The 72,089-nt window shown below is 37.2% G+C and overlaps 5 protein-coding genes across 6 annotated transcripts; 4 read left to right on the top strand and 1 right to left on the bottom strand.

The window, feature by feature from the left end:
* Window positions 1-9,882: 9,882 nt before the first annotated feature.
* LOC122670461 (tRNA-splicing endonuclease subunit Sen2-1-like) lies at window positions 9,883-10,801 on the bottom strand. Its single transcript, XM_043867342.1, has one exon. The coding sequence runs from the start codon at window positions 10,715-10,717 to the stop codon at window positions 9,974-9,976; it is 744 nt and encodes a 247-aa protein (XP_043723277.1). The 5' UTR covers window positions 10,718-10,801; the 3' UTR covers window positions 9,883-9,973.
* A 12,777-nt stretch (window positions 10,802-23,578) lies between these two features.
* Window positions 23,579-24,606, top strand: LOC122670806 (probable polyamine transporter At3g13620). The gene is made up of 2 exons (XM_043867793.1): window positions 23,579-24,423; window positions 24,513-24,606. Exons 1-2 carry the CDS (start codon window positions 23,580-23,582, stop codon window positions 24,527-24,529), a joined length of 861 nt encoding a protein of 286 aa, XP_043723728.1. The 5' UTR covers window position 23,579; the 3' UTR covers window positions 24,530-24,606.
* Window positions 24,607-35,339: 10,733 nt separating this feature from the next.
* On the top strand, window positions 35,340-36,787 carry LOC122672138 (probable polyamine transporter At3g13620). Its single transcript, XM_043869635.1, has one exon. It carries the CDS (start codon window positions 35,366-35,368, stop codon window positions 36,785-36,787), a length of 1,422 nt encoding a protein of 473 aa, XP_043725570.1. The 5' UTR covers window positions 35,340-35,365.
* A 157-nt stretch (window positions 36,788-36,944) lies between these two features.
* On the top strand, window positions 36,945-43,103 carry LOC122672137 (probable polyamine transporter At3g13620). Its single transcript, XM_043869634.1, has 3 exons — window positions 36,945-37,035; window positions 37,209-37,354; window positions 42,281-43,103. Exons 1-3 carry the CDS (start codon window positions 36,945-36,947, stop codon window positions 43,091-43,093), a joined length of 1,050 nt encoding a protein of 349 aa, XP_043725569.1. The 3' UTR covers window positions 43,094-43,103.
* Window positions 43,104-64,067: 20,964 nt separating this feature from the next.
* On the top strand, window positions 64,068-66,944 carry LOC122670354 (transcription factor bHLH68-like). 2 transcript variants are annotated; one of them, XM_043867194.1, is made up of 10 exons: window positions 64,068-64,463; window positions 64,601-64,919; window positions 65,115-65,189; window positions 65,427-65,492; window positions 65,713-65,778; window positions 65,950-66,027; window positions 66,114-66,158; window positions 66,399-66,443; window positions 66,521-66,811; window positions 66,864-66,944. In XM_043867194.1, exons 1-9 carry the CDS (start codon window positions 64,243-64,245, stop codon window positions 66,659-66,661), a joined length of 1,056 nt encoding a protein of 351 aa, XP_043723129.1. In that variant the 5' UTR covers window positions 64,068-64,242; the 3' UTR covers window positions 66,662-66,811; window positions 66,864-66,944. The 2 variants fall into 2 exon arrangements, with proteins under 2 accessions (XP_043723129.1, XP_043723130.1); XM_043867195.1 differs by having other exon boundaries at window positions 64,069-64,463; window positions 65,950-66,006.
* The last annotated feature ends 5,145 nt before the right edge of the window (window positions 66,945-72,089 follow it).

Raw genomic sequence — 72,089 nt, 5'->3', positions numbered from 1 at the left:
GGAGAGAGAGAGGAGAGCGAAATTAACTAGTAGGTTAGTGCTACAAACAAATGGGGTAAATATGTAAAAGCACCTTCATTAAGGGAGTTATGGGCATTTAATTAATATTTGGACATGACATCCTCACTTCACTGTTCTCATCTAATGGTAGAGCTACGTTTGTAAGAATCTTTCAAAATACAGGGGAAGTTTATAAAATAGATGAAATCCCAGGGATGGTAAATGTAATTGTTTGAAACCCCAGGAGCGGTAGACATAAATTTTCTTAAATAATATTCTGCAAATACCCTATTTTTGGATGAATAAATAAATGCATAAAATAAAATGCCCTTGTCAGTTCACAATATATTAAATGTCATGAAACAAGAAATTAATAAAGAAAAAGATTTGTGAAGACATCTTTGCAATTTCAACCGTTCAACATCAACCCCTAGTGGATATTGGCTCCAATCTTTCGACATCAACCCTAGTCAAGTTATCGTCTTCTTGAGTTCTCCTCCGCTCAACATAGACAAGAGAATGTAAATGGATATTCAAAATCTGTATTTGATTCGTGTTCGTATCCATATGGGAATACATATTCAAAAATCAATTTCCAAGAAATTATCGAAATCTGTTCAGAAGCTAATCGTATGTGAATGCAGATAGTGCTATATCCAATTTGTATTCGATCCGTTCACATCTCTAATCTAATTGTTGCTGAAACGTAGTTGAATTGAATAGAATCACTCTCTGTTGTAATAAGAACAATGATGCTGTGTGGGAGAGATTTATCTTGACTTGAATATACTGCAGTGTAGTAATACTTCATGAATAATCACCAACTCGTTTACTACAACAAGAGCTTGAACTTTGTTACAGTGGGACGGAGAAGTGCCACTAATCACTCTCCTTAAGATTGTAGATTCTCACTATAGTGTAATCCCGGGTAATGTGAATCAGTCTCCAAAATGAAATAGCCCCAACAAGCCCTTCCAGTAGTTGTTGCATTCACTTATTGTGCTACATCAGGACATACTCGGGTTGTGCTAAATCAACAAGGATATGAGACTTATAATACTTCTCAAAACAATAAAAAATGAGAGGCATAACCAAGAAGAGAATTAGAGAGAAAGAGGGGGTAGTACACTTAGAAAATCATATCTAAAATGTCCTAGACGTCCTTTATTTATAGAGGAAAACACTTGTTAGAAACATTAATCCAGAAGCCTCAAGAGGTGTGACTCTCGGAGTGAGAAGATATAAAAAACTAGTTGTTGCTGACATCCAATTCATTCTGGACGATGCACAACAAAATATCACCGACATCGGCTATACATCACACGATGCTCATTCAACGTTGGTAAAATCACATTAAATAGATATAAGTAGTTGTTTATAGAAAAGATTACAATCTATTTGTTACAACTAAGGAGATCTACTCAAAACAAATTACGAAAGAGTTGAAGTACATGGATGATACGTCACTAAACAAGGTTACCTTCTTACCCAAAAAAAAAAAAAAACAAGGTTATCTAACAGTACCAAGTAGAATTTGTGCATTAGCAATTTATACTTTATAATTGGATAAGTTATTAGGAATATGACGGAACAAAAGACCAAGGAAAGGAAGAAGAATGCACCAAAATGCAGGTGTTGCACCAAACACTAGTAGTTGTTTCTTGTTGTAAGTGAATGCAACGAAAAAACCCAAAAATAACGAATAATGAGACAATTCATTTATTGACATTATGTGCTTAGTTAAAAATTTCTGCTTTGTTATTCCCATCATCTGGTAATCACAGGATGATCCACAAGAAAGGTGGAAGGATTAGAGAATACCAAACTACTACAGTGAACATCAACAACTCTAACATTTTTCATTTTATTCTAAAATGTCCCACCTCCTTAAAAAAATTTGGGTGAATAAAAAATATATTCAACAAAAACACCAATAATACAAGGACGTCCAAGAGAAGGGAAGACAGGACGGAGGGAGGGAGGAAGGAGAGGGAATGTTGCCCAATTGGTGAAGCCACTTGGGAGGAGGAATTACATCCAAGAATGAGACAGGGATGTTTTAACTAGCAACAATGTGATGGTTCCTACCATTATTTGGGACCGCGGGAATGTGGGGGCCAAGCCCAATTGGTGAAGCCACTAGGGGGGAGGAATTACATCCAAGAATGAGACAGGGATGTTTTAACTAGCAACAATGTGATGGTTCCTACCATTATTTGGGACCGTGGGAATGTGGGGGCCAAGCCTACCTTTAACCTCAAAACCAATGGACTCCCAAGTTTGTTGATACGACCTTGACTTATCTATCCATCTTTTAAGGTTCCTCTCATACCCTTGAAGAATGTTATATTTGCTTGGAAGGATGTTATACCATTGGTGATGCTATATAGAACTCTAAAATTTTATCAGAAGGGGCATTTTTTTCATTTCAATCGATGTGCTATCTCAACCATATCAAGTCATCTGATCTTCTTAATGTGGTTAAAAAATTCTCACCAACCTATCCAATTCACCCAAACCATTACAACCATTATAATATTAGGGATGTAAATGGATAACCAAAAGAGGAAGGAGGGCTTCGAGGGAAGTGTATTAATGGAATGAATATTGGGATGTAAATGGATAACCGAAATCTGAATCCGATCCGCATTCGTATTCGTTTAGAGATATCCGGAAAAAATCCGAATTCTTAATAATAAAAATTAAGTAATAATGATCTTGAGGATTTTTGAAGATTCAACAAGTTCTAGAATATGAGGAAAAGATAATCATGATCTAAGAGATATGGATTGAGAGTGAACTGTATCTACTAGGGAGAGGAAGGTCTAGGTTACACAAGGTAGAGATGTAAACAGATGGTCGAAAATCTGAATTTGACCCGCATCTGAATCCATCTGAATCTGTTTAAAGGTATCTATATTCGGCCAAGGAATACCCGGATCCGATCACATCCGATCTGTATCTGAGCCGAATCCAATCTGTTTACTACACCCCTAATGAATATGTGGTTAGCATCATGAAAACAATTTGGTGGATTGGTTCGAGAAAAAGTAACCTTTGGGTTAAATGAGTTTAGCATAAATATTTGAAAAAGGATTCAATCTAGACAGTAAAACCTTTGAAGAGGTGTTTATGGGTGTAGTAGAAAATATTGAAGTATAGATCTTGATCTGAACATATGGTGCAACATCTTGTTGATAATGAGCAACATACTTGACTTTGGCTTGATAGATGGCATCCTGCAGCTGTATTATTCAATAGGAATGGTGGCATGATTCGTTATAATACTGATTCTACCCATATGGGCTTGTTTGTAGGGTTGTTTTTGTGGGTCAAACAACGGTCCAGGGATCAGACCATGGTTCCCTAAAGAGACCAAGATATTTATCCTTAGGGTTTTGCACACCCTGGGTTAGCCCATGGTGTCCCATGGGTGTCCCATTTAATTTTTAGGGCTTCCCATGGTCGCCCATGGGAACCCTGGTGCATCCCTGTTAGGGTTTCTCCTTCCCTCATGTGTCCCATAAAATTTATTATCACAGTAGGGACGAAGAAACTCATCCCTAGTCCATCACATGGCAAGGGGGATCCATCCCTAACTCGAATGCGCAGCGGAAAAGGTCGATTCGAGTTTCTTTCGCATCCCATGAACATTAAATAATTAAAACAAAAAGAAATTATTCAATAACTGCTAACCTGGTGAGCCTCAAGTGTTGCTCCTCCAATAGATAGTGGTTCTTCCTCCAAGAGGCACTTCGAGCAGACAGATCTGAACCTCAACCGGTGCTACCAAGGTTCTCCAAGCCAATCCCAACGTATCTCGAACTGGATCTGGATTTCTAAAACCCTAGCCCTCAAGAACTAGAGAGCAAGAAGAAGAAACACAAGAGAGAGAGAAGGGGAAGCCAAAAACGTGGAGAGGGGGTAGCTTTGAAAAACATGGAAGCCTCCTCTCCCATGTTTTGGTCTCCTTTTAAATAAAAAAAATTTTAAATTAAATCTTAATAGGATTTAATATAATCACAGTGAGAGTCTAACTCTCTCTCTCCTGATATATCTCTTGATTGGTTCTTTCTGTTTATCTCAAAGTCCTTTACTAGGTGAAAAAGCAGAATCTAATAGGGAATGTGTTAATTAGCTATTTTATTTAATTATTAATGGATAATTACAATTAGCACAAAAAACCATTAATTAAATAAAGAGCCAATTAAATTAGCAAATTCTAAATAACTCCCTATATGATAACTATTTATCATATACAACCCCCCCCCACTAATCAACACCATCATTATGGAATCTAGGGCATGTACACATGTACTGCCAAACCCCAATCCATAGTACATGTCCATATAAGAGCGTTTGTGCATCTGATCAGGTCCCGTAAAACTCGATAAAATACATTGTTTAAATAATTATAAATAATGTATCATTTTATGTAAAATAGATTTTTGCAGAACCATTTCCAAAACGGCACTGGATCCAGATTCTGATCCGACCATGCACAGACAGTCTCTATCTTGGTGTTCCCCAATCGGGTAGTGGTGACCGTGTTGGATAACTCCTTCACTCACAAAGTGTTCACGCATTCTCAGAACACCGGCTTTGACTCGCTTGAGTCTCAGTCATTGATGAACCAAAGAATGCGATCACACTTTACAGTGACAGGGTTCCCTCAGGCACAGGGTGTCGGTGACACATGTCTATCCCTTCCTACATCTGGTAGTAATACATGAGGGAATCGACAAAGTAGATTCTTCGCCAATGCACACATCAAACATGTGAGCACTCACATTCGTACCCTGACATCACATGTCTAGGCATACCCAATGCGATGACCATATGATAAGGGTGCCCAGCCCAAACCCTAGTTGTGACTACCATTTTAAGTAAAACTTAGGGACACATAATGCTCAAAAAGTTTATATCGCATGTGATAGTATCAAACTAAAATATATAAATGTTCAATACAAAGGTGAATCGGGTTGAACCGGACCGAACCGGGTTTGATGGACACACACTTGTCCAACAGTTTTTCCATAGATTTTTGGATGTCTGGGGGCAGCTGCAGGGCAGTAAGAGATTTCATAGATCTGAATCTGATTTGGTGATTTAGAATGTCACTTATTCTTGGTTTTTCAACATCAAATCAGCCTGGTTAGTGTTAGATGTGGCAAGTATATGACTAGAAATATAATACAACGAGAAGTATAAAATTTATCTGATTAGTATGCTCAACAAGTATTATAGCACTGAAATATTCTTATAGATGTTGAAGTACACCAATACACGTCCTCTTGTGATATCTGAACAATAAATGGTAGAGTTGAGTCACATCAAACAATGCTCTCCTTAAGGTTTTTAGATGTTTCAATTCTGCAATCCGGGTTAACAATGCATCTATACCCCCATGATAAAACAACTCTCTAATTACATAGGTTGCAGTTCCAAAAGTGATTAAAAAGGGAGTCCAAAGGTTATATTCACTAACTCATAGACACTGACAGATTAATATAGAGAAGAAAACAATATTTAAGATTGTTTTTTAAAACCATATCAGAGAAATGGGCAAGATCTCTTCTCTTCATATAAGAGAAGAAGAGACACTACCAAGGAATGTCTCCTAAAAGATATGCCCCAAGACATGCATGTCTTTTTCCACAAGGTTTGTTTGTTTGCCATTTAAACAAGCCTTCCAATAGGCACACTCATTGGCTATTTAGGTGTCTATTAGGAAAAGACTCAACCCTCTAACACACTTAATAAAAAAATATTTTGAATCTTTAATTAAAAAACATTAAAAATACAACAGGTAATCTGATCCAAAACCTCAAAAATTCCACGGGAAATTGCAATCTGGTTCCCTAATGACACTTTGAGACAGTCTTTTTGTTTTTTTTTTGGTAATCAGAATTTCATTGATAAGCAAGTGAACACAAGACTACAGGGTTATTACCCTCCTTCAGTCAATAAGTGGAGTTTGGCCAGACTGTCGTACACTGCATTGACCTTATAGTAATACAAGACTTTGAAACAGTCCTTTACTACTTGTAGTACATTCTATTGCAACCGTAGAAATATCCGTGTTGCTCTACTTTATTGCTTCTGTCGGCTGGATTGGATAGTAAGGATCTCCTTTTCTTTGATTGTAGCTTTACTTCTCAATGGGATCTGTATTTATAGCGATATGAAGGTACACGTGTTGGTAAAAGCAGTTTGGTGGTTCCGACTCTATTGGCTTGATTGTTAAGTAAACTTGCTTTTTTGTTTTTTTTCTAAGAAAGGGACTATAGATTATTTCATAATAAAACCAAAACAGTGCTAGTTATTGTTCGAGACTTAAAAGCAGATGTTTTGGATCAATGTCATTCTTTATCTCTATCTATCTGGGGTGGATAGATAGAGGAACAAATTTATGATGGAGAATTGGAGGTGCTGGTTATGTGAATTCCTCAAGTACTGTGAACTAATTCTGGATATTTTTCCACTCAACTTGCTGCTAAATTTTTTTCAAAATCTCAATCAAATCCAATCATCTCTAAATGGTGGAGATTTTACTAGAAACTTAATGTCCATCCAAAATTTAAAATGTTCTTGTGGCATGTCTTAAATGCATGACTTCCCAATAGGGTTGTTCTATCAAAATGAATGGCGATCGAATCTCCTTGTGTCTTGTGTGGTTCTTGTGATGAGTTCATGTGGCATCTCTTTCTATCTTGTGATTGGACTAAGCGTATCTGGGCTTCTAGCCCCCTTGGATTGAGAATAGAACTTCTCTCCAACCCCTCATTGGCACAATTGTGTTGTTCCCTTTTCCTCTCCAGTTCTTTAGTTAAACAGTCTTCGGTTTGGTTTTCTTCAATTTTTCTTATTACATGTTATTTTATTTGGGATGTAAAGAACAAAGTAATCCATGCATCAGGCTCAGCTGATCCCCATGTTGTGATGAGATCTGTAACAAAGTGGATCCAGGACTTAGATATCCCCCCCCCCCATCCCTCTAACCACTATTACCCCTATGATAGTAATTCTATGGATTCTGTTAGCAACATTTCCAATTTATATTTTTCTAACTATGACCACTTTTGTCCTGTTTTAATATGCACAAGCCTTTTTAACCTCAACGTAGATTAACAAGCTGAGCTTTTTGCATTGTCATAGTTGGGCAGGGTGTTAATTGTCAAATCAATGGATATTTTGGAATCGAATCTCTCTAGGATTCTTCATGGATAGAAACAAGCTTCAAAATTAGGCATCATTATCTCAGACGCTAGCAGTCCAAACAAAGAATTGATCAAGCTTCCCTCTTGTGAATCTTTTAAAATTTCATGGCACTCTCTTTTCAAATTTTTAGAATTTGCAAAACTCACAGATGACTTTTCTAATGTTTCCTTTAACTACCTATATGATACTAATCTTAAGTCTATGTTAAAAAGTTTGGCTAGGAAAACTCTCATTCCATGACTAAACCTACTAACATGAGAAATTGGTAAGCTTGCCCATATTGCATGTTTGTTTGAGCCACATGGAGAGGACGAGCCTTGGTGCAGCGGTAAAGTTGCTCCATTGTGACCAAGTGGTCACGGGTTCGAGTTTGGAAACAGTCTCTCTGTGAAAATAGGGATAAGGCTGCATACATTATGACCTATAAACTCTTGCTTAAGAGAGTAGCAGAATAAGCAGTTCTCTTCATCCACAACCCCTCCCCCCTTCTCCTCACATGTATCTTGATAAGAGGATTTGAATGGAATTCATAGTTGATGAAACTTTGCATTAATTGAGCAACTAAAATGAAATTTCAATTACAAAAGCCCTAGAAAACAATATTAAGTTTAGATGGCTAATAATCATCTGATCATGCTCATTTCTTGTGTATAGAGTATATAAAGTGATGTTTTCAAACTTCTGCACAAGTCCTGGCTGTGAAAGAACAGTTACTCAAAGTGTAAAGTGGAGGAGATGAGCTGTGGTATTTTTCTGACACTAGATACAATGTCATGCTTCCGTTCTATAGTCCTCGTGATGGAGGAACCTGGTCTGCATTAAACTCCACAATTTAAACAGACAAGATTTCAAAGTGAATTGGAAGGAGAGTGTTGGCATTCATCACCAGTGCGAGGCCCAAGATTTGGAAGGAGGTGCCTTTGATGAGTGTGCTCAAATAAAGGGACGATGTGGATGGAGTCAGAGATGAAGGCCAGTTGTTAGAATGGAGGGAGTGCTGATGAAGCCGGCAAGGGAGGGGAGGGAGGAGTCAGAGCTGGAGAGGGAGGGAGATGGAAGCTGAGGGAGAGAGGGAGTTCTCCTGTCTAGTTCTATAGCAAGGCTGTCAACCCTTCCTCTTCATTTGCTGCTTCTCTCTTTACAATTCTCTTCATCATATGATGATAGATCAATGGGTAACTACTGACTAAATATGGACAGATTTAAGATCTGGCCCCCAGGAGTATATTTCAAATTTGGGTAAATCAAACTTGGAAAGCCTTTTAGAGCTTCAATATAGTGTGGAGATAATAGACTCACTGAAGCCAGCATGCCAATTATGATTCTTGGCCTCAAACTTTAGCGCAGCAAGACGATGAGAATTATTGCAGAACTTCTCATAAACATCATGGATAAAAGATTTCAGCTCAAACATGATTTGTTTTCCAGTTTCATGTGATTGAAAATAACCTATCAGTTTAATTAGGCCACCGAAAAAGGGGGGAGGGGGGAAGTACACCCTTCAATTAAAGATAATACTTAATAGCATTAAAACCTCCATAACAAATTATTCGTTTATGGCCTTTCTGTTGCTGCCGGCAGTTTAACAAGTTGCAGCTGCAACTCCCTCATCTCTTAGTTTCTGATTTCTTCTTGGGGATGAAATCTATTGGACATTCACTGAAACTACCCAGAGTATCCAGAGTCAAAAAAAGGGAGAATTTAAGAAAGGATATACAACATCTGATACAAGTTTCATCACACTCATACACATCTTATTAAAGTTTCAGTCAATAAAACTCCATCCAAACTGTATATCGGATTTCACTGAGAAAATTCCTTCCTCAGAAAATAGATTTTAAGAAAGGACCTAGAACATCTGATACAAGTTTCATCACACTCTTACACATCCTATCAAAGTTTCTGTCAACAAAACTCCATCCAAAACAAGTGAATATGGATTTCGTGTATAAATTATTCAACATTATTTATTTTCTTCACAATATAACAACTACTCGCATCAGAACCAACAAGTGACTCATATGAAGTGCTTTGAATGAAGATATAATTGTACAGATCATCAAACAATAACCTCTATACAAAGGAGAACGCTAATTTAACAAAACCGATATTTCCAGGCATAAAGAAAACAAACCTGCAATTGCAGGAGCTTTGGGAGCAAGGTTGGTAGCCACACAACCCATGGTGCCCATGTTGCAGAGCAGAGAAGCAGCAAATTCTAATTTTTGCTAGGGCATTGCTGGTATAGTATACAGTTTACAAAGCAGTGGCTGCTTAGATGAGGAATGTGATGTTAATAGCATTTAGCTTTAATATCATTGTCATTTAATAGAAAGCACTAGAATTAAATGGTTTAGAATAATTACTACCTTTGGATTAAGCGAAGAAGAGAAAGCTTCATGTGATAAACTAAGTCCTTCACTTGAGTTCTTCTCCACATTCATTTGAGATAGGAAATGATATTGAGGAGATTGTTCTCCAGAGGAGAAAGTGCTTGTCGCTTCTCTGCAACGGATGGCCAGTCTCAAGAACTCCCATAGAAGGCCATGACCATATATTTGGATTCAGCAGCACCAATGGTGGCAATCATAGTGAAACTTCAATTACTACTAGGAGAGGATTATTTGAGGCCAATGACATTGGTTATAGACAACGACAATGACAACAACCATCACCTCCAGATTTACTAGTAAAGTGACTCTAATCAAACCAAACAAACTGCCTAAACAGGCCAAAATGTAAAACCAAATGTCTACTGAGTCTCATTTACAACATTTTTTATAACAAGATGATCTTCACGATTCTGCTCAGGATTCCACCTCGTGCATGTACGTTCTTCAACACTGTACTGCTTCAAACATAAAGGAAAAACCGAATCGAAGCCATTACTACTGATAGTAAGAACCAACAACGTTTTGGCAACACTGCCACAGAGCCTAATGGTGCCTTCCAAATCAGACCAAACCCTCAATCGCCTATTCACATTATCACCACCTTCCGACAGAAGAATCACTGCATATTCAGAATGCACTAGAGCCGGGTGGTGACGGTAAGCAACAAAGTCCACGCCATACTGAGAACCTGGCCGAACAGCCCAATTTTTCATCCGAAGATGAGAATAAGCCTTATAAAAATAAGGGAATTCTGTTCTCTTAGAATTCATGTACTTCCAAAGCTCTTCTTCTTTCTTTGCACAATTATCTTCCACCCCTACAATTTGGAGACATTTGAGAGAGTGACATAGGTAGAAGGCCTCCTCAAAACCCAATTGATACCACTGCTTATCTTTCTCAGCTGTGACAATGGGCCTGCCAAAACATGCCATATTTAGAAGATGAGCTTGTTCAGGTTCTGCTTCAATAAGAACACTGCAACCTGAGAGTGACCCATGTGTTTGGGATTGTATTAGAGAAGATTGTAGTTGTTGGACTATTTTTGACATGGGTTCTGCAAGGGCTTTAGCTTCTGAACCCTTTCCCTTCCACCTTGGTCCCATTTCAACTCTTTGACAGAAGATCAGATGAACTTTATTCCATCAATTTGTGAAGTGAAAAGCAGCCTTTGAGAATACATGCTGAAACCATTTTAAACAAAACGGGGGCATGGTGAAGATTTTTTCCCCAACTACAAGACTATAAGACTCTACCCATTGACTATCAAATGAAGACTACAATCAATATGTCAATGAAGAACGATAAAGCAAAATTAAGTTCATAAACAGTACCACCTATTGAAAGAATATGGACGCAATAAGAAGATAATGAAGGTGAAGAACAGGAGAGGATCAGACAGGACTAAACTGAGAATAACCATAACTTGTTTTTTCCCGACAAATTATTACTCAAACTTCCTCACTTGCTAAACAATTAACACCCTTTCTGAACCTATCCGAAGATGCTATAACCCTATGGTTTGATATTAGCCGGGAGTGGAGAGGCGACAACTTGGGTTCCGGAATTGGGAGGAAGCCCAGATAGGCTTTCTAATTCTAGAGTTTTTTGTTTTGCAAGAACCTTCAAACTGACCCAGGTGTTTTTCGAGAAAAAATCATTGCTGCGATCTCATAATGACTTTTCCTTATATGATGAATGTCCAAAGTGCCCTTGGAATTGCTCGACCGTTGTCAAAGCTCCAGAACCCATGGATGAAGAGATTCTCTCTACCATGGGTGAAAGAAAACTCAATATGGTGCTTTATTCGTTGTTCCACAGAAAATCAGCAAAACTATCTTTCGACAGGCACGTCTTTAGATTGTTCTAGAGCATGGTATTTTTTTTAGTATTATTTCCCTAGCCCACCTTTATTTTTTTAGGGGTACACTGGGTAAACCTCAGTCCATGTAAGATGCAACCTACATAAACCAGGAAAGATGGGAGCCCATGAGAACCACAAAACCACTTTCAGTCGGGTGGCCCCAAGGATGGAGAGGAATTGAACTCAAGACCTCTCCTTCCTTAGGCATGGTCCCTTGCCAAGTGAGCTCCCCCCTTGAGATTCTAGCATGGTAATTTTTCCTTTTGGAAGCGTGATATGGGGATTCTAACAGTTGGATATGTCGCAATGGTCTACATTGATGTATTAGATTTCATAGACAAATTCAATCATTTACCCTCTAATGTATATCCATACATCCCCTAATTGGTCCACACAACCTTTTGGTGGTCCTTAATTTTTCAATTATTTATTTTGTCACTTGATAAACTCTTGTTTGCGTTGAAACTTGACATGTGGAGAGGGGTATAAGGATTTATCTGTGCACAAAATTTGGACTCATCAAATTTTTCCATGTGACAAAAAGAGGCACTCGTCTAGAAAACTAGAAAAATTGGACTCCAAAAAAATGTCAAATTCAATAGTTATTATACTTTTTTTTTTTTCTCCCTTGGTTGGTTTTATGGATACGTTGAATAACAAATATGTCGGGTTGCAATTCAACCCAATTCGGCCATCTAGTCTCTCATGTTTATAAGACTATGGTTTTCATTAGGCCTTAACCTGAGACGTTTCCATCACACAAATTTTCAACTGACTTGGTAAGTTTGGTAGGTTGACCATTGGATAGGTTTAAGACCCGCTTGATACGCACTTTCTCAAATTTAGTAAACAATCTCTGATGTGGACTAATATCCACCACCAATCAAAGTGCACCATGTGGCATGCCTACAAAGGAATGTGAAAAATAACTCCGTGCACAATTGGAATCCTCCTCAATAAAAAAGGAAGTCAATCCCAACTTGATACCAACTACAATTGGTAACTTATTATATTCCTATTATAACTCCTACGTATCTCGAGAGAAAAGGAAACTCCAAGGATCCTATTCCTATCAGAACTGAGATCTACTACTCAAGCAGGGACATATCCCATAAACATTATAAAAACTAAGCTTCAGGCCAGAGGTAAACAATTCTGAATCTCTTTCATTCTCCTTTGAGCACACACTGATCAATGTACTGACTTGATCGTTGGAGAGTTTTCCCCAGAGACTCACTCCGGAATCTAACTTTCTTTGTTCCAGGTCTCTTTAATTGTTCTTGAAGAAGAAGATTGTTTCTGCCAGAAACAATCACAAATCTGAACTGCATGGCACACGGGGCCAAATAATAATAAAAAAAACCTGTATAGCACACCATGCTTTTCATTTACATTTTAGTTCCAATTGAGAAATAATTTGAAGCTTTAGTGTTATATCCTTGTTTTTCTGATTTTACTTTCGTCTCCTTTCCTTTCCTTTATTTTTTACCCAAAGATTTTGCTTCCTTGTTGGGCAAGAGAAGGGATGCATCAATTTTAAAATACAAAATTGATTTTTTAACATCCCAAAAGCTCGTTCAATCACATTTCTTGGAGAGAAATGTATACGGTTGAGAAACTCCATTGAGTTTCTCAACTGTCTTCCACTCTTCCCCCTCTATAATCCTGGAAAAGATACCACTATTCTTTACACATTGTTAATTAGCCAATTAGACATCGTTACCCTGAGTCTACAACATAGTACTTGCCTATCACATAATTGTGAAAAAAAAATATTAGGGATTTTTACTTTTCAAAGTTACAACATAAAAAATATAAACAAAGCCTCACGTATCCAACGGCTTTTTGAAACTGTTATAGTTAGTCCTCAGTTTGTTCCTTTTGTTATGAAGTTGTAACATTTTAAAGTATGACCAGTTTTGGCCTCATGTTGGTTTTAATGTTGTTCCATCCTGCCTTGTTGCCTTTCTTCACCTCATCTACCATTATTACCAAAGTATCTACTTCATTCTTTGTCCATGTTGTAGACTCTTGATCGGGGTTTGAACCATTAGCCATTCCTTCAATTTAAATGATAATAAGGAACACACTAATAAATCATGATCAATCACAGGAAATCTTAGCCTCAACAAGAAACAAAAATAATTACATTTACATAGACATTCTTGTAAGTTCAAAATGAATCACATACACCTTCTTATGAAGTATGAACAGACCCTATGAAAATCTAGTTGAGTTCACAAATTAAAAGAGAAATGATTAGCAGTGATATATACATACGGGCTTTCAAACTGCTATTTGGCAATCAGATATATGAGAACATATAAAAAGAAACTCGGTGACATAAGTAGCAGTAGAACTGACTACTACCCAGACTCAGTGACATGAAAATCCTCCTTGTATTATGATCCATTTCCTGATATATAATTCCCTCAACAAAATCTTTAGATTCTAATCTAATACAACAATACAATGGGAGGTGATTGGTGAAGGGGTTCATGCCTCCTAGACTAAGAACAGAAACTATAGCATACACATAGATCAAAACACAAGTTACTAATTGCGTTTATTGATCAATGGAATGCCACCATACCATTTATGAATCATGAGTCAACAGTCCATTCCCACCACCACCCCCCCTCTCATTACTGTCCAAGCAATGAACCAATAGACAGCTAAGACATTCAAAACTAGTAGCTAACAAAGCCAACCAGAAATCAATTTTCATCAATTCAAAACTCACTCTATTCAATTGGTTCAATGCTACAGATTTATAGACTACTAAATTGAACCAAAATTAGAATCTGGACCCCAATTTCATTTATCTAGATACTACCTATAATTCAGCAATACTATGTTTTTGTCCAATCATGTCTCTCCCAAAAAGGAGGTAATGCAAAAGGCTCCAATATAGAAGAACCAGAATCGACAAACAGAACAGGATCACCCAAAACAGAGAAAGAATCATCTATAAGTATGTTAAATGGGTAAAACATTGCTGAAGGCAACAATCAATGCACATGTTCTAAACAGCAATACTATGTTTGCTAGTTTCCTCCTCACTGATGGCATTGTCGTAGGTGGGAGGAGGTTTTCTTAGCTCTTTTGTATCAGTTTCTGGCTTTGCCTCGGGTTTTTCCTTTGTTTTCATTTTCTTCTATTAATTCAATCAACCCTTCTGCCAAACAAAAAAAAAAGCAGCATTCTGGATTGTGCCAAGAATTGATGAAAATATGTCCCAATCTTTGGTTATAGGTCAGTTTTTGGTGCTCTACCCATCCAATATTATGATTTATGGGTATCATCTCCAAAGCTGCACCATTACAGAGAACTCACTTTCCTGCTTCTTCATTAGTTCTTCATGGCTCAAGGCAACCTTTGTTATACAACAAATTTGAACTCTACATATGAAGTCTCTTTTTAATATGGAGCAAAAACACCACTTGGACTGGAAGCAATTTTAGACAGAATTTCAGAATATCAATTGTAAGCTCAAGTTGAATCAACAAGCAGCACATCAATTGAATTTCATTGATCAAGTTTATGATGTGGAACAATATGCATTAGAAATTGAAACCAGAACTAGAATCAACACAAAATTGAAGAAGCAAATCCCATGGTTTATTCTGGACACGTGGGATACATAAATCCAAATAGCAAGTGAAAAAAAAAGAAAGAAATTTTCAAACTGACCCTTCTACGTAATAGCTAGAACAGAGTGGGATTTTCACCTTCCGCAGATACTCATAAGATGGAATCCCTGCATCAGACACGGCTCATGAGAGAAGGAAGAAGAAGATGAGGGTGTGAGAGAGTAGGAAGAAATATATACCTGCTACCAGCAACTTGGGATTTGCAGCATTTGACTAGAGTTGAGAGAATGCCGAAGAAGAAGGAGAAGAAGATGGTTCAAAAGAATAGGATTTGCAGCGTTCTAAAGATCCTTGGAAAACCTAATGCGAACCTGAAGATGTGCAGAAAACGAGGAAGAAGACGACGGTTTATGAAAGAGAAGGGCGAAGAAAGAGATACCTACTACCACTGATTTAAGATTTGCAGCGTTCGACTAGGGTTGGGAGAATGCCGAAGAAGAAGAAGACTCAGGTTTGAGCTTGCGACAACGAGGGGGAATGAAAAGGGCCACAGTCAATTGGAGAGATGGATTTGCAGGCCAGAACTTTGGGATAGATGGAGTTGCAGGAAAGAACTTTGGGAGCTTGCGTTCACAAAGGAGGAGAGTGTGGGAACTTCGGGGTTTGAGTTTGGGTTGAGGGTTTCTATAGGGAATGAGTGGAATTTTTTTCTTATTTTAAGATGTGTTCCAGAGTGAAGAAACACCAAAAATATGTTCTGTGAAGGGAAATTTACATTTACGATCCCTGGGGTTTCAAATAATTATATCTATCACCCCTGAAATTTCATTTATTTCATAAGCTTCTTCTATGTTTTGTAAGATTTTTACAAACGTACTCCTACCGTTAGATTATGACAGTTAAATGATGATGTCATCACCCAAATATTAACTAAATGCCCATAATACCCTTAGAAGCTTTCTTCATCTCTTGTGCCCTGCGATTTGGGGATTTGGAGATTTGGAGATTTGGGGATTTTGATTAATGAAACCAAAGCAGGTGAGGATCATTGGACCATTTCATCGAATTACGAAACTAGAGGGAGATACTTGAGGACTTGAGGTTCTTCTCAAGAACTCGATTGTAGTCTATTAGACGAATTCCGGGCATCTGCAGAAGGACTAATCGAGTAGATCTCTTTCATTTAGTTTGGTGTTTGGTATTGCCTTTAATTAATGGCTTCGGTGGGAAACCCAGTTTGACTTTCGATTCGTCGTTGTAGAATTTCTTTTTTATTTTTGTCTTTCAGTAAACCTTCTAATTTTCTCTGCCATTCCTGCAAATGCTACTGGTCATGCGGTCGAAATTTTGAGCAGGTGAGAATGTTGATCTCTTTCTTCATTACTTGTTTCCTCTGCATTTTAGTCATGTGCTTTGTCTTCATTTCTTTTCAAATCCAAAATCACCTGGACAATTGAGATCTCGAAATCTAACATTTTTCTAGATCTCAACGAACCAAGAGCCACCCATAGAATCTCTAGTTTGCTTTTCTACACTCAGAATGAATGAAATGGTGTTTATTAAAGAAATAGCACACAAATAAGAAACAAATTACAAGACATTCATTCCTCTCAACCGTTGGAAGGAGAAATATGAATGAGCATCTTAATTCTTGAAAGGAAAGCCTGAGCTCTGTCCATTGAGAATGAGAAGACACGAAACAAGTTCAAATTTTGAAGAAACAAAGAAGAAGATGAAGAGAAGAAACAGAGGAAGAGACTTGGGTTTTGATTGGAGAGGAAAAGAGGAATTTTTTCAGTTTTGAAATCCACATTTGGGGATTTCGTTTTACCCAAATGTGACAATAGCCAAGAGCGGGTCCCCTGCTATTGTCGGAGTAGCAGATGGTTGCAGTACTGCAAGCTGGACAGCGATGCGAGCAGGGCAGCGGTTCGCTGTCCAGTGGTTGGGTTGGGTGATTTCATCAATGGGTTAGGGCTGGGATGATGTGAACAGGGTCTGGGTGTGATGCAGGGTGTGGCTTGGTGTTCAAAGGCTGGGGCTGGGGTGTTGTATATCTGATTGTGGTGTGTCTTGCAGACGGGACCGCAAGAGATCTGCAAACGGGTAGGCGGGGCTGGTGCGCTGATGGAGCCGAGGGGGGCTTCTATCCAAAGGGAAGAAGGGAGCAGGGTGGGGGCGGAGTTGCTGGAGGAGGAAGAAGAAGAAGAAGAAGGTAAAAGGGCAAGAATGTTATTTTCTTCCAAAACTAATAGAGTTAATACTTAGGGGTACGGAGATAATTTTAACTTGTTAAGAGTGATACATCGTACACGTAATTGTTTGAAACCCAGAAGTGATAGACATAAATTTCCCGTCCTTGACCCTGCCTACGATTGGAGAATAGTTGAAGAGTGAAGATTGGAAGAGTAGAAGTTGTAGTGTTGAATAGTGAAAACCCTTGGGGATTTTTTTTTGGGTAAATTATAGATCACACCCTGATTTTCAATCGAAACTCAGATCACCCCTGATTTTTGAAAAAACTCAATTCACCCTTGCTTTAGACCCCAAAATGACAAACTAGTCCTTAACGTTAGTTTGATGCTGTTAAGTGATGATGTTAGCCAATTAAATAAATTTAAATCCTTAAACTACCCTTGACCAATGTTGAAGATGAAGGAAGGGTAGTATTGTAAATTTAATTCTAATGTTTTAGTACAAGGGTAAAATAGTTCTTTCACACCAATAACTAACAGCAAACTAACACCGTTACTGTAGAGGGGGACATTTGAGATTTTTCAAAAATCAGGGAATGATTTAAGTTTCGATTGAAAACTAGGGGGTGATCTATAATTTATCGTTTCTGATTTTTAACGTACCCAAATTGAAGGTTTTAAAATTCGAAATCAGGAATGGAATCGGTCAGAGAGAATTTTGATTCAAATCCCATTTGATTTTGGATATGAACATGGTGGTTTTCTCATCCAGGGTTGAAAATGAGATAAAATCCTTTAACCAATAGAAATATATAGGTAGTTTTGTTGTTAATCATGACCCAAAACCTCCCTTGGAGTCCAACAAATGTATTTGGAAGGATTTTGGATCACAAGGTGGTGTATTGTGCAAAAACAAAGAACCCTACTTTAGGGGGAAAAAACACTAAGTTCGACATTAAATCAGCTTTATTCAACGTCTAAACATAAATTTCGAGGTCAAGTATACGTCGATGAATGCGCACCGAATGCAGAAACCAGAATAATCGATGTCAAACAGAGACTAGTGTATGTCGATACAAGGCTTTTAGGTTCTCAACTTATGATGGGCTATATTTGACATTAAGGAGTGACATCGACGTTAAGCAGGCGTCAACAAAGATATGCTCGATTTCAAATCGAGCTCGATGCATGTTGACAAGAGTCCATCATCTAGTGTCAAAATGAAAATTTTCCATGCAGGCTTTTATCTATGTGGTCTATTTTGAACCGGGTTGGGCCTGGCCTAGTCCAAATCCATTAAACTTTAAAAGCTCGTATCTTTGTCTTTAAAAATCCAAATTAATTTCGTAACTGAAATTACATTTTGAAGCATTTTCCAAATACTTTCAAAATGGTATGAAGTTCATTTGGTGTTAATTTCCTGTTTCCGACGTGAGCACTTCACGTCAAATGAGTCACAAAAGAATATGTGCATGAACAACGAGAACAAAAAAGAAAAAAAAAATACACAAGAGAAAAGAGATTTATGTGGTCCGATAGTATCGCCAATCTTCCACTAAGAACAAGAAAAGAAAAACAATGTAATCCTTGCAATTTGTCTCCCAAACTCAACTCCCTTAGACACCCTTTCTGTCTTCTCTTTTTTTACTTGGTCACTTACTCACTTCCTCTCATTCTCTCTCTTGGTGTCTCTATAGATTGGGCATCTCACTCTCTTCTTCTTCTTCTCTCTGTTCTCTATGCTCTCCTCTACCTTGTTGTTTTCTTTCTCCTTATAAAAAATCCATTATACATGTTTTCCAAAGTGTCTCTTAAAAAACTCCACATTGCTTAATGATCAACCACCAACCATTTCAACTGTTTTGAAAAACTCAACCTTGTTGAAGACTCTATTCTTCCATTTTATTAGAAGAATCAATTTTCTTGATCCCTAGATTCAATCACTTGAATACTCTTCACTTTCAATTCTAATGAACAACCCAATTAAACCATTAAACCAACTCATCAACCCATCTAGATAAAAACCATCAAACCCAACAAGTCCAATTATGGTTTCAACATGACTTCTTTAGTGCTATAATGCTCTATTCATTGCTTTATTTATTTTTTGCTCAAGTAAAATTGGGCCTTGTGAGTCTATTTATTTGGCTCTCCTCTGTATGAATGAATGAAAGACAAATATATTAATACGAGGGTGGGTGGCCGAGCCTTTGTTTATTTTGTTGGTTTGTGTGAATGCCGCGGGCCCATAGGCCTTGGTTTTGTCTGCAATTATAATATAATTTATTTTTTCGTAGAAGCAATTATAATATAAATAGTGTGTGTACCATCAAAAAAATATAAATTGTGTGTGATGTCAAGTCGTGGACATGACTTGCCCTTCCATACAATTAGGAATGTAAACAGATTGAATTCGGTCAAATAGTGATATTATTATATTCGTATTTGATTATATTCGGACGGATTCGGATAATTTTTGGATAGTGATTTTTTTAATACAAGTTCTCCTAAATGGATATGAATACGGATCGAATACGATTTTTCGACTAGCCATTGACATATTTACAGTTTTTATAATGAGGATTAGGATTGAGACTTGAGAGTTCAGTAACTACCCTTTCTTCTACTCTTCTTAGTCTTTTATTCTCTTACGTTTTTAACTTTTGATTTTTTAATAGATATGTAATTCCATGTATCACATTGTATAAAACAATATATATAAACCAATAGCAAATCTAGAAAAAGAATCACATTATCTTAACTTATAAATTTATAAAAATAAAATAACAAAATCCAGTAATTATAAGGTAACTTAAAAGGATAGACAAACACAGAGTTATATTTCAGATATTTTATTACCGTCGAACTGCTAAACGAACCGGCTAATAATCGATCGGATAGGGGGATTATCATATTCGTATCCGATTAGTTTCGGACGAATTCAGATTCTCCTAAACGGATACAAACGCGGATCGAATACGAATTTACGAATATCCATTTACATCCCTACCTACAATACGTCATGTACGAGTAATAATTTTATCTTTCCTCATGTACTCTTCAGGCAAATTATTCTCTCCAATTCTTTATAGCTCGGCAGTGCGATAGTATTAATGTGGATGTTTAACATGTGGTAGTTTGGACATTCAACGGTTCAAACTCATTCCAAGAATACATATAAAAAACAGCGCAAAATGTCAATTGTTTTATTTTTTTTTTTATCGTAATTGAATAATTCAATCATGTGTTGGTTGGAAATGAATTTCTCTCTCTATTACATTGATTTTGGCTAGAAGTAAAAGTGGTTGGATTTCAATGCAAATGGTTTTTAAAACTGTTTATCTCAAACCAGTAATAAAATCAAAATTAAAATCGTTTAAAACCATTTAATTGAAATCGTTTACAGACTGGAAATACCAAAACCGTCTAATAAATAGTTTTCGTTTAAAAGATCATTTAATTGGTTTCAATGTCTACATACTCAAACGTGCTGAATCAAATTTGATATATACTGGATCTGACTCCCAATGACAAGCCGACATGTGTAATAAACTTGAACTAAACGTGGCCCATGAGGTACGGGCCAAAGGCCTAGGTTAAACTAGGTTAAACTACCAACCTCAGGCTCTTCACCCTAAAACCATGAACAAAGAACTTTACACGTGGCTCACAAGTGGGATAACCCCTGAGAAACACCAGCTTAGTCACAAACAAATTCCGTTAACTATTCTCGCTCAGATCTACTGTCTACCTAAGGAATACGTGATCGAAATGACAGAAAAGACATTTCCAAGGAGACCATATAAATAAGAAAACAATACTTAAAAGAAAGTAAGTTCACTCTCATTTGACTCAGTCTATTGGATTCTATCTTTGAGCTCTGCTATTAGTTTTTTGTCTCCGACTTCAATAACTGTTGTTTCTCTGATATTTAACTTAGGCATCGGAGAATCCTTCGAAGTCAATTTCAGGCCACTCATCCCCTCTGTCTCCTAATTCTCTTGTGTGTAGATTCAAACCAAACTACTAGAGGATTTCGATAGCAACAAAATTAAACTGAACCAAACCAAAACCAAAACCAAAACCAAATCATTTACCCAAAATCGTACCATTTAACACAATTACTTGATTCTAAGAGAAAACTAAGAAAGAGAATGTAAATAAACACTTGTAAAATGTGATTTGTTAGTCTATTAGTTTTTTTTTTATGAAAATATAATCACACAAATCATACATCAATTTCAAAAGGTTAATCGATTTTTAGCATCGTAGAATAGCGGTTATACATAACACACACTCGATGTGAGACTAAACCCACACACCCTTTCCTTTTATTTTTGTTTTATTTTTTTTTTTTTTAATGAAAGTGGAATCACGCAAACCACTTTGTGAGTCTATTAGTTGTGGCCCGTGAAGAAGACTATCAATTAAGAAAGGAGAAGAGCGGCCTGGGGAGAAGACTAAGAAAGAGATTATAGTGGCGGCTGTTAGAGCTAAAGTAGGCTACAGCATCAACCACGAAGTTTCCTTTAAATTACCTTTCTGACATGTACGCCAAAAAAAAAAAACAAGGGACATGAAAGAAATGAGAAAATAAGGTAAAACAATCATCAATGGTAGTAGGGACATTCTTGAATGGAGCAACCTCGATCGACACCGTCGGTTCAATAAATTGATAATCATTCAGTGAATGTCTCTCCTTGGATGATCAGGACGGAAAGCGATACCATGCCACTGTAGTGTAACCGAGACGACCCCATGTGGACCCCTTGATCGATGGATGACCAGGCAGCAATAAAGGACAAGTGTGGGGTCTATAATCTATACACGTGGACGTTGCAGTTATTAGAAATTAGAAAATTCATTGGGAAAAAGACGAAAGCCACGTACCTAGAGGTGTCATCATATCTCATACAAATAAGAGGTTATAATGCCACATCGCTCTTTCAATTAAAGTCTCAATCAGCCACTCTCGTCTCTCGTTTCTCTCCCGCTTCCTGGTTACCGAAAAATAAAATAAAATATCAACAATTGCCTAGTTCAGTTGGTGTGGTGCGTGTCATGTCCATGCTCATGATCGTCGGTAAATGATCATCCTTATCCCTGTGAAGGATAGAAATCCCACCACCAAGATACTTCTGTGCTCCCCTCTCATTGGTCTTGTACGCATAGGGGTTATGCTCCTCCACATAGAAATGTCACCCAACATATATAAAGATAAAAAGGTAGGAGAACGTATCTAGTTGTGTGATCACTACATTAATGCGGGGCCAATGAAAACATACAAGAGCATCAATATGGATGAGATTTTTAAAAATAGGATTTTTTATTTTATGAGGATGGGCAATAGTTTTGCGTGCTCCTATGTTTGGGCACAAATTCCTTGCGACCATAAAACATTCTTTCGTCTCTTTTTTTCTTCCTCAATCTAGTTTTTAACCAACCAAACACACCCTAATCATTTCCAATTCCATACATATCCTGGAGTGACACAAGGTGGACAATACACAAATAGGCCTTTAAACTACCACAAAAATGTTGAAAGGTTCTCTAAGCCGCTAGACTAGGATGCATTAACACTTCTATGTCTATCTCTCATCTTGACATGAAATGAACTTGCTGCTCTCTAACATATTATATCATTTAGACCCACGGCATTGGTGCACTTTTCTCTATGCCACTTGCTCAGAGAACCCTCTTCCCATAACAATATATCAAATGATTTTGATCAGCTTGGTCGAACCAAACTGGTTCGGTCTATGTTTGAAAAAAACCAATTGCCATTAGCCAGATCCGATTGACCTTTGAAATCACACCATAATTGTTTGGTTATCCTTAACTCTTCTCCCAATATGACAAATCCAACTAACCTAATTAGCTCTAAAATACATAATTAAGAATGTGGCCATGCAATTCTTTTCATACCAAACCTACCTTAATCTGGTAAGGGCTATATTATACCAAACCTTAACCAAAAGGTTCAGGGCAAACCACTGGCCATTAATTCCATTACAAATCGGTTGGTGAATACTTACTGGTTTGTTACGCAGATTCCCAACTTTCTTCTTTGGCAGTAGGGTCCTACTTGGTGTCACCTCTTAATTGATTCATTCAAAATTTACTCATAGCTTATAACCCAATTATTTGGGTTCTGACATGTATCCGAAACAGCTTTTTCAGAAACGGGATAAACCTGCATATATTATAATCCGCTCTAGACCGGCAGTGGCGGAGCCTAGTGCACTGAATATACCTTTATATATATATATATATCCAAAACACACACATACAGAGCAAATTGGAAGCTCTCCTCACAATGGGAAACTCTCATCAGATTCTTGAAGAACCAAAAGAAACCATCAACAGCAACAATCAAAGGAAGCTAACCCTTCTGCCTCTCATCTTCCTAATCCATTTCCAAGCTTCTGGAGGCCCTTTTGGAGAAGAATTAGCTGTAAAGGCTACCGGACCCTTCTTCGCAATCCTTGGCTTCCTTATATTTCCTTTCATCTGGAGTATCCCACAAGCCCTCCTCACAGCCGAGCTTGCCACCACTTTCCCCGGCAATGGTGGTTATATCATATGGGCTTCTCATGCGTTTGGCCCCTTCTGGGGCTTCCTCATGGGTTCATGGAAATTCTCTAGTGGAGTCATCAACAATGCTTCTTACCCAATCCTCTGTATTGACTACTTGAAACTCTTGTTCCCTGTTTTCACATCAGGGCTTCCTCGATTTCTAGCTATCTCCTCTGCTACCCTCATCTTATCTTTCCTTAACTACACTAGCCTAACAATATTTAGTTATGCTTCAGTTGCTCTAGGTACAATCTCACTCATGCCATTTCTGGTAATGGCTATTGCATCAATACCCAAAATTGAACCCCATCGTTGGATGAACTTGGGTCAACCAGGGATGAAAAGAGATTGGAATCTATACTTCAATACTCTGTTCTGGAACTTGAATTATTGGGACAACGTGAGTACTTTGGCAGGGGAAGTTGACCAACCCCAAAAAACCTTCCCAAAAGCACTTCTTTCAGCTGGAATTCTTACTTGTTTGGCCTATGTGATCTCTCTTATGTCCACAACTGGGTCACTTGAATTGAATCAAGAGAGATGGGATGATGGGTTCTTAGCAGAAGCTGCAGGCATGATAGCAGGTGAGTGGCTAAAAATCTGGATTGAAATTGGTGTTGTAGTGTCTGCAATTGGAGTCTTTGAAGCCCAATTGAGCACTGGTTCGTTTCAGCTTCTGGGTATGGCTGATACAGGATTCTTGCCAAGATGCTTCCTATGGAGATCCAAATGGTTTGATACACCATGGGTTGGGATCTTAGTATCAACCCTCATCACATATGGAGTTTCTTTTATGGGATTCACCAATATAATATCAGTGGCGAATTTCTTGTATGGTTTAGGTATGTTATTAGAGTTCTCTTCTTTTATATGGCTTAGATGGAAGTATCCTTTGTTGAAGAGACCATTTCAGGTACCAATGGGAATGATAGGTTCAATTGTGATGTGTTTGGTTTCAACTGGGATTTTGATTTATGCAATGGCGATTGTGAATGAAGTGGTCTATGTAGTGAGTGCTTCAATGACACTTGTTGGGGTTGTTGGGTATTTCTTCATGAGCTTTTGCAAATCTAAGAGGTGGCTTGAGTTCAACAATGTTGAAGATGATGATGAGCAGATTGGAAAAACTAGTTTGTTGCCTCAGTCGAGGCCCAATCATACTAATCTGAGAAATTGGTAACCCAAATACTATTTCAAGAGAGAACTTTCTAGATGTGCTCCTGTAGAGGAACTTTTACTTATAGAGTAATAGAAAAAGCAGCTGTCTTATTTTTTCCCCCTTTCCCTTCTCTGCTCATCTGTGTCTGATAAGAAGATTGGAATGGAATTCATAATAGGTGAATATATTGAATGGATTAATTGGATCCAAAAATCAGCTTGATAAGGTGCGTGATTCTAACAATTGAGAACTTTTGCATTAATTTGAGCAGTTAAAATTAATTTTCCGCTTCAAAAGCTATAGAAAACAATAAAAAGCTTAGATGGCTAAAATCGTCCTACCATGCTCATTTCTTGTGTATATATATTTTTGGCGTGTTTTACATGCAGGAATCCCCGTCAAAGCAATATTGTCAAAATGGACATAGCTTGATTCCTATTGTGTGGTTTGTGGATCTTGTGTTGAATCCAATTGACATCTTTTCCTTTCATGGGACTAGTCTAAGCGTAGTTGGGTTACGGGTCCTTTGGGATTGAGAACCGAATATCTCTCCCACCGCTCGGTGGAACAGCTATGCATTTCCATCTACTCTAAAAATTTGCTTGATAAATACTTTCTTCAGTGATTCTTTTCAGTTTTTATTATTACGTGTTATTTTATTTGGTTTTTCCTAAAATGGTATTAAATGATATGCATATTCCTGCCCCCACATCCCCTTCTTTTCCCAATGATGTACTAAAATAGGACATGCTGGGTGACTCTAGTTTTAATTATGTTAACTCTTTGCCTATATTACACTATCCTGTCTTGATTTGTGTATGAAAGCTTTATCTCTCCGTTCTTTTATTTGTTGGTTCCTTTGGTTGGTCCGGAACGATTTGATTTTTAATGGAAAGCAGTGGACGCCCTAAGAGGTAAACCACTGTGCTTCCATTGCCTTTTAGGAATATTGGGAGGTGTTATCACATCCTCATAGAGGCTCCACGGCCCTTCCCCTACATGTTGCTCTGGTTTTGGCTCTATGGCTCCCTTCTTCTCTTGATTTTGTCAAAATCAACTTTGATGTTGCTGTTCCTTTGGACTCTTCCAAGGCTGGGCTTGGTTGTATAGGGAGGAACCACTGTGGAGCTCAAGTCTTTGCTTTCTTGGAATTGGTGCTTTGTTTTTCTGAATCCCTCGGGGAAGCTCTCGCCATTCGTAGTGGTCTTCTATACGCTTCTTCCACTGGTCTTTCGAGGCTCTTGGTGGAGTCAGATTGTCGAGAAGTGATCAATTGCCTCACCAATTCCTCCAAGCCTCCCCCGGTTCTTTTGAAGCCAATGATTGAAGATATTAATTATCTAGTTATCAGCTATGTTTGACAATTGTTTTGATTTTTTTTATTTTTAGAGATGTTAATTTTGTTGTGCATTCTCCAGCTTGGAAGGGCTTATTTATGACATGTAAAATGGTCTGGTCACTTTCCACTCCTTGACTTCATAAATTACGTGTAAATGAAACCCTCGGTTTTTTCATGTCCTTCTACCGAATAAATTTCACCTTTACCATAAAAAAAGAACGGATCTGGTTGGACTTGTAGCATTTTGTCTTGATGGCAACAGGGATTTTGGAGTCTCTGAATTTTTGGGAACCATAGTATCAGCCTAGGTAAGGGCCTTGACCGAGCGAACCAGATGGGTATTAAAACAAGGAGATAGGGATAGTAGGTCTTTCTTAGATTTTATTTGGATTTTGTGCTCCACCACCACCACCACCACTACTTCTGAGGCTCTGACGTCACTCTCCAAACTCCTCTCTCTGCTAGGTACGGTGCTACCCCCATAGGCCCACATAAGGACAAATGATTTTTTTTTTTTTTTTAATTTTTTAATTTTTTAATTTGCTTTGTAGTAGTAACAGCCAACCTAGCTACCTGTGTCATAGGGTAAAAAACAAAACTAGAGGATTAATTAATAAGTTTTCCAAAAATCCAATTGGAGCCCTGCAGAAGGAGGATTAGGACAAAGGCTCTCTGGAGTGGAGTCTCACTCTCACCTGGTCGTATCACTTTCATTCTTCCATTCAAAACAGGATAGAGGATGATCAAGCCCACCTATGACCCATTTTAACTGATGATGATTAATTTCCATTATTTTATTTTTCTCCATTTCCGGAGAGTATGCCATGCACCCACTATATATGTGCTTCATAACACCATCATAGTTCAGTACCATGATCCAAGCTCTATAATTTTCTACGATCTCTTTGAATCTCAACAACCATATTTTAGCTTCGATTGGGGTTTCTATAAGGTCTATGACGAAGATTTCTCTAAACTCAGAGCTATTTTGAATAAAATCCTAACTAGCATTTGGGTTTTAGGTTTTTTAATGGGATGGTTTGGTATTTACAAGGGAAGAAGAACATCAACCATTCTAAAGCCTTAAATCGAAGATTGTAGGGATTACCCAACTTACTTACACCTAGGTTGAATTGAAGTTAACAGGGGAGTAGTTTTTTGATGAGAAAAGATGATTTATTAGATAACCAGAAAAGTATGTACATCATACAAAAAACACTTTGAGAGAGTAGTAGTCCTGAGGGAAGCTAAAATATGAGAATAGAGAGATGTTGTCCATTGGTTATGTTGAAGGGAGATTGGTATAACGGTGAAGTTAGAGGTGAGTTCCGCTAATTCTACCAAAACAGAGAGCATTGTCGAAGGTACAGGGAGGTGTAAATCAGGTCGTAAAAAATTACTAAGGCTATAGTTAGTTACCCATATCTCCTTTGGATGGATTCCTTCCTTGAGAGCGTGTTTTCACCCCTGCAAGATTCCTAATAGCTCAGCCTCCCTTGGTTTGAATGAACGCGAAATTCTTACAGATGTTAAAACACTTTCGCCATCTAACAAAAAGCAATACCCCCATCCAGTTAGTCCCATTGACGGTTCAGAAAAGCCTGCACATCAAAGAACAGGAAATTGTATATCGTTATTAGGCAGTATGTTAAAGCTAGTAGTGCATTGTCTATCTTGGGGGTCAGGTGATGTGAGTGCATTTACAATAGGAGGGGAGATGTCTAAATAACACATCCAGCGATTAACATTTGATAAAACCAAATACGGGTTGGTCTGGCCAGTCCACGAGATACTTTGTTTCCTACATCACAGGGGAGTAGTTGAATTTCTCGATTTGTATGAAGTTTGACACTATGTTTAGAGTCTCGTTCAATCGATTCTAGGGATTACCCAACTTACTTGGGCCAAGGCCTTTGGAGGCTTTGTCTATCATCCAGGACATTCTTCATTTGGCGATGTACTTTGTTGATTGTTCTTTCAGTCATATTTGTATGGAGAGTAACACTGTTGCAGACTCTCTAGCTAGGAAGGCCCTGTCTTTGCCGTGTAAGACAGTTTGGCCCATTTCCACTCTTTGGCTCCAAGATCTTTGTAACTTGGATGCCTTAGCTATGTCTCGGCCTGAGTTTCAATAAATTTATTTTTTACCAAAAAAAAAAAAAAAAAAGAATCCTCTCATCCAAAGTCGATAGAATGGGGTTGTAGTAAGGATTGAAGTCATTTAGAAGAAAAGGGCATTTTGGTCATATAGACATTTTATCTAAACGTTTATCTAACCTTTTGAGTGCCAGGGGGTACCAGGGGTTACGTTTGTAGTTTTTAGAAACACAAGGTTGAAAATGTACTTTAGGCATTCGTCAAGGGAGGTCCATGTAATTTTGATAATGGAAACAAACTGGCAATCTTTTTGTGAGAGGATTCTCTGAACCGTCAAGGTGGAAAAGCCCAAGGGAAAAGTAGAACACGGTTCATCAATAGGGGTAGAGAGGAGAGAAAGTGCTAGGACGAGAGAGACAAAGATAGAGAGGGTGTTGGCATTATCTACCCTGCTTGCTTAGAGAGACCTTTACCCTTCTCATTTGACTATGTATCTTTTATATTGATGCAAAAGATATCAACTTGTTGGTGTTTTCTACGTCCCCTCACAGGGCACCATGAGATGACGCCTCTGCCCCCTGGATAGATATCTAGGCATTCTCTCACCCATTGGCCCAGATGCTTGTATAAAAGCAACGCGACCAAGAAAAAACCAAAACATGTAATTGACATCCTAAGTTGGTGAGCAGCTATACCAATTTCAGTGGTTTTAGTCTTTTTTCTTTCTTTCTTTATTGAGGCCCTCTTCATGCACCAGCAATCACCTTCGTATAAACTTCCCCTCCCCATCCCCCAAAAAAAATCCATCATGCAGCTGCCTTACCTCACACATGATCAACTCTTTCTTTAGAAACATTTTTCCTTGAGATTTTAATAGATTGGAGTATCCCTCAAAAAAGTTCAATTCAATTAATTTATTCATTTTGGGCGTCATTTGCATATTTCATGGGCGGGGTCATTTCACCCCCATGTATTGTTGCAGGGTGTACACTACTACACTTCCGAACAGATTTCTTTTTCTCATTCATTATAATGTATAAAGATAAAAATTTCCTCCTAATGTATGAAGTTCGACACTATGTTTAGAGTCTCGTTCAATCACAATAAAAACATGGAATCGCCTTACCATGAGTAAAAGGATAGTTAGTCCTTTCTTTTCCTTTGGAGCGAGGGAGGGGGAGGGGGGGAATGTGTATGCAAAATAATCAAGATGAGGAGGTGGGGGGGGGGGGGGAATGTGCATGCAAAATTATCAATGTAATAACATGAAGAAGAAGATAGGGTCGGGTTGGGCCAGGCCAGGCTCAGCCTAAAACCTCAACCCTAACCCAGTCCGGTCCAACTCAGGGTAAAAAATTTCCAACCTTGACCTGCCCTCAGGGTCAGGGTATCTCAACCCAGACCCTGTTCGGGCTCAGGGCAGGCCAAGGCGGGTTCAGGCTGTCAAGGCTAAACTTGCACCCCTAGTGCCAACAATGATAAGAAAGGCACCTTATTAGATGCAATGTTAAGCGTCAATTAGTTGAGGTTGTTCCCTTAATTTTTGAAATTCAGTTGGCCAAACTGCCAAAGTTGAGTTATTTTGATATTTGCCAACTACTTATACTCTACCTATACTCTCTCTCATATGTTATGGAGGTCCAAGTGTAACGGGACTCACATGGAGCAGCATGGAGGCCCATGCACAAGCCAAACCGAGCTCAACAAGCCCATCTCGCATGGACTGGCATGCCATCTCACCTATGCCCATTGTGAACGATGACTCATCAATTCTGGAACTTTCTAAATACCATAAATTTTGGAAATTTTGATTTTAGGAAAGTTACCACTAATCTTGATTTTGACCAACCATTTCTTAGATAGCTTTGTCTTTGAATACGAAGACGCCATTGATGAGTTCATGGTCAGAAAAGAGTCGCAAGACTCCTGGGTTCTTTGGAAACCATGGACTTCATTCACCAGCAATGATTTAGTAATCGATTCATGAAAGCCCGGAGAGAATTGGAAGAAATCTACAATTGAATCGATGGATGTGGTTTTAAGGCTTCTGCCAGGAGAGAGAGAGAGAGAACGAACGTGGAATGGGAAAAAAAGCCCATTCCAGAATGGGCTGCATTCTTGGTCACATTCCAAGAATTTGAGAATGGAATGCTTACCAAACAACTTTATTTACTTTTCAGAACACGTTCTTGGTCAAGAATACATTCCAAATCACATCCTTAATGTGTAGCCTAATTTATACAATTACCTAGATATCCATACGATTTAAATGTTACATCACCTTCTAAGTGGTAAAATTTTAAGTGGCATTATAGAGAAACTATTCACAAAAATGGAAAAAAGGGGGGGGGGGGGGGAAAGGAAGGGAGGGAGGGAGAAGAAATTTGGAAGGTTGAGTTTGTCATTTATCTCTTAGAACTTTGATACCATGATCAATTTACTATCATATACTTTAGATAACATTAAGAATAGAAAAACTTTGTCAGTTTAGCCACTAGTATAAGGCACATCCATCGTAAAAGATGTTAATTAAACAATTTGTTCATTTTAAGTTCAGATTGTATTTATATTTGAACTTCTAGTAGTAACTTAATTATATGTCATTTGGATGATATTCAGATTGTTAAGGTATGGTTTTAGAAACATTTTTCATCAATGGAATAGCTAACAAAATTACTTGTACCATATGATGCACTATTATTTATCCAACATGATTGTATAAACTACTTCAATTTCTTATCATATTCAGTCATGATACTCTTTAGATGTTTATTTTAATTTTCAAATCTAATGGATCTGGACGCAAAATAAACTGAAATTTAATAAGTACATATGAAATAATTTGAAGTTAGTGATATAATTATGTAAGATAATGATTGCAAAAGTTTCTTTTTTGAGATTAAAAATTTCAATTCCCTATTATAAGAAAATAAATGAAAAAATATTTTAATAATAATATCTATGTAATTTCAAATATGACACTTCGACATCTATCCTAGTAGAATAGTGGATTCAACCCTTCATCTCCGAAATTTTATCTTCTCTAGCTAGTTTTTTGTTCAATGCACATAGTGCGACTGTGACTCCGACTTCAACTCTCTAATCTCTACGAGAAATGTAAATGAATAATAAAAAATCCCCATTAAAACAACTGGAATTCGATGAATTTGGATCTAAATATAGACTTTCTACCCCGTAATTTTGGAGACCTATCACTCTTTATACCAAATTTTGTTCCGTGCTCAGATTGCTATCTATGATGGTGACTTACGAGTGACGTGGGCTTAATGTTATAAAAATATATTAAATTATTGATTTAAGGATAGAAAAATAAACCAAAGACAAAAGGACAAAAAAAACAAAGAAAAGTAGAGGAATAAAGAAGGTGAGGAAGGAGCGAAATAATTACAGGTAATGGGGCCTTTTGGAAGACTGATGAATTTTTTTTGAGTTTTTTAAGGTTAACCACGATAATCCCATGGACCGTAGCTGTAGCAAGGATCAATAACGAAGTTTCTTTCAAGTTTCCTTAGATATGTACGCCAAAAAACAAAAGAAAAAGGGCACAAGAGAGAAATGAGAAAATAAAGGCAAAACAATCTTCAATGGTGGTGGGGACATTCTTGAATGGAGCAACCTCGATCGACACCGTCGATTCAATACAGATCAGTGAATATCTCTCCTTGGATGATCAGGACGGAAAGCGATACCATGCCACTGTAGTGTAACAGAGACGACCCCATGTGGACCCCTTGATCGATGGATGGCCAGGCAGCAATAAAGCACAAGTGTGGGGTCCATAGTCTATACATTTGGACGTTATAGATGTAATTCATTGGGAAAAAGACGAAACCCATGTTGAGGTGTCATCATATCTCATACACGTGGACGTTATAGTCTCAATCTGCTACTCTCTTCTCTCTCTCGTTTCTCTTCCACTTCCTCTTTACCGAAAAATAAAACAAAATACCAACAACTGCCTAGTTCAGATGTTGAGCCGTGGCTCGATCCGAGCCCATGGTCACTAGGAGCTCTCAAGTTCGAGTCTCATAACTGGTATTTTACGATCCTTACCCTCTCCTCAGGTCACTTTCTTTCTTTATAGATAAATATATACATAAGCACTCAATAACAAAAAAAAAAAAAAATTTCCTTCTACTTGTCCTTTTAATTTCATTACAACTAGAGATGTAAACGGATTAGATGTGATCGGAGCTGGGTATTCCCTGGTCGAATACGAACACCTTTAAATGGATTCGGATTTTCGATCATCCGTTTACATCTTTGCCATGTGTAACCTGGACCTTCCTATAAGGATATTTATGTAATATCCCTTCATATAATCTAATATAATCTTACTTGTATTAATACTCAGACTGTGAGGGACAATCTAGTAATTAACTCATCTGACCTAAATGCTAGTTTTTCTATAAATACTAGCTGGAGACAGCAGTTTGGGTATACCAAACTAGATACTCAGGGTGTAATGCTTTAAGCAACCTTGTGTTTAAACCCTAAACCCAAACTAGATACTCGAAACTTTATGCTCTAGCTTATTCGGGAGATGAAGCAAAGTGGATAAAGGATCTGATCATGGATATTCCATTGAGGAGTTTAAAGTTAAACTCTATATCTATATTCTGTGATAGTCAAACAACAAAGACGATAGTGAATAACTCACTCTTTAATGGTAAGAGAAGACATATCAGGCTGAAACAGACCATGCTGAATTATCGAACAGAATAAGGGATTATCACTTTGATTGATCTGAGATCAAAGGATAATACGGCAGATGCCCTTACAAAGGGATTGAACAAAAATCGAACATTCAAAACTACGGGGGAGATGGAGTTAAAGACCATTTAGTCAGGTCTTAACCTAACCCAGTATTATTTTGAATTATTCGAATCTCATTTAGCCTTGGAAAGCATTCGAGACAGTTTACATATTTTAGATAACTTAGTTAGGTTACTAAGTATAGGGGTTTGTGAAATCATTCCAAATTTGATGGTGTAGAAAATTTTCATGTGAAGTTTCCTTACTTTGTTATTTCACAAAGGAATATGAAAAATATCTGATATATTTCAATGATATTGTGCTAGTTTTTATGTCATTCCAAATTTGATGACGTGTCTTTCATAGTATGGTGTACCATTCCAAATTTGATGATACAACATAAATCTATGACTGATATGACGAACACAGTATTCCAAATGGAAACATGATATAGTCCTTATGATAGAGAGTATATAGGATCGTGTTCTTGTAAAGAAACTTGATGATGATGCTTTTTGTTTTTTATTTACTTTCAGCCATATATGAAATGTACTAAGTTCTTATTGTTGAACTAGATACTATTGTGCAAATGATTGAATTCATATTATCTTATGAAATTCATATTTGACAAATTACAGAGAATGACGAAGATGGAGGAGAACGGTTGAATTTGGATCTCGATGAGGATGACTTACTTAATAAGTAAAATCACATGGATTGCAATGACTTTTCTTTATTTTTTTTGGTTTAATCACTTGCATGTGGAACTTCGGATTTATTGTTGGGTTTAGTTTTAACCTAAAACCTTATTTCTTGAAGTTTACTTACTTGATTTGTTGGATTGTTGATATTCAACTTATTCAATTTATATTGATTCAATTACTGATTAAACAATGGTTTCTATACATGTGTGGTGGATATATGTAGAACATAGGAGGAGATTGTAAGGATATTTATGCAATATCCTTTCATATGTTCTAATATAATCCTACTTGTATTAATGCTCAGGCTGTGAGGGGCAATCTAATAATTAACCTATCTGACCTTAACCCTAGTTTTTCTATAAATACTAGCTGGAGGCAACAGTCTGGGTATTCCAAACTAGATACTCAGGGTGTAATGTTTTAAGCAACCTTGTGCTTAAACCCTAACACTTCCTCCTCCTAGTGGATACAATTCATTCTCAATCCATATATCGTAGATCATGATTCTCTTTTCATCATATTCTAGAACCTGTTGAATCTTAAAAAACCCTCAAAATCATTATTTACTTAAAATTATTCAGTATTCGGATATTTTTTTGGACGGATTTTAATCAGAGTATTCGGATTATTTTTCGGATATCTCTAAACAAATACGGATGTCTCTAAGCGGATACGAATGCGGATTCGAATGTCGGTTATCCATTTACATCCCTAATTACAACGGCAATCTAAATTTTAGAATTTGGACTGTTCCATTTTAACATGTGTTTGGTTGGTAAAACATAGATGGAGTTTGTGGGGGGGGGGGGGGGGAGGAGTGTACCGCCCAAGATGCTTCTATGTCCCCTCTCACTGGTCCTGTATGCATAGGGGCCACACTCCTCCACAGAGAACAGCACCCAACATATATAAAAACAAAAAAGCAAGAGAACTTATCCGGTGGTGTTCTCAATGCGGGGCCAATGAGAACACACAAAGGCATCAATATGGATGAGATTTTTGAAATTAGGATTTTTTAATTTATGACGGTGGGCAGTAGTTTTGCGTGCTCCTATGTTTGAGCACAAACTCCATGCAACCATAAAACATTCTTTTTGTCTCTTTTTCTTCCTATCTATTTTTTAACCAACCAAACACACCCTTAATCATTTCCAATTCCATACATATCTTGGATTGACACAAGCGGGATAAAGCTGTATACATTATGATCCTCTGTAGACCCCGCAATGGTGAGAGCCTAGTATATATATGGGAAAAAGATCTCTGTGAAAAGACACCTCTATCCCCATATTTTAAGGAGGAGAGAGATAGACACATAGGAGTGCTAGCGTAAGCCACACTCCCGGATAGAAAACTGCTTCCCTATATATATATATATATATCCAAAACACACACACACACACACACAACAAATTGGGTAAGGCAGTGGTGAGTGGTAAGAGCAACCCACAATGGGAAACTCTCCTCAGATTCTTGAAGAACCAAAAGAAACTATCAACAACAACAATCAAAGGAAGCTAACCCTTCTGCCTCTCATCTTCCTAATCCACTTCCAAGTCTCTGGTGGCCCTTTTGGAGAAGAATTAGCTGTAAAGGCTACCGGACCCTTCTTCGCAATCCTTGGCTTCCTTATATTTCCTTTCATCTGGAGTATCCCACAAGCCCTCCTTACCGCCGAACTTGCCACCACTTTCCCCGGCAATGGTGGTTATATCATATGGGCTTCTCATGCGTTTGGCCCCTTCTGGGGCTTCCTCATGGGGTCATGGAAATTCTCTAGTGGAGTCATCATCAATGCTTCCTACCCTATCGTCTGTATTGACTACTTGAAACTCTTGTTCCCTGTTTTCACATCAGGGCTTCCTCGATTTCTAGCTGTCTCCTCTGCTACCTTTATCTTATCTTTCCTTAACTACACTAGCCTAACAATATTTAGTTATGCTTCAGTTGCTCTAGGTACAATCTCACTCATGCCATTTCTGGTAATGGCTACTGCTTCAATACCCAAAATTAAACCCCACCGTTGGATGAACTTGGGTCAACCAGGGATGAAAAGAGATTGGAATCTATACTTCAATACTCTGTTCTGGAACTTGAATTATTGGGACAACGTGAGTACTTTGGCAGGGGAAGTTGAACAACCCCAAAAAACCTTCCCAAAAGCACTTCTCTCAGCAGGAATCCTTACTTGTTTGGCCTATGTGATCTCTCTTATGTCCACAACTGGATCACTTGAATTGAATCAAGAGAGATGGGATGATGGGTTCTTAGCAGAAGCTGCCGGCATGATAGCAGGTGAGTGGCTAAAAATCTGGATTGAAATTGGTGTTGTAGTGTCTGCAATTGGAGTCTTTGAAGCCCAATTGAGCACTAGTTCGTTTCAGCTTCTGGGTATGGCTGAGACAGGATTCTTGCCAAGATGCTTCTTATGGAGATCCAAATGGTTTGACACACCATGGGTTGGGATCTTAGTATCAACCCTTATGACATATGGAGTTTCTTTTATGGGATTCACCAATATAATATCAGTGGCGAATTTCTTGTATGGTTTAGGTATGTTATTAGAGTTCTCTTCTTTTATATGGCTTAGATGGAAGTATCCTCTGTTGAAGAGACCATTTCAGGTACCAATGGGAATAATAGGTTCAATTGTGATGTGTTTGGTTTCAACTGGGATTTTGATTTATGTAATGGCGATTGTGAATGAAGTGGTCTATGTAGTGAGTGCTTCACTGACACTTGTTGGGGTTGTTGGGTATTTCTTCATGAGCTTTTGCAAGTCTAAGAGGTGGCTTGAGTTCAACAATGTTGAAGATGAAGATGAGCGACGCGAGCAGGGCAGTGGTTCCCTGTCCAGCGGTTGGGTTGGGTGATTTCATCAATGGGTTAGGGTTGGGACAATGTGAACAGGGTCTGGGTGTGGCTTGGTGTTCAAAGGCTAGGGCTGGGGTGTTGTAGATCTGATTATGGTGTGTCTTACAGACGGGGCCGCAAGAGATCTGCAAACGGGTAGGCGGGGCTGGTGCGCTGATGGAGCTGAGGGGGGCTTCTATCCAAAGGGAAGAAGGGAGCAGGGTGGGGGCGGAGTTGATGGAAGAGGAAGAAGAACAAGAAGAAGAAGGTAAAAGGTCAAAAATGTCATTTTGTTCTAAAACCAACAGAGGTAGTACTTAGAGGTATAGAAGTAATTTTGAATTTCCAAGGATGATAGATGTAATTGTTTGAAAGCCTAGGGGTGATAGACATAAATTTTCCATTCTGTAAATGATGTTTTGAAGTTGTTCTTTTCACCAGTTCGTTTTGGCAGAACGCAAAAACGAAAACGATTTGTAAAACACATTTCTGTTCCTTTTTCATTCCCACAAGAGACAAGAACACCAAAAATGTTTCCGAGGAATGTTACCAGACTGGATGTTGTAAACACACTCAGAGAGTACAAGGTTAGTTGTGTCACCAAATGCAACAAGACTTGGCTTTGCAAAACCAAATTTTATCAGAAAAATTAGAACTGAATTAGTTTGAATGTTTCTCCAAACGTACATGATGGGCAGAAGGAACCGGGGGGAGAGAGACAAATGATGGAGTAGCAAGGCGTTACCTGGATTGCCGGAATGCACGTTGCTGCGGTGGCAATCATCGTCAACTCCTCGTCTCTTTCAATCCCTCTCGAGTCTCGAGTCCCGAGTCCTCGACCCTGTTACGATTGGAGATTAGTTGAAGAGTGAAGATTGGAAGAGTTGAAGTAGTAGTGTTGAATAGTGAAAACCCCTGGGGATGTTTTTTTTCGGGTTTTTAACGTACCCGAATTGAAGGTTTTAAAATTCGAAATTGGGAACGGAATCAGTCAGAGAGGATTCCGATTCGAATCGGTTCAGAAATCGAAATTCTAAGCTAATTTATGGTGAAACTCGAATCAGTTCAGAAATCAGGAATCAACCGATTTAAGATGGACTACAAAGAAAATGACAAGGAATCGGCCAATTCGGCTGTTCCAATTTCGATTCAAGAAGCAATGATTAGGAACGGTGGAAATCAGGATCGATGGCCAATTCACCGATTTGATTCCTGATTTAAAACTATGCCCAAATTATTCACATATGATTCGGTCTGCACGACTTTTTCCAAATCATTGGCTTTCAGGGGAATAATTCGTATTATTTGGTAAAGAGTCTAAAAATAAAAACATAAAAGAATAAAAAGGAGAAAAATAGTAAAATAAAATGGTATATGCTAATCTTAAAATGACACAAACAAGAAGATTTTAGAAATTAAACCATTTAGAGGAATAAAAAGGTCTAAAATAGGGATTGAAAATGAAAAAAAATGTAGAAAGACATTATTTTAATATGAATAGAAAAAAATAACACCAAAAAAAAATAAAATTACTAAACATTTCACATGCAATATGCATAAAAGAATCATGAATAATGTTGAAATTAAAGGAAAATGAATACAATGAAGGGAACATACTAAAAAAACCTAATAAGGGGCAAAAAAAATAAATAAAAAATAAATCGATATGATCCACTAATGCCTTGTGAGTTAATAGCAACATACATCTCTTCTCAAGCAAAATACAAGTAAAATACACGAACAAATGAGATAAAATAAAAAGAAAAAATGTAGATACCATAACTAAGATGAAAAAGCATAAAAGTTTTGGGGTGGATAGGCTCACCACTACGGTGGAGAGCCTAACTTCTCTCTCAAAACCTAAATTTGAGTTGCAGTTTTAAGGGATGCTTGCACACTCCAAAGATTGTTTTTGTCTTTTTGAACATGAGGGAATGGCCTATTTATAGGTTGAAGTAAACCTCCTCAGTCTCTCTCCGATGCGGAGAATCAAATCTTACCTAAAACCATTTGATTTTGGATATGAACAAGATGGTTTTCTCATCCAGGGTTGAAAATGAGATAAAATCTTTGAACCAATAGAAATATATAGGTAGTTTTGTCGTTAATCATGACCCAAAACCTCCCTTGGAGTCCAAGAAATGTACTTGGAAGGATTTTGGACCACAAGGTGGTGTATTATGCAAAAACAAAGAGCCCTACTTTAGGGGGGAAAAAACCCAAAATTCGACGTCTAAACATAAATTTTGATGTCTAAGTGTACATCGATGAATGCCCACTCAATGCAGAAACCAAAATGTTTGGTGTCAAACAGAGACCAGTGTATCTCGATAGAAGGCTTTGAGGTTCTCAACTTATGATGGACTATATTTGACATTAAGGAGTGACGTCGACGTTAAGCAGGCATCGACATAGTCCATCTAGTGTCAAAATGAAAAATTTTCCATTCAGGCTTTTATCTGTCTGGTCTATTTTGAACCGGGCTGGGCCTGGCCTAGTCCAAATCCATTAAACTTTAAAAGCTCATATCTTTGTTTTCAAAAATCCAAATTAATTTGGTAACTCAAATTACATTTTGAAGCATTTTCCAAATACTTTCAAAATGGTATGGAGTCCATCTGGTGTTAATTTCCTATTTCCGATGTGAGCACTTCACGTCGGTTGAGTCACAAAAGAGTATGTGCATGAACAACAAGAACAGAAAACAAAAAAAAAAATAAAAATACATGAGACGAGATTTACATGATTCAATCTTCTATTAAGAACAAGAAAAGAAAAACAATGTAATTCTTGTAATTTGTCTCCCAAACTCAAATGGACCTCAAAAGAAATTTCCTTTTCGTCCTCCATCTTATGAACTTTAAGGTCTATGAAGTTGAATAATAGAGTGATTACAGTTGAACAAGGGAGTTCTTTTTTCAATCCTATCCTTCTCCCTTAGACACCCTTTCTATCTTCTCTTTTCTTACTTGGTCACTTACTCACTTCCTCTCAGTCTCTCTCTTGGTGTCTCTACACACATGGCTTCTCACTCTCTTCTTCTTTTTCTTCTTTTCTCTTTTCTGTATTCTCTTTTCTCTATGCTCTCCTCTAACTTCTTGTTTTCTCTCTCCTTATAGGAAACCCACTATACATGTCTTCCAAAGTCTCTTAAAAAAACTCCACATTACTTAATGATCAACCACCAACCATTTCAACTGTCTTGAACAGCTCAACCTTGTTGAAGACTCTACTCTTCCACTTGAATACTTTTCACTTTCAATTCTAAGAAACAACCCAACTAAACCATTAAACCAACCCATCAACCCATCAACCCATCTAGATAAAAACCATCAAACCCAACAATTCCAATTATGGTTTCAACATGACTTCTTTACTGCTTTAATGCTCTATTTATTTTTTGCTAAAGTGGCTTGGTCAGTCTATTTATTGGGTCCTCCTCTAAATGAATGAATGAAAGAACAATGGGCGGGAGTTCTCTATGTCGCAGCGCAGCCTACGCCCAGACACATGGGTCTGCCATTCGGGGGGCAGGGTGGTCATTTTGGCCACCCCCATGTGTCTAGGCACAGCCTATGTGTCCGGCACAGAAAACATTCTTCCAAGAAAAATATATTAATATGAGGGTGGGTGGCCGAGCCTTTGTTCATTTTGTTGGTTTGTGCGAATGCCGCGGGCCCATAGACCTTGGTTTTGTCTACAATAATAATATAATTTTTTTTGGTAGAAGCAATTATAATAGAGTAAATTACACGTCACCCTCTGGTTTTCAAACGAAACTCAAATCACCCCCTGTAGTAGACCCCAATATGATAAATTAGTCCCTACTGTTAGTTTAATGCTGTTAAGTGATAATGTCAGTAAGTTAAATAAATTTAAATCCCTAAACTACCCTTGACTAGTGGGTGGAGGGTAGTATTATAAATTTAATTCTAATGTTTTAGTACAAGGGTAAAATAGTCCTTTCACACCAATAACTAACAACAGACTAACACCGTTACTGTAGAGGGGGACGGATGAGTATTTTCAAAAACCAGGGGGTGATTTGAGTTTCGTTTGAAAACCAGGGGATGACGTGTAATTTACCCATTATAATATAAATGGTGTGTGATGTGGAGTCGTGGAGATGACTTGCCCTTGCCTACAATACGTACGTCATGTACGAGTAATAATTTTATCTCTCCTCATGTACTCTTCACGGCCTTGACCCGTGATATTATCCTCTCCAATTCCTACAGTGCGGGAGTGCCAAGTGGAGATGTCGACATCTGGCAGTTTCTACATCCAATAGTTCATATCAATGAGATCGGACCATTGGATGCAGCAGCTGCTAGGTGTCAACATCTCCACCTAGCACTGCCGCACTGCCACACTATAAGGAATTGGAGAGGATAATTTTCCCTTGGCCCGGTGCCCCAGGCCTCAGTTCAATTCCTTTGTAGGTAAAGTATAGGTGAACGTACATCGGATCAGGCAATCACATGTCTTATTTTTGCCATTTACAGGGAGAGGAATGGTATTTATGAAAATAAAAGGGACAAGTGGTTACCTTTCAGATGTACATTCACATGCACATACATGCAAATGATCCATTCTCCTCGGGCCTGGCCCGCACTTCTCTCACCATTCTACTCGCCCAATGGGTCATTTCACATGTAGAGCGAGAGAGAGAGAGAGAGAGAGAGAGAGAGAGAGAGAGAGAGAGAGAGAGAGAGAGAGAGAGAGAGAGAGAGAGAGAGAGAGAGAGAGAGAGAGAGAGAGAGAGATTACATCTAATAATGAAAGGGAATACACTATATACATACATGACTTTTTTATTCAAATTGAACCGAAATTTATTAAATGGTTTGGTTCTAATTTCATTTTTAAAATCATTTATTTAAACGATTCGGTTCAATTTGAACCGTTTAACACTGTATTCTTGTGTCCAATGAGTTTGTTTGTTGTAATTTTTCTGTACATTGGTTTAGCATGTCAACTAAGACAAGGCAATATTAGATTATTAAGGTAGCATTTGGTATGCATTCTTGGAATGCATTCTAAGTCGATTTCGCATTCTTGGATGATAAAAATAGTTGTTTTTATTGCTCGAGAATGTGAAATCAACCTAGAATGCATACCAAACACAGCCTAAATGTTAAATTTTTTTTTGTCGTAATTGAATAATTCAATTATGTGTTGGTTGGAAATGAATTTCTCTCTCTACTACATTCATTTTGGCTAGAAGTAAGAGTGGTTGGATTTCAATGCAAATGGTTTTTAAAACTGTCTATCTCAAACCAGTAATAAAATCAATATTAAAATCGTTTAACACTATTTAATTGAAATCGTTTACAAACTGGAAATAATAGAACCGTCTAATAAATAGTTTTCATTTAAAAAATCATTTAATTGGTTTCAATTGCTACACACTCTAACATGCTGAATCAAATTTGATATATATTGGATCTAATTCCCAATGACAAGCCGACACGTGTAATAAACTTGAACTAAACGTGGTCCACGAGGTACAGGCCACGTTCTGGAACTTGAATTATTGGGACAACGTGAGTACTTTGGGAGGGGAAGTTGACCAACCCCAAAAAACCTTCCCAAAAGCACTTCTTTCAGCTGGAATTCTTACTTGTTTGGCCTATGTGATCTCTCTTATGTCCACAACTGGGTCACTTGAATTGAATCAAGAGAGATGGGATGATGGGTTCTTAGCAGAAGCTGCCGGCATGATAGCAGGTGAGTGGCTAAAAATCTGGATCGAAATTGGTGTTGTAGTGTCTGCAATTGGAGTCTTTGAAGCCCAATTGAGCACTGGTTCGTTTCAGCTTCTGGGTATGGCTGAGACAGGATTCTTGCCAAGATGCTTCTTATGGAGATCCAAATGGTTTGATACACCATGGGTTGGGATCTTAGTATCAACCCTCATCACATATGGAGTTTCTTTTATGGGATTCACCAATATAATATCAGTGGCGAATTTCTTGTATGGTTTAGGTATGTTATTAGAGTTCTCTTCTTTTATATGGCTTAGATGGAAGTATCCTTTGTTGAAGAGACCATTTCAGGTACCAATGGGAATGATAGGTTCAATTGTGATGTGTTTGGTTTCAACTGGGATTTTGATTTATGCAATGGCGATTGTGAATGAAGTGGTCTATGTAGTGAGTGCTTCAATGACACTTGTTGGGGTTGTTGGGTATTTCTTCATGAGCTTTTGCAAATCTAAGAGGTGGCTTGAGTTCAACAATGTTGAAGATGAAGATGAGCAGATTGGAAAAGCTAGTTTGTTGCCTCAGTCAAGGCCCAATCATACTAATCTGAGAAATTGGTAACCCAAATACTACTATTTCAAGAGAGAACTTTCTAGATGTGCTCCTGTAGAGGAACTTTTACTTATAGAGTAATAGAAAAAGCATCTTTCTTCTTTTTTTTCCCCCTTTCCCTTCTTTGCTCATCTGTCTCTGATAAGAAGATTGGAATTGAATTCATAATAGGTGAATATATTGAATGGATTAATTGGATCGAAAATCAGCTTGATAAGATGCATGATTCGAACAATTGAGAACTTTTGCATTATTTTGAGCAATTAAAATTAATTTTCTGCTTCAAAAGCTATAGAAAACATTAAAAAGCTTAGATGGCTAAAATCGTCCTACCATGCTCATTTATTGTGTACATATTTTTTTTTGTCATGTTTTACATGTAGGAATCCCCGTCAAAGTGATATTGTCGAAATGGACATAGCTCGATTCCTATTGTGTGTTTTGTGGATATTGTGTTGAATCCATCTGACACTTTTTTCTTTCATGTGACTAGTCTAAGCGTATTTGGGTTGCGGGTCCATTGGAATTAAGAACCGAATCTTGTTGGAACAACTATGCATTTTCGTCTACTTAAAAAATTTGCTCGATAAACACTTTCTTCGATGGTTTTTTTCAATTTTTATTATCACGTGTTATTTTATTTGACAGCTTAGGAACAAGATGGTGTAGGGACTCGTTAAATTTGCCCCTGGGTAAGTGGGGTTCTTCTTAACACCACCCGATGGCTGAATGATATGCATATTCTCCCCCGCCCCACCCCACCCCATCTCCTTCTTTTCGCAATAATGTACTAAAACAGGATATGCTTGGTGACTCTATCTCTAACTATCTTAACTCTGCGCGTATATTACACTACCCTGTCTTGATCTGTGCATGGGCTTCTAACTCTATATTGAACGAATCTGATTGGACTTAAAAGCATTTTGTTAGAAAGGCATTTTGTGTTGATGGCAACAGGAATTTTGTAGTCTGTGAATTTTTGGGAATCATATTATACCGAGCGAACCAGATGGGTATTAAAGCAAGGAGACAAGGATAGGTCTTTCTGAGATTTTATTTGGATTTTGTGCTCCACCACCGGTCCACCCACCACCACTACCTCTGACACCTCACTCTCCAAACTTCTCTCTCCGCTAGGTACGGCGCCACCCCCACAGGCCCACACAAGGACAAATGACCATTTTTTTTAAATTTGCTTTGTGGCACTAACAGCCAACCTAGCTACCTGTGTCATAGGAAAAACACAAAACCAAAGGATTAATTAATAAGCCTTCCAAAAATCCAATTGGAGCCTTCAGAGCCAGGAGGAGCAGGAGGAGGATGAGGACAAAGGCTCTCTGGAGTGGAGTCTCAGCTGGTCGTATCAATTTCATTCTTCCATTCTCTTTGCTTCATCTTTGGGTTTTTTTATGCTTCTTGTACTTTCCTCTCTAGAAGAGAGGTTTTCTTCAATAAATTTTCTTTTCAATAAAAAAAAATATCGTTCCTTTATCTTTTCTCCATTCTTTGTTGGCCAGTAATATATATGATATTAAGAAATTATTATATATATATCTGTCTGTCTGTCCTTATAGTTGAATCCAGAATACACGAATAAATGCATGCATTGACTAAAAGTTCCATTGTTAGCTAGGGACGGGTGGGGTTGTGTGGGCGCATGGCGCATGGCGCATGGCGCATGGTGCAGGGAGCAGAGGTGGCAGAAAGAAGAAGGTGGCTCAGAGCGGATGGTCTCGTAGAAAAAGATTGGAGAAGGAGAGAAGTGGGGGTAAAAGTGTAAAAAAACAGATCTTTAGTGAGGGTGCACCACTATTTTGGGTAGTTTTGTTTTGTAAATCCAAACCCAAAATAGTGCAGTTTTGTTAACTAAAAGAATGCGTGGTTAGTTTTGTAAAGACAAACCTAAGAGTGGTTAATCAGGTCATTTTCCCAAATTTCAATTCTCTACCACGTACTTAATTCCCTTTTAACCAAACTAGGTCTTTGCGTCATGAAAAAAATCTTGTTAAATAAAAGAAAATTTGGAATCCTAATCATAGCACGAAAAAATAGAGCTTATTCTTGTTGTTTACTGACTCTGAGATCCTCACTGTAGCTCTTTTTTCAAAATAACATTTCACTTTCTCAAACTTCGTTGACCTTCAGTTGTCATTGACACTACCATATGACATCTTACCTGCAAAATAGACATGTAGACATAATTCAGTACCATGATCTCTTTGAATCTCAACAACCATATTTTAGCTTCGATTAGGGTTTCTACAAGGTCTATGATGAAGATTTCTCTAAACTCGAGTTATTTTGAATAAAGTCCTAAATAGCATTTGGGTTTTAGGTTTTTAAGTAAGATGGTTTGATATTTATAAGGGAAGAAGAACATTAACCATTCTAAAACCTTAATTGAAGAATGTAGGGATCGATTACCCAACTTACTTACACTCAAGTTGAATTGAAGTTCACAAGGGAGTAGTTGAATCTCTCGATTTGTAGGTTGTATAGAGCTGGGAAGAGTAGCAACCCTCAATTTACGAGTCGTCGGAACACTTAAACCTAGGCCGGTGGTCAATTGCAAATAATCAGAGAGATTTGTGGTCGCTTGAAATCGATTTGCAGGTGATCAGAAGGGGCTGTTGCATTTCGATTCCTTCGTTTCCAAGTGGTTTGAATCCTCTTGTCCAAAGTTGATAGAATGGGGTTGAAGTTAGGATTGAAGCCATTTAGAAGAAAGGGAATTTTGGTCATATAGACATTTTATCTAACGTTTATCTAATCTTTTGAGTCCCAGGGGGCTACCAGAGGTTACATTTGTAGTTTTCAGAAACACAAGGTTGAAAATGTATTTTAGGCTCAAGGAAGGTCCATGTAATTTACACCCTTATTATTGTTGTTCTTGTAGATTTAAGAAATTATATATCCCTTTTTTAATGGAAAGAAACTGGCATGTGCTTCTTTTTGTGAGAGGATTCTCTGAACCGTCAAGGTGGAAGAGCCCAAGGGAAAAGTAGAACAGGGTTCATCAATAGGGGTAGAGAGGAGAGAAAGTGCTAGGACGAGAGAGACAAAGATAGAGAGGGTGTTGGCATTACCTACCCTGCTTGCTCGGAGAGACCTTTACCCTTCTCATTTGACTATGTATCTTTTACATTGATGTAAAAGATCTCTACTTATTGGCGGTGTTTCCTACGCCTTTTCTCAGGGTCAGAAATTTTCAATCCTGACCTGCCCTCAAGGTCCAGGTATCTCAACATAGACCCTGTTCGGGCTCAGGGCGGGCCAAGGTGGGCTTGGGTTGTCAAGGCTAAACTTGCAACCCTAGTGCCAACAATGATAAGAAATGCACTTTATTTTTCCCTTAACTTTTGAAATTCAGTTGGCCAAACTGCCAAAATTGAGTTATTTTGATATTTGCCAACTACTTCTACTCTACCTACTCTCTCTCTCATATGTTATGGAGGTCCAAGTGTAACGAGACTCACATGGAGCAGCATGGAGGCCCATGCACAAACCAAACCGAGCTCAACAAGCCCATCTCGCATGGCCTGGAATGCCATCTCACCTACGCCCTTTGTGAACGATGACTCATCAATTCTGGAACTTTCTAAATATCATAAATTTTGGAAATTTTGATTTTAGGAAATTTGCCACTAATCTGGATTTTGACCAACCATTTCTTATTTTGGAAAACTCGCATTTATGAGGAATATCTTAATTGATATTCTTTCCATATATTGAGTTGAAGAGGTTTCTACTATGGAAAAGTTTGAGTTCAGTAATGGAGATGCACTTTCTTGATTGAACTTACTTCTTAATATGAGAACTTCGGATGGTTATGATCTTGTCATTTCCAACTTGGCTGACATGATTCAGTTTGAATTAGGAAGATTTAGGCAGCCTTTGGTATGTATTCTAGGTCGATTTCGTATTCTTAGGCGATAATGCGAAATCTACTTAGAATGCATACCAAACACAGCCTAATTCTGAAATTTTCCAGTATATTAAACTTGCCGCTCTAAGAACTTTCAATTTTGAAGAAGAACAACATTCCTTGTTGATTATGAGGAGATCTGATATTGAAGATCAGTCTAATACTATTTTTGAAAGGTCTATATTCAGACAACATTGATTTAAGGAAGATGATTAAAGCCTAATTTTCAAGAGGATCTCCATAATACTATTCCAATTTTGATAATATTCCCTTTTAATTTGATTTTTATTTTTAGTATGTCTTTTGTGCCAAAGAACCTACCTTATTAAAGGTTATGTTTATTAGGTTTATTGTCTCTACGCTCTCAGCTGTAGGAACTTAATCACATAGATGGTTGATATTGATTAGGGTTTATTTATGTTTTTTTATAAATTTGAAGAATTATGCTCAATATATAAGTAGAGAAGAATTTGATTAATGAAATTGGTACTTACTTGGAACCGATAAGAGTTCAACCCTTGAAAACTAGAAGAGTTTCACTACAACCTACAAGAGTTGTAGCTTTCACCGCCCATTTTTGTTCTTTGAAGAGTATGATAATTGAGGTTTCCATTGTTACATTCAATTTCTATTTTGCTGCATGTTGATAGAATCGGACACACTTTTCAAGGTGTATGAGAGTAGTGACTCTTGCTCATAAGTCAAATCTCAACCCAAATGGAGATTGCCAAGCTAAGAGAAGTGATGCATGGACATACATGGGAAGGAATATAATTGATTTTGAGTGTGAAATTTAGGCTATGTTTGGTATGCATTCTCAGAATGTAGAATGCATTCTTAATTGAGAATGAGAATGCCGTTTGACTAAAATATTTGGTTAAAATGCATTCTTATTTTGGAATACTCACTCTTAAATAAGCATTTCATCAAATAACTCATACACAATATTTTCAACATCAACAACAATTCATGGAGTACACACACACAAGAGAGAGAGAGAGAGAGAGAGAGAGAAATGTAAACGGATCAGATTTGGCTATAGAGATGTAAACGGATCAGATTTGGCTCAGATAGTGCTATATCCACATCCGTATCCAATTAGTTTTCGGACGGATTCGGATAGTGCTAAACGGATACAGACACGGATACAGATCAGATTTGGCTCGGATAGCGCTATATCCGCATCCGTATCCGATTAACTTTCGGACGGATTCAGATAGTGCTAAACGGATACAGACACGGATACAGATCGGATATTTTATCCGTTTATATGTAAATATAGCTTTTCGGATAGCTATAGACTATCTATATCCGCATCCGTTTAGCTTCCGGACGGATTTGGATAGTGCTAAACGGATACGGACATGGATTGGGAAATGGATTCGGCTATTCATTGACACCCCTACACACACACACAATTCATCGTATAACTCATACACAATATTTTCAACGTTGGGGAATCTTCAATGTCAATAACAATTCATGGAATTTTCAGTGAATAACTCATGTTTTCGATCTGCTTGTGTTTTTCTGAGAACAACAATGGCCCAAGTTGCAGGTGGCAATCTGTCTCTGTCTTCGCTTCCACTTGCTCTGCTTGTTTGCAGCTTATTAAACTCATATGTTCCTCCTCAAACCGGAAACAAGAGTATTTTAAATATCTCATCAATTCCTCAATCTGAAAGACCTTCAATTTCCGCAATGGTGAAAGCTCTTGTGGCCTTTATCCTTCAAAAATGGTCCGACCAACTCCAGCAGCAGCCATTGCTTCTGCATGGAGCCATGGAAGACGTTGAGTGAATTCTTGGCAATCTCAAGTCCCTGAGACCTTTTATCAACAACGCAAAAGAAGGATAAGAATTGAAAGAGAGGAGCTAATGGCTTCATTGATTCAATTACTTTGATAGCTTTGTCTTTGAATACGAAGACGCCATTGATGAGTTCATGGTCAGAAAAGAGTCGCAGAGACTCCTGGGTTCTTTGGAAACCATGAACTTCATTCACCAGCAACGATTCAGTAATTGTTTCATGAAAGTCCGGAGAGAATTGGAAGAAATCCACAATTGAATCAATGGATGTGGATTTAAGGCTTCCAACAGCAAAGCAACAGAGAGAGAGAGAGAGAGAGAGAGAGAGAATCGAGCGGGAACAAAAGACCATCAGAGTGGGAATGAGAACGTGGATTGGGAAAAAAGCCCATTCCAGAATGTAATTCTTGTCTTTATGGTTATATCAGGGAGTTAAACTAAGGACGGAGTTGGTATGATTTCTATTTCAAATTCATCGGATGATTTTTATTTCAGAAATTGTTTGGTTTGAGTTTTGCACCTTAATTCAGTGAAATAGAAATCAAATGGAATAAAAATTCTGAAATAGCTATGAAGTTGTTTCAATTTTGAATTAAAACTGATTTCACTCTTGCTCTTTAATGAGCACATGGTTAATTTGACGGGTAAGTAACTTTTTGTTAAAACTAAGATACCACACTTTTTTGTTTTTTTCCCTCATGGTTTCACCACGACCCTTTCTGCCACCACGCTCTTCCAAAGAAATATAGAAAATTTATTCTTAAAAATTGAACTACCAAATGGATTTCTTATTCTTGAAATAAATTGAAACCATCAAAACAATTTCTATTTCTTAATCAAAAGTCTATTTATTGACTATTTTATGAAATCAATTTGAAATTAAAATAAAAATTATATAAAATCTGGCCTTAAGTGGCCAAAAAGCAATTCTAAAGATGGATCTCCGGTTTGGAAGTGAATGTCAGATTTAAAAAATGCCACTGTTAGATACTATGAGTATGAGGATGAGGGTGAGGGTGGTCCCAAAGTGTATCTACTCTACCATTCCTTGATTCTTTGTTGCACAAAATCTAAATGAATGGACCAAATAAAAGGAAGCACCTCCAATATTTAGCCCAATATTAGTATATAAAGTGCCTAAAGATATCATTCTAAACAGAAGTTACCAGTAAGAGTTAAAAGCTGATTATTTTGTCTAAAAACATGTTTTTTAGTATAAGACTTCAAGGAGACACTCTCTATCCTTCCAAGTTTCAAAGAAAGAATCAAGTTCTTAGAGAAAGGTTTAAGAACCCAAAATCAGATATGGGATCTTGGCCGTATCGGTTCAGATCAAAATTGATCGGAGTCGATCTAGATTTGGTTGGAATCAAAAGAAACTGGAATCGAAAAGAAGAAATTAAGATTAATCAGATCATGATAAGCCCAGATTTGGTTGGAATCAGCTAGAATGGACTGCAACCCTAGACATTGGAATCGGAAATGATGCAGAGAAAATATCGGATGAGTATTTGAGCTAGTTGGACCAGCAGAAATCCACCCGGAGTGGTTGGAGGTAGTAAGCAAAATACATTTTTTGACCATCCAGGCGCGTTTCGAAGGCGAAAAAGCCCTCCAAAGTTTTAAAATTTGAATTTTTGCATATTTTTTTTTAATTTTGAATTGTATTTGATCTATTATATAAGGTCTCTTTAGAGTTTGTAAAAAACATCTTGAAATTTATCGTTTTTGTCCTTATCTCTTACCTTGTGGATTCAAGGTCGTTTGTGTTAGAACGATTTCTAGCCCACCCTACTTCTACTGCATCAAGAAAAAAGAAACAAAGACTTTGTTTTTCCTTTCAGAATCTATGTTTTTTAGAGTTTTTGATTCAATAAATTGAGATATTTGCTACAAGCCTACACTAGTTTAGTTTTATTGATTTTCTATCATTTTAATTATTCAAAGAAGGAAACAATAGCAAAAATAATAAAAATCAAACATGAACAATGAACTAATCAACTATTGGTATAAAACAAGGTTAAATGGATGGATCGAGTTTTCTTCATCTACGGCGAAGATAGAATTTCTTAATCCACGGTTTCTTATGGTTGGATAGAACTCTCGGAATAGTACCAAAGCCATTTCAGTCTTTCTATAATAAAGGGGTGGAGGGAATAATGACACCCAATGAATAAAATCTCCTCACCAAGGTGAAGAAAAGCTTTCGCCTAAAGGGATTTATTATGAGAGAACCTTGCGACTTGCAATTTTAAAGATCATATTAAACCAGTCAATCAAATTTGGTTTAATCAAAACAAGTCATATATGTCCATCTCCAATTGGATTAGGGCTCTCTGAAACTTGTTCGTCGTTAAACTGGAACTGCTTGCAATTGAACATATCAGACCATTACCCAAATTGATCCTAGAGAAATAGATAGGGATCTAAATGGATAGTCAAAAGTTCATATACGATTCGTGTTTTTATTTGTTTAGTGGAATCCGTATTCAAAAAAATCAATCTGTGATGAAATGTATCCAAATCCGATTGAAAGCTAGTCAAATACGGATACAAATATTTCAATTTCAATCGGGATATTATTTGATCTGATTATAAATATAATTATATAATAATTTTATAATACTAAAATGCTCTTATCAAAATTATGGTATAATACACATAATTAAATAACAAAATAAATGAAAAAAATATTTTAATGATGATATCTATGTAATTTCAAAAATGACACTTCGACATCTACCCTAGTGAAATAATGGATTCAACTCTTCATCTCCAAAATTTTATTTTCTCCAACTAGTTTTTTGTTTAATGCACAAAGTGCGATTGCGACTGTGACTGCAACTGCAACGATGCCACTCTTTCTAAACTCACGACTCCACCTTTTAATCTCCACTAGAAATATAAATGGATAATCAAAAATTCACATTAAAACAACTGGAATTCGATGGATTTACATCTAAATATAAACTGCCAACCCTATAATTTTGGAGACCTTATCACTTTATATACTAAATTTTGTTCCGTGCTGAGATTGCTATCTATGATGGTGACTTATGAGTGACGTGGGCTTGATGTTATAAAAATATATTAAATTAATAATTTAAGGGTAGAAAAGTAAACCAAAGACAAAAGGACAAAGAAACAAAGAAAAGAAGAGGAATAAAGAAGGTGAGAATGGAGAGAAATAATTACAGGTAATGGGGCCTTTGGGAAGACTGACGATTATTGTTTTGAGAAAAACAAAAATAAGAGAGAGAGAATGGTGGCGGTTGTGGGCTCCACATGTCAACGAACACGTGGGACCCACAATTCCAAAAGCTATATTATCACAGAGAGAGAGAGAGAGAGAGAGTTCCTTCTTTGTTTGGTTTGAAGAATTTGTATTTGTATTTCAATGTGGAAAAAGTTAAATAGTTAATAGATATTGTTGCCTTTTCTATACTGTCATCCCTGACAATGACTACAGTGGCACCTGCTCAAAGCTAAGTGGGTTCATTCATCACCTTCCTAGCTTACATAATAAAATAGCTTTAAGCTCCATTAGATGAACAGGTTATTTTATTGACCATTTGACCATCTTTTGATTTGCTTTATTCTTTATTTTAAAAGTTTTTTAAGTTAAAAGTAAAAATAATTTTTGAATTTTTGGCTCTTTTATATTCAAATTTTTTTTTTTTGTTTTTTCAAGTCTCTCAAGAATAACAAAGGTAAAAGTTAGCTGTTTGAAGATGTCCATGGTGGGTTAATTCAATTTCGTTACTTTGGATAAAGTTTAAAGTATCTTTAGCTTCAGATCCATGAATTAAGACAGTTCTTATTACCTCTTAGAAGGAGCCAATAGAACATCATAAGATGGTTTAGTATCAATTTGAATTGATCGAACATGCAAGAATAATCATTCCAAGTTGAAAGGAAATGTAGCAAAAGATGAAGAATAGATCAATGTGTCAATGATGATCGATGCTTGTTTTGAATGATTTGATGTTAAAGGTAATGTTGTAATGTTTCTCACATTCGATTCACTTTAACCTTATTTGATTCCGTAAATAAATTAGGGTTAGGGGTTTACCTCGTTGGATGATAAATACGCAGCGTGTGGATCCTGAATACTTGAGATTACAAGCCCAACGTGTCAGTTTTCAATCAAAATCTTCACTGACGACACCGTGGGAATCTTGCTTTCATTTGAGAAGTTTCACACTTCAAGACCAAGGACTAAGATGGATTTCCCTTGGAGATAACCGCATACGGAAGAGGGAAAGAGAACAAACCAAAAGTGGGAGAGAGAGAGTCAATGAAAGTGAAATGGTCATGCGCTTCCCCTCTGGCGCACGGCTGGTTCTATAAAATAGGGGGTAGGGGGGGGAACCGCCTAAGGTTCCCAACCCTGATGGGTGGGCCCCACAGTACCCCCCCCCCCTTCTGGGCACTCATAATATCAATACAGGTTCAAATGTTCACAGATGAAACTAAGAAATAATTTGGCTTGCTTGTCTCTTAAGCTTAGAAGGTCAGTTTCTAGTCACAACTCTTGGACTAACCTCCAGTTCTATATAAGGAAATAAAGTTACACCCTCACTATTACCAATTGGTTTAATATAATAATAAATACTTGATACAAAGACAAATAATTGATGTTAGAGCCAAGGTTACAGGTTCAAATCACTCAACAAATGCTAAGAGAAGATTATTAGACCTAGAAAGTCAGTGTTTTCTCATAACTCTGGGACTAACATTATCTCTTAAGCCTCAGACATGACAGATTTACACTTGAAATATCATCCATCGATCTTCCTTTTACCAGTACTCACGTAACCGTAGACTGGTTTCTAGGTTTTTCCAACGTTTGCAATATAAAGACAAGAAGTCGTTATCTTATCTTAAGTAGACACATGAAGTGAAAACAACCACAAGAATTTAGATATACATTTTCTTTGACAACTAGAATTGGTAACAAACAATTTATAAGACCCTCTTTCCCTCCATTGATTGTGACTGTTGCTTCACTAAGGGAACAAGTGAGGCTTTCCTTCTAGTCAGTGTTTGGGGAAACTTCATCTAAAAAAGAAAATAAAAAAGAGTTCTATTGCCAAGAACTTACCATCGAAATTTTGCTTTTAAGAACAGTGAGATTTAATATTGTAATCCAATGGAAGGTGATAGTCCACTGTGATAGAATTCAAAATGGTTTTGAGGGTTTTGAAAATTGTTCTTTAATTCCTAGCGGTGGAAAAACAGGGGAGTGGAAAGTTCTTTTCATATCTAAAAGACAAAGGAACATGAGATATTAAAATGGAAAAGCAAAAATGTGGGGCATTGGGATTGGTTGTTTAATTGTGTCTGAGAGAAAAGGGTATTGGTTTACCATATTGTTTTACATTGAAAATGACTACTTATAAATAATAGGCCTAAAATCTGGAAAGATTTGGTTATTTGCTTGCTTTATTGGTCTTCTGTCTTCGATGAAATTATTATTTTTTACTCAGTAAAAGAATATATTAAAAATAAAAAATTTAAAGAATTTCCGTTCAGACATACTAAGTCAAAATTAAGAATAGAGAACTGATTTAAACTCCACCTTCAACATTATCATCAGTAGTAGAGAGCAAATCAAAACAAAAGGAAAACTACTTGCTTTAAGTATTTATTAAAAAAACAATGCCAGAAATGGAGATTTTGCAGAAGAAGACAAAAAAAGAAGAGAAGGCAAAAACACAAACACACAACACCAAGTATTTTACGTGGTTCATCCCCAAGAAGGTAGACTACATCCATGTCCGGCGATAGAAACTGGTTTCACTACTACTCTGAAGACGAATTACAAAACCCTTAGATCTTTCTCTCACACACAAAGATAAGAATACTTTATAAGAGAACCCTAACCCAGAAAAAGTACTGAAATGCCCCTGGAAGCCCAAAAGACCCACCCGATCTGGTTCGAACCTGAACCTAACATATGTTGAGCTCTGCAGGTATCATTTCGAAGGTCTCGAAGCTGATGTATGCATGTTTAGCCTTTCTGACACGTTTCGAAGGCGAAACAACCCTCCGAAGATTCCCCACAACACTTTTTGAATCGAGATCGATCAGGATTCACCAATAACAATATCCACATTCAGAATATATAATTTTGTCAATTCCTTTGCTTCTTTTGTGACACACCTTAGAAAAAATTTGAAAACTTTATTATTCACAATTGCAACCCTCGACGGGGGCTATGGCTCATTAATCCGATTAATTCTTGGGAGTTGTGGTGATGAACATGTGCATAATGTATCTACAATAGAGATTCAAGTCACTATTGTTATTGGTGAAGACTGATCTCACTCTAGTCCAATTGGAAGTATTGTTCATTTTTTCCCAACTCTAGTGGTTCCGACCCTTGTTTTTGGAAATGTTTTTATTGGGGGTAGTTTTGTACTTTCGAGAATTAGGGTTTCTCTATATTGTAATGAGTTAAAACGATACATATAAGAATCAACCACGTAAATGATTGTGTTCTGTGTGTTATTTCCTATAAATTTTTTTTGGTAATCATTTTTCGGCTAAATTGTTAATTCTTAACAACTATAACATGATTTGATAATCCTAATTATCAAATTCTATCTTGGGGCAGGAAATTAGTTTTATATTTAAAGTTGTTTTCAAATGCTTATAAAGAAAAGTTGTCCTTTTCATAATTGAAAGTTATGAGACTGAGATCTTAAGGAAGCAAAAGGAGAGAAAGAAAACATTCTTCATATAGAGTTTGACCATAACAGGATCAAGTGTGGTAAAAGTATAATGTCTGATATTGACATAAATATATATATGAAAACTGATGTTTCAACAAGCGTGCACGCAAACCCCATTGAGAACACTTTTACACTCACAAAATCCAAAGTCATTTTCTTAATCATCACAACATTAAGGTTTATTTCTTTGATACTTTAGCCTAAGCTACGGTTTTTGTATTGTGTGGAAGCATTTAAGCAGATCTATTACTTAATCCCTTGGCTTATAGAGCTAATTAACATCAATAGCACAATAGTGGTTTTTTTATTTATTTATAAATAAATGGGTAAGATTAAATTTATTAGAAAGAAGAAAAATAATATATATAGACAAGAAAGGACACTTCTAGGTCATCTCAAGAACACTCCCAAGAGAGCGAAGAGCTACTACTATCCCCAAACCGAGAAGAAACCCTAAATGGTGATCAATAGATGAGGGGAAACAATCTAAACCTCTCGGGCTAATTCAAACTGGTCCACTCGGGCTGGACAACCAAGAAGAGGAAAGAAATTATAAATTCTTAGGAGACTTGGAGCCCTTAGGGGGGCAAATCGCGAAAGAAATATTCTACATTCAATCTAATGTCTCTTCTCATCAAAGGCTTGGTACGAATTTTGTTACAGAAGAGTCAAAAATTTTTCTCCATTCAAATGTGAGAAATGATAGGACAAAAAACAAGCTTATTAATATTGCCAATTGAGTTACCTTTGAAGGTCGACTTTGCAATCCAATTGGTCTCCTGAGTCACACTCCTAGATTGTCTCCTTTGGATAGAGCAAAGCCTACAAATTGCTTTCCAAATCTAGAATGTAGAAGGGAACTCAAAGAATAGGTGATCCCTACCATGGTTTGAAGAATCAGTATCAGACCAGCTAAATCGGCCGATTCGTATTGGTATCAGATACCGATATTCTTGGACGATCCTGTATCGATGAATCAGTATGGACCAAGGGAAAAAAATGTAAAAAAAATCCAATTTATTAAAAAAAATAAGCAAGGGTAAATTTGTCCGATCCAGATCAATACGGGCTGATCCGGATCGATATTAACCAAGACCGATACCGATACCAATACCGATTACTAAATCCCTAATCCCTACTACTTTCATCTCCGGCCAAGCAAAAGCAATGTCAACGGGAAACTTGGAGCAATCTCTTCCTAAGCTGACCTTTGGTGGAAAGACCATCAAGAATACACCTCCATGCAGTGACAGACTGACGGGGAATAGAATGATGAAACTATAAATGGTTAGAGCCCAACTTATCAAGAGATGAGCATGCCTCACAGTAATATTGCTCCATTGTGACCAAGTGGTCATGGGTTCCAGTCTGAAAACAGCCTCTTTGCGATAAAAAGGGTAAAACTGCGTACCTCCCTAGACCTCACAACACCTTTTTTTAAGTCTGACCTGTTGGCTGTCCAAAAAATGGGATCAAGAGAGTGAATTTCTGATCTGAAAAATAGCTGCAGTTGATAAGTAAAGGGAAATGAGCAGAAAATTAGTATTACAAATATTTTCCTTGGAAAGAGCTAATTCTTGGGCAAGGACAAGTGAGAAACCCTAATTCAGTCCACCATGTTTCTTAGTTGTTTTCCCAATATGGCAAGGACAAATGAGAAACCCTAATTCAGGCCACGATGTTTCTAAGTTGTTTTCCCAATATGATTGACCCCGTCCATCTAATTGTCAACCAAGAAGGTAACATTCCTCTAGGAGTTTGGGGCTTATGAGACTTATCTGAGCCAGAATTTAAGGTAAACTAGTAAGAACCAAGGGGAGGGGAGGGGGGGGGGTTATTGAATGTATATAACCATTGTCTTAAGATTTATCCAAAAAGCTTTCAACCCACAAAAGCTCATAGTATTAAGGATGGCGAGTGGAGTTCACACTATTAACACAACAAAAGCAAAAGAGGAGAGTGGAGATAGACATGAAATCTCATATATTTTAAGTTCTTGTCTTCTTCTGATAAGAACCCTCATCAGCTTCACTATAGATTATTAGTGTTTTTGAGCAATTCAAAACCAAACCTATTGTGGGTTTTTATATAATTAGTGACCTAGGGATCATCAAGAAGAAGGACGTACAGAAGCATATCTAGGGAACTTGAAAGTATATATGCTTTGAGGAATCCAATGATCAAGCATGGATGAAAGGATCCAAAAGGACACAACCTTTGATGGTTTTATTCCATTTTGAGGAAACGACATCTCAAGTTTCAAAAATTCATGTTTCATTAGATTTGATTAATTTGAATTATTAGTTTTTAAAAAATATATGGTGCATTGGTTCATGAGTTTGAGTTTATATAACATTATTTTTTCTTGTTGGGGTCTGCATGAGCTATCAAGTGTAGTTTGGGAAAGAAATGATAATCACCATGTTATGTATTTAATGGGGTCCACTCTGGTGTATGAGCGTTAGATCGAACCAGGCTTGTATGTGATGGGTTAAAGGGCTTGATTTAACGCGTTCTATTAGCTCTGGAGCTTTTGGCGTATCAGTTAAGCACCTAATATTTGATATCAGAGCCAGACACCACGACACGGGTTCGAGTCACGAAAATGGCTAAAAAAGATCTGCTGTCAAACAAAAACCCTAGAGTAGAGTGGAGCCCCTTGAAAAGGGTTACCTATCGCCAGAGTGAAAGACGGAAGTGTAGTGGTCTTTTATGTACCTAATGGGGCCCTTTAACGTGTTCTATCAGTTCTGAAACTTTTGACGTATCTGTTAAGTACCTAACACACCACATGAAGATTTCTAACATTCCAAGAGTTTTTCAGATTCTGCAAAGATATACTTGTCACCTTCTACCTTGTCCATCTCTCAACTTTAGATTGGGATTTAAAGAGAAATAGACACAAACCCGGAAAGGGAAAACAAGCTAGCAACCCTACCATCACTTTTGTAAGGGTAATAAGAGAGAAAAACAAACAAAAAGTAGAGAAAAGGAAAACAAAAAGAGATGGGAAGAGAGCGCCTTTGTTTGGAGTAGAGAGAGAACAAGGTACAGCAAAAAAAATAAAAAACAAAAGGGAAATAAAAGTGGAGATGATTAAAGTTGTGGTCTCTCATGTCTTTATTACTTTAAACAATGTTCTGTCAACGATTTTCGCTTTTAAGCTACTGTAGAGTCCAGAACAAGTTCAAAGAATGATGCTCCGTGCATCTAAATTATTATTTCTAAAATCAGAAATAAGGATAGATCATCTCTAGAGAGACTAGTTTCAGGACTCACGCTCATAGAATCTGAATCCATCAACTATTGGATGAGCAAGCTATTGGGATCGACTTGGGTAGAACTCATTCTTAAAAAGCTATTTATTATCCATGGTGAATGATATCCGAGGGGCGTGAGAAGACGGGAATGGGTATCGTGACAGTATTTTGGAATATACTAAAACCCTAGGAGGGGTTTGTGAATCTTAAGATGGTGAGTGAACCGACATCTATGGGTGGAGGAAAACTTTGTGAATCCTTTGAATTTTTCTTATGCCCAAAATCAAATAGTTGAGGCCAATTTCGAATTAAAACGGGCAGCTTTGGCTGTAGAAAGATGTGAATCTACCTAAAACGATGTAGAAAAGAATGGTCACAAACAAAAATTAAACAGATTACATAAGGATTTACGTGGTTCAACAAGATTGCCTCGGTCCACAGTTTGCTTCACTGTAATGGACAATACGGTTACAATTGCTCGTCCTCACTACAATGGAGAATAGGGTTATAATCACACAATACACAAAACGATTTTTTTGAATACAGGCTTCCTTAAACGGTACGAACATGAATCAATAGAGGATTTTCGACTATCCATTTACATCCCTAGTGGAGATTGGAGAGTTGAGTCGTACATCTAGAGAGAGCGATGGTGAGGTCTCTGTATTTATATATGTTGAGCGCCAAAGAATTGGAGACGATGAACATTTGAGAAGAGAGAATGTGAAGTGTTGAATCCACTATACTACTATGGTTGATGTTGAAGTATCATATCTGAAATTACATAAATGTCCCAGTGAATACTTTATTTTTCTTTTAATTTCTTGTTTAATTAATTTTAATATAACATGAATTGATAAGGGTATTTTAATATTATGTGGTATTATTTATAAAATTATTATTTAATCCTATGTTTATAATCAGATCTAAATAGATTGGATGATATCTTATATGAAATTGAAATATCCATATCCGCATCCGATTAGCTTTTGAATGGATTTAAATAGTTATTGGAAATTGGTTTTTTGTATATGGATTCTCCTAAGGTACGAACACAAATCGAATACGAATTTTCGATGACATTTGAAATTTTTTTTTAAAAATTTGAAATAATTCAAAGGCTATAAATTAATTGAATATTGTACATGTACAATGTGAAACTGCATATTGTACCATATAAAAAAATGAAAAGAACTAAATGATGTAAAATCAATACACCCATGAAGAGATAGAGAATGTGACATTTGTTCAATGGCCCGGGTGATGATAACAGATAACTGAATGAAACGATTTAATTGTAGCAAAATCTCAACTCAATCTTACATTATATTTTTTTACTACAAGAAATGGATAGAGAAGAAAAGAAAATATTCAATTAATTTTTTAGATTTGAGGAGAGAGATAAACACATAAATCAATCATCATGTAATAATGGTTTTTTGTCATCATGACACAATGATTGATTTTTGTGTCTATCTCTCTCTCTCTCCTCAAATTAAAAAAATTTGAATTTTTTCTTTTCTTTTCTATCCATTTCTTACCAACCAACGAACGAGTGAGAGAGCAAGGGGTGCGCGAGTTTAGACTATCTATTCAAAAAAATATAATAAAACTAGGGAATTTTTTAAGTAATAAAAAAAAGAGAAAGTTTCATAGTGGAGGACATAGGGGCCACACCCAGATACAGTGGGAGGTGAAATGACCATCTTGCCCCCCATAAAAGGAGGAAATTCTACCCCTAAGATGCCAGAATGAGTTTATACCGTATTTTCGATCTATTTCGGTCAATAAAAAATAGACCAAAATCTATTTCAATCAAGACTGACTTGTTAATCAGTACCAGAAATGGTCATTGACCGAATACAATCAATGATAAAAAACAGTCAAAGATTGATGGATTGGTAGTGACCGATTAACGGTCAGTGACCGGTAAACGGTCACCAGGGTGGTTAAAGCTAATTTCAAATAATGGGAGTTGTGATAACTACAAAAACCACTAAAACTGCCAAGAATGTCTATAAATAGAGAAATTCAAATCAAAGGAGGGCATTCAACAAATCAACACAACAAGTGTCTTTATCTTTTATCTTTTTATTTTTCTTTTTTAGGAGTTTTGTAATGCATATTTTCACTCATTTATATGTCTTTTGGTTTGCTTCAAAAGACATCCATTACATCAAGTTGCAAGCTTCAACAGTTCATAGCTGGGAGAGTTATGAAGACTTCAACAAATTCGTTTATTTGTTGTAAGCAATTTGGTCGTAGAGTAGTGGTAGTGTAACTACCAAGTTGTAAGCCTCATCAATTTTAGATTTGTCAAGTTGTAATGACTTCAACAAATGCGTTCTGTAAAATAAGTAAGTAATTTCTTCTACTTCTTGGCATTGCAATCTTTGCATTTTTAAAAGTCTTTGGATTACCAAGGCACTGGTAGAATCCATCTTCGCCTAGAACATGATCTTTATTAGTTTCCTCAGTCTATAACGGTCTCCAGATCAGAAGGAATTTTAGAAGAAACACAGTGCACGCTCCCTTACAAGGTTAGTAGCCAAGGAAATAGAATAATTCACTTCTCTTTTGGGTTCATAAATATCCTCTTAGGTTTTTGTATTTTCTAAAATACCTTTTTAAGATTTCATTTCCTTGGCTGCAAGCCTTATGTAGGATCCTCCTACAAGTGTAACAGCAAAATTTTGTCCCCACCCCTGCGGATCCAGATCTCCTACGGCCCAGTTGCCCATAGCAGCCTGTGCGACATGACAGGGTCGCGTGCGCAATGACCACCTTACCCCTGCTCGGGCAAGGCACTGGGCAAGGGGTAAGGCGGTCTTTGCATGCACAGCCCAGTCTGCGTAGCACAAGCTGCTACGGGTAACTGGGCCGTAGACGCTCTGTATTGCACCCGTGCGCTCCCCCAAAGAGAACACCCCCTAAAAAATAAATAAATAAATAAATAAATAAAAAACAGGAGAAAGATGAAAGGAGGCGGGGAATTGAAGAAGGTGTAGCGCAGGAAAGGACAGGGCGCTTCCCACAAAGGTTATAACGTACGGACAGAACCTGGCCCAAACCCGCAAAACAATGATGCTGTGAAGAGAGCGGTGAGCGAGGCCCAACGAGGGAATGTCATAATGTATTATGTATGTTATGCCAGAAAACGATAGAAATATTTCAACTAGATATTATCCAAGGTGGAGAGTTTTATGCTCAAATTTAATTTTCCTTTTTTTATTTTATTTACTCATATAACATCTATATTAATTATTCTTTTTATTTATTTACTCATCTAGCTCTCTCCTTATATACTTGTATTTTTGGCATGTAGAAAGAGTAAGTGAATGGATATTTTTATGCTTTTGAGTTTGCCATGTTAACTCCAATGTGACGTTGATGACAAATTGTGGTTAATGAGTCTTACAATTGGGTGAGTGAGTCTCGAGACATCCACAATTAAGTAGTCCTTTTTGACCCTTGAATTAAGTGGTCTTTCCTGACAAAGCAAATTCCAAAGTATCATTATGAAAGATGAAGGACGAGTTAAAAAAACTCGATCGTAATACTTTGGACGAAGATGATCACTCAAACTCGATGACAAGTTCTTTCAAATAGAAGGATGATGTTAGTGCATGATATTATTATAAGAGCATTGTGATCCTTATAGTCCAATCACATGTTGAAAAAATAATTTTTATTTTTCCTTATTTTATGGGCTCAAAATGGCATGGCCAGGGACTTGTTTGGATAGGGTAGCGAGCGACTTGACCTGTGAGTGACCTGTGATGTTTTTGAAGGATATTCAAACCCTAAATCTAGAAAGAGAATGCTACCTGGGCACGTGCAGTGTGCTGCCCCAGCACCTAGATACAAGGCACACAGAATGACCATTGCACCCCTGGAATTTTCCGTCTTCAAGGGGTGTGGCGATCATTTCACGTGCCCTACGTATGGGTGCAGGGGCAGCGCACTGCACAAGCCCAAGTAGCGTTGTTGCTCCCTAAGATTTAATTAAGATTCTAATGCAATGGTGTTAGAGAGGCCTTTAATTCATGACTGCATAAACTTCATCTATTCTACTCTGCCCTTTCAGCAGTAAGATCCACATCTAGTCTGTTATATCAGAAAATAGCTTTGTATTTGCTTAACATACAACCGTAGAGAACGACTATAGAATAAGGGAGAAAGACCGCTAACTGGTGCTGTGCCTCGGCGTGTACCTGCACCCAGGCACAGCCACACGCGAAATGACTAGTGCACCCCTGGAAAGGCGGAAAGGACCAGGGGTGCACTGGTCATTTCGTGCACGGCTGTGTAAGGCGCAAATGCACGCCGCACTGTAGCATCGGTTAGTATTCCTTTTCCCAGAGAATAAATACAAGAAAAGTTGGTCTATCAACCTTACACAAATAGGAAGTAGAGATTGCTATGAATAAAGATAAAATCTATCTTAGTAAATGAATGATTGAATATTGAGTTTCCTTTCATATAAGGTAACTCATTATCGGTCAATACACCCCCATCAAATTGAGGAGTCAAGAGAGCAGATCTTCAACTTGTCTCACAAGAACTCTTCTGTGTGGAAAGAAGACCATGATATCCGCAAGTTAATCCATAGTGAAAATGAATTGAACAGATAACTCACGTTTTGCAACCTCATCTCGCACAAAGTGAAAATCAATTTAATTGGATCCATATCCCATCTAAGAGGTTAATTAGCCTATAGCTAGCATCTGAAAGGATGACTGATTGATAGGAATATGAGTATGTATTCTACATTGGTAGTAAGTTCCAATGAGAATATAATATATTATATATCCATAAAACACATCTCATAGAAAGAACTGTGCTCCTTTGATAACAGTATTTAAGAGCTAAATTAGATTCTGTTTCATCACATGTATTGTTAGAACTTTTGTTTGGTAAGAGTATAATTGATAAGAGTGTAAATTATTTTTCTGATGTGAAGAGTATTATTGAACTCAAATAACATGAAAGTGGCATAAATTATAATTAAGGTCCCTAAGCCTAAAACCAACACAAATTAAGGAACTAAACCCCTAAAACAACTCTTTTTGGTTTGGAAACACTGCCAGCACCTTTTCTGCCCCACTTTGTGATAAAGCTAGTTAAAGCAGAAAGAAAGCAAGAAAACAGAAAACATTAAAAAAGAAAGAAGAATTTAATAAAATAAATAAATAAATAAATAAAGCAAGGAGGAAAATAGATATACAAAGTTCTTTCTTTAGCCCCATGACATATATCAAACTCTTCAAACAGGACTTTGAAGAGCTTAATTGGCTTCTTCAACCTCATCCAGAGAAGGAAACCAATAACCCTTAAGAGCTTTCTACCAAGGTTTGTTTGAGAGCTCAAACCAGGAAAAAAGAGAATAAGAAAAAAGAGAGAGAGAAGTGGGAGAGTTGTTTGAGGCATGAATCGAAGTGTCTTGCAGAGCTCAGTGGTGCAACAATTGATGGCCGGAAACCCTAACTGGTGGAACATTAATAACATGCGCCCACCAGCTCAACAACCTTCTCCTCTCTTACCTTCTTCCTCTTTCTTCCCACAATACCCACCACCATTTTCCTCACTACCTTTAACCTCTTGGCATGATAACCAAGAACTTCCAGAGTCATGGAGCCAACTACTTCTGTAACTCTCTCTCTCTCTCTCTCTCTCACTTGATTTACTACTTTTGGCTTTTATTTTAGGAATTTTTAGAGTTTTATGTTTCTTCTTGAGATGGGTTACTAATCAAGATCAGAGGTTTGTTGTTAATTGTTTTACAGGGGTGGATTGGTTGGAGAAGAAGATAGGGTTGGACTGAATCTATTTCAGTCTAAAAAGTTGGATAATTGGGAGGACCAAGTAATGTTTCCATCACAAAGTGTTCAAGCTGTTGATGTGAAGCAAGAGGTTTCAGAAAGTGATTATGTATATGGTCATGGAAATGGAGAATTGCAAGCAACAAGGTCTTCTACTTGGTCTCAAATTATGCCAACTTCTTCTCCTAGATCTTGTATTACTAGTTTCAGCAGTAACATGTTGGATTTTTCTAACAATAATAAAGGAGATGGAAGGCATCAACAACCAGATCATTCATCAGAGGTGAACACCCACAAACCCAAAAAATAAAAAAAAATAAAAAAAAATCAGATTTATTGCAAGAAGAATATTAGTTTTAGTTCAATTTCCAAATTTATAGACTTAGATTTTATTTACTTGAATTAATTATATAAGATCTTTTTTTTCTTACTATTTGTTCCTTTCTAATCTCCTTATTTTTCTTCTTTTTCTTCAAAGTGTAACAGTACAGCCACTGGTGGGGCATTTAAGAAGGCTAGGGTTCAACCCTCTTCAAGCCAATCTACCTTCAAGGTAAACTTCATAAAAATCAGCTTCTCTCTCTCTCTCTCTCTCTCTCTCGCTGTGATGCATGATGAGTGATGGCTGTTTCTTGCTTGTCTATTTCTCTGACATGTTTGATTCTCTAGTCCATCACAAGAATAAATTAAGCAAAGCTTGAGTGTCTGTTCTTGCTTGTCAACAAGTACTTCTATCTCTAGGGATGTAATTCTCATAAATTATTTTCCTTTTGTTTTTTTTTTTCATCAGGTAAGGAAGGAGAAACTAGGAGACAGAATAACAGCACTCCACCAGCTAGTTTCCCCATTTGGAAAGGTGTGTTATTAAACATTACACTTCTGAGTCACTTAAACCTAAAAGTCTGAACATAAGGAATAAGGCATATATAGTTTTTTTTTTTTTTTTAATGGTGAAACCCATAAAGATCAACTCTTTGCATTGTTGAAAAAACTCTCTTTTCCTTTTGATTCTCTCTTTTAACATTAAAGAAGACCTAAAGATGACTTTGGGTTTTGATAAATTTTCTCTTTTGCAGACTGACACAGCTTCTGTCTTGTTAGAAGCCATTGGATACATCAGATTCCTTCAAGGTCAAATTGAGGTGATGTTTCTTCCCAATCCTCCTTTAAAATTTTTAAACAACCATGAATCAGTGAGAGCTAGCACACTTGCACTTCCTTTCACATCTTTAGTTATTGAAATCTGTATACTCAAGTTTTTAAATTCCTTATTCTCTCTTTCCTCCCCCCCCCCCCCCCCCCCTTGAATGCAGGCTCTCAGCTCCCCTTACTTGGGTTGTAGACCAGGAAACATGAGGCAACAACAGTCAGTACAAACCACATTTCCCAAAGCAAGACCTCTTTCTCTCTCTCTCTCTCTTTCCTTTATTATCATGAGTTAATCCTAAATGGTTAACAAAGATGGGATCTTTTTCAGGTTCAAGGAGAAAGAAATTGTATATTTCCTGAAGACCCTGGTCAGGTATGCTTTATTGGATCCATTACCTCTTTAAAAGCAAAGTAAAGTAGAGTGAGGCTTGGAACTGAAAAACCTAATAATTAATAGTTAATTACCCTTCTTAAAATAAGGTTCTCAGCTTTTACAGATTTCAATCTTAATCAAAATACTTAGAAAGATTATTGGGATTGGAAGTTTGGAACAGGAAACACTAGTAATTAATTAAATACTAATGGTGGTTTGTATTACTTACTATTTCTGTAGTTGTTGAATGATCCCTGCATGAAAGGAAGAGGAGCTCCTGAACAGGTAATTAATAACTTAATTTAAATTTTGCTAATTGGGATTAAAGAGTTAATATCATATTTGTTTATGAAAAATTGTAGATTAATGGTGAAAGTGAAGTGAAGAAGGACTTGAGGAGTAGAGGGTTGTGTCTTGTTCCAGTTTCATGCACTCTACATGTGGGGAGTGACAATGGGGCTGATTATTGGGCTCCGACGTTCGGCGGCGGCGGATTCCGATAGGTAGTGTGGAGCTTCATGAAATGAAATGATATAACATCATGAGCAGTCACTCTGCTAAAAAAACCATTTAAGGCTGATTGCTCATGATGCTATGCATTAATTAATTCTATAAATGGAATGGAAAATTAAGTAAGATTAGCTAGCTAGCTAGTTCCTTTCTTTGTTTTAATTTCTTCCTTAATTAACAGCATAGTACGTACAGTGTCCTTAATTTCTGTATATGCAATTCTAGTAGTATGGCGGTTAACCATCTTAAATATGCCATTCTTTTCACTGTTATTAATGAACCTCTCTCTTTTCCTTAATTAATTAAAAAAAAAAAGGGTTTAATTACTAAGTATGGGAGTTTGATTAATTTAAACATCTTAAGTTCTACGTACTTACTGCGTAGCATATACAGAAACGTGCTTCAGATCAGAGAGAAGTTCATAAAGCTTGAGTTTATTGTAAGATTAAATGATCTAATTATTGGATTAAGTGTGAAGAAAATTTGAGAGAGAGAGAGAGAGAGAGAGAGAGAGAGAGAGAGAGAGAGAGGAAGAAGGTGGTACGTAGTGGTTCTTTAACTTCTTCTGCAACTCAGAGTTGTATTGACTGATTGCGAGTCAACTCGTCAAATTCTGCGGTGTTCTCATCAAAGCATGCATGAAATTAAGGTTAGAAAGGAATAGAAAATGATGAAGCAGGTCAAGACTGGAGTCTTTAAAACTTTTCTTTTCCTCTAATATATATATGGGAAAAAGATCTCTACTTGGTGGTGTTTCAACCGACGCGCTCTCATACTGCATCATGAGATGACACCTCTGATTCCTGGGTAGATACCTAGGTGTGCTTACCATTTGGCCCAGACGCTTGTGTAGAGACCATGCGACTAAGTAGAAATCTCTGCCCTATATGTATGGGAGAGCATTTTCTGTGGGGGGGGATCGATGGGGGAGTATAGGGCCCCACTCATGCGGCAACCAATGAGAGTGCGCTGGCATTTTGAGAACAAAAGTTCCACCTTTCATGGGGGTGGGACAGTCATTTCATCCCCTACTGTGTTTGGGCGTGACCAAGCCACACACCAACCCCACCACCACCACCGCAGAGAACATTTTCCCTATATATATATATATATATATATATATATATATATATATATATATATATATATATACAGAGTAACACAGAAGAAATCTTCAATAGTCAGTCTGGAGACTTTGGACTCTAAAGTGGATGGAAAAAATTTTGCTGCTACCCAGGTTGAAGGAATGTTCCTCCTTCAACCTGAGTTTGCAAGCAGCCAAAGAAATGGAATAATTCATTTCTCCCTGTTCATAAATACCCTCTTAGGTTATTGTATTTTCTAAAATACCGTTTTTTATTCCATTTCTTTGGTTGTGAACCGTCACATGCCATGTAATTAGTACCACCTAAACTACAATTAATGGACCTCATCTTCCAAATATGATCACCACATTCCTCGTTACACTATTTAATCATAATGTAGGTGAAACCAAAAAAAAATTCACTCCTAATTGGATTTCAAATTAAAGATTCTAAGAGAGAACTGGAATCAGGAGGCATGTTTTTCAAAAATTTCCTCCCGTGTTTACCTACCCAATCGGTTACTCGGTTGAAGCTTTTATATTCGCCACCCCCATTAATCGATGGTTTACATTTTTTTTAATATTAATCCTGCGATTCTATGCAAATTAAGATCGTGTTCTGCATTTAATTAATCACAGTTTATTTAAAAAATTATCTGTCAAGTACTTCACTGTATTTTTTATGATGAAGGTATGGGCTTTTTATATAAAAACTTCAATATGATTAATAAATTAAATTAGTTTTATATAATTTAAACTCAACCTTAACCTAGATAAAGAGAGTGACGTATATCCTCTTTCTCTATTTTTTTTTTGTTGGGGGGGTTAAAAAATTTACTTGTCACAAGTTCTAAGCTATGTGTGTCTTTTCTCAGTGCTTCTTTTATATATATTCATTTAAGACCTACTCTTTTTACCTTTTTTACCCCCCAAAAAAAATAAAAATTAAAGCCTACACTTAATTGGCTCTGTTAGTTCCCCTAATGTAAATCCAATAATAGCCCATCTGGTACTTGGGATTGGTTGAACAATAGATTTGCACTAGGTGGGCTAACCTGAAAATTTCCACTTCTTGATTATTTTTTACTAGTGGGGTATCATTTATTTTGAACTTCAATTAGATGTTGATAAAGGATATATATGCCATGATAAATAGTAATTCACATATTACATGTTATGCCATTATAAGGGAAAGTGTTTCATGTGGAGGAGCATGCCACTGTGAACCAATGGAAGTACGCATGGAAGCATCAGGCAGGCGGTTATTTTGCATCCCTTTGTGTCTGAGCATGACCAGTACATTCCTCACAGAAAACATTTTTTTATATTATAATTGTTTGGTATGGAATTTTTTAAGGAAAATATACATTTGACAGGCAGGCAGTTATTTAATTTGCACCCCTTTGTGTCTGAGCATGACCAATACATTCCTCACAGAAAACATTTCTTCATATTATAATTGCTTGGTATGGAATTTTTCAAGGAAAATATAAATATACATTTGGCTCTCTCTCTCTCTCTCTCTCTCTCTCTCTCTCTCTCTCTCTCTCTCATGCTAAAATGAAATATAAAACTTGAATGGATTAATGGGTATGTTTTGGAAAATTAATGTTCCCTTATGTTCACAAATTTTCTTTACAATTATATATGGATATTCTTTTATTATTTAAAAACAACTATTTCTATCATCCGAGAATACAAAATCGACCCAGAATACGTTCCCAGAATACATACCAAACACAGCCTAAGATTTCTCAATCTCCTAAACTTCCATTACAATTTCATACAACTACTCAATACCATAGCCTCTTCCATTTTCATGTTTCCTGTTCATTCCATTTGGATATGTCATGCAAACCATCCAATTGGTTCTTTTAGCCTTAAAATTTTCTTGACTTATTTCCAGCTCTCTTTTGACTTTAAAATATTCAGAATACCAAATTTGCCCCTAAAAACCATCATGAAATAATAGAGACCGTTTGATAACACTTCAAGAAATTCATTTTTCTATTTTCTATTTTTCTATTCTAAAAAACGGAAAAACATCGCAAATAGTGTTTGATAAATTAAAATTTATGGGCCAGAGAATGGGTTTCTAGAAACAAGTATGACTTGTTTTTCTGTTTCTTCAAACAAATTGAATGAAATTGTGCTCGACAAAATAAGGAAGGGGGGTGGAAATCGTTTGTGATAAGAAGAAACTCAACACCATCGTCATCCTCAAGCTCCAACGCCTGCAACTCGTCTATTGCTTTCTTCTTCTGTGTTGCTGTCGCCTCCGTTCCCTTTCGTCATCCACCACCACCGCCAGAATCCAGAAGGGCCCCTTCTGATTTGTTATCGGAGCTCTAAACCCGCTTCTATTTCTCCATTGATGGCAATATGTTGTAGAAACGAAGCTGTTCATTTTATTGATCACCGTCGTTCATCCTCCCTTGGTAATTGGTGTCCAGACTCTTTCGGCGATTTCTCTGGTTTTCTCCTCCGTTTCTTTCTTGACCCATTACAAAATCACTATAACAATGTAAAAAAAACACCCCCACAAGTGAAAAAAGTTTTCCATACTATCATTTCTTCTTCTCTTCCGTCATTTTCTCTTGCAGACTATAAGTACGAGCTCTGATCCTTTACTTTTATTTTAATGTATTTCTCTACCCCTGATCTGATTTTCCTCCATTGCAAACAAAGCTTTCTTTCTGGTTTCTTAGGTCCTTCATTCTTCCGCATAGAATAATTCCCACCAACAAACCATTTTGCCAATCTCTGCTTTTTTTGGCCTCTAAAGTTCTGAAAAGAGAGATTACTTTTCCTCTGCTTGTGTTGCTCTAAGATTGGATTTTTGTCCGGCCATAGTGTGATTAAGATCTCAATTGGTTTTTGGTCTACCTCCACTTCTTAACTACTCTACAAATTGTTGGAATTTTTTAAAATATTGATGTGGACTTTTAATCCCACATCGGCTATGAAAGGAAAGCTCATTGGGTTTATATGTGTTAGTAGTTAGTAGTTATTATTATCACATGTAATGCTAGAAGAGATTATGCGGTGCACTTGTGAACGAGGACGGAAACTTTCTGTACTCGTGCGCGAGGCGCAATGTGACGTTTTGATGGCGCACTTTGCAGTATGTCGCCTTAATCTTTTCGGGATCGACGGTGTCTGATCAAAGGGTGCTTAGGATCGATCCGACTATTGGCCACGAATTCTCTCAGTCCAAATATCAAAAAAATCTCTGATAGCTTCACAGTGTTACTGTCTCTGCCACCAGTAACAGTCCGCCTGATTTATCTTGGGAGGCAGGTTTGCTGCAACCCCTTGCACGATTAGGAGGGTGCAAATACTGTCTTAAGGACAGAACGATTTCGTTCGACTCAAGCCATCTTTCTATCCTCTCCTTGGACTATTGCAATGGCATGCCTATTGGCAGTGTTGCTTGAGAAATTCAAAAGCAGGCTTGTTCTTGCTTCTGTGCGGTCTCAGAGTGGAAGATCAAGGGCGTTAGATCCCCCTGAATGATACTTTTTTTTATTTTTTGGTGGATTCACATCTTAGTCTCTATTGGCCGCAAGTGGGGAAGAAGAAGAGGAGGAAGAAGATGGCAACGGAAACGGGAAAGCTTGATTTTTCTGCAACTTTTTTGCTTTTTTAAACCTGAAGGGAAAAAAAAGGTAATGTCTTCTTCCTGACCTTACACAGGGGTTCTTCTTCCTCTTCTTCTATTGCGTTGTCATCGCCATTGTGGAAGCGAGTTCTTACCCCCATTGTTTTTCCGTTTCTAGAACAAGTTTATCAAACACCCTAAAAATTGTTTCTCAGCATAGAAACGAAAAAAATTGTTTCTGTTGTTTCTCAATATAGAAACAACAAAAAGGTTATCCAACGGTGCCTAAACTACCCTACTTTAATTTTGTACGAATTTTTTTTTATTTTCAAAATTTTTAGTTTCAGACATTTTTAAAGTGGAAAGAGAGGTAAAAAAGAAATGGAAGGCAAAATAAACAATTTCTTTTATCTACATGGCATCCAAATGGAATGAATGGATGAGTTGTAAATGATCAGATATTTAAAAGTTAGATTGCTATATGAAATTGTAGTGAAAGTCCAAAAGATTTGAGAATCTTAAACAATAAAGAGTTATCCGACCTAAGTACAATAAATATTTTTAAACTTTGTAAAACACCTAATTTTCTTTGGGAAAGGGAACGCCATCCAGTCGCATGCAATGCATCAGACACACGCCGCCTCTGCACCCTGATCGTCGCACCCCTTGGAACCCTGAAAATGACCAAGGGTGTGATAGTCATTTCACACGCCCCTGTATCAGACCGTAGGGGAGG

This window comes from Telopea speciosissima, chromosome 8, assembly GCF_018873765.1.
Source record: "Telopea speciosissima isolate NSW1024214 ecotype Mountain lineage chromosome 8, Tspe_v1, whole genome shotgun sequence".
In the NCBI taxonomy this organism is placed as follows: domain Eukaryota; kingdom Viridiplantae; phylum Streptophyta; class Magnoliopsida; order Proteales; family Proteaceae; genus Telopea; species Telopea speciosissima.
The sequence above is the reverse complement of the archived record's forward strand: the minus strand, read 5'-3'. Positions and strand labels throughout refer to the sequence as shown.

Bases quoted from the DNA above. Each gene is read 5' to 3' on its own strand.
- LOC122670354 (XM_043867194.1), top strand. From the start codon at position 64,243: ATGAATCGAAGTGTCTTGCAGAGCTCAGTGGTGCAACAATTGATGGCC. The intron at 64,464-64,600 runs GTAACTCTCTCT...ATTGTTTTACAG, and splicing joins TCATGGAGCCAACTACTTCT to GGGTGGATTGGTTGGAGAAG. The intron at 65,190-65,426 runs GTAAACTTCATA...TTTTTTCATCAG, and splicing joins CAAGCCAATCTACCTTCAAG to GTAAGGAAGGAGAAACTAGG.
- LOC122670461 (XM_043867342.1), bottom strand. From the start codon at position 10,717: ATGGGACCAAGGTGGAAGGGAAAGGGTTCAGAAGCTAAAGCCCTTGCA.
- LOC122672137 (XM_043869634.1), top strand. From the start codon at position 36,945: ATGGAGCTGAGGGGGGCTTCTATCCAAAGGGAAGAAGGGAGCAGGGTG. The intron at 37,036-37,208 runs GTAAAAGGTCAA...TCTTTTCACCAG, and splicing joins AGAAGAACAAGAAGAAGAAG to TTCGTTTTGGCAGAACGCAA. The intron at 37,355-42,280 runs GTTAGTTGTGTC...CACGAGGTACAG, and splicing joins ACACACTCAGAGAGTACAAG to GCCACGTTCTGGAACTTGAA.
- LOC122670806 (XM_043867793.1), top strand. From the start codon at position 23,580: ATGGGAAACTCTCATCAGATTCTTGAAGAACCAAAAGAAACCATCAAC.
- LOC122672138 (XM_043869635.1), top strand. From the start codon at position 35,366: ATGGGAAACTCTCCTCAGATTCTTGAAGAACCAAAAGAAACTATCAAC.